We start from the raw sequence: 72089 nt of genomic DNA on the forward strand, positions 1-72089 counted from the left end.
ATTTGTGCTTGACCCTACTTATTAAAGCAAGTTTGTCAATGAAGAAAATAGGAACAGTTAAATATCCGAATCTTCCATCTGCATTCGACCTATTCCACATTCTGATAGTTTACCAGTTCCTACTCCACCACAACGTTAGAAGCAGAAAATGAAGGCAGAAATGAAGTAGAAAAAGAAGAAAAAGAAGAAAACAAGCCTTCCACATCAAATGATCGTGATTTTGTGTTAACAGGTAATGTGCCACACAGCTTGAGTCAAGCAGAATTAATTGAGCTTGTTCAAGATCTAGACTTGTCTCAGGAAAAGATAAAAATTCTAGGTTCAAGACTAAAGCAGTGGAATTTTCTCTGATTTGATGTCAAGATTTCACATTACAGGAAATGGCAGCAGAATCTGCTTTTCTTTTTTGAGAAGAAAAATAATTTTGGTGTTTGCATTGATGGATTAATGTATTGTCTTAATTTGAACTATGATCCAAGTGAAAGCTGTATTACTGCACAACGGAAACTTCCTTGAAAGAGACTTATATAAACATAAAAGCTCTCCTCAACTCAATTTATTACAATGAACAAAAATAAAAAATTTGTGATGATATAAAAGTCGTTGCTATACTTTTAGGAATGCAGTTAGGGTATACTAAATACTGCTGCTTTTTGTGTAAGTGGGACAGTAGAGACAGAAGTTCATATTATACAAAAGAAGACTGGCCTGCAAGACATCTCAACACAGATGAAAAAAATGTTATTGCTAACCACTCGTGGATCCAAAAGATGTTCTTTTTCCACCATTACATATTAAATTGGGTTTAATGAAAAATTTTGTCAAAGGTATAAACAAAGAAGGACAGACTTTTAGGTATTTAAGAAACAAATTTCCAAAAATAAGTGATACAAAAGTTAAAGAGGGTTTTTATTTATTTATTCTTTTAATCACCCAAATTTAAGGTAAAAAAAACAAAGTATATAAAACTAATAGTTTCTACAACTTGTCAGAAGTTTAACTTTGATATTCCAGAATTCAAAGAACTTATTTGGAGTTGCCGCTACTTTATTTTTCATGTCAGCATTCGGACGTTGACAATGATTTTTTACCATCTATAAAACACTGAGTAAAGTATAGCTTCAATCGGTTGCAAATTTGAATTTCGTTGATAAAGTAATTATCTTTGATATTTGTGTCAAAAATAGGGAGAAACAAGTCGAATTGCTCAGTAGCCTGATAAACAGATTTAATTTGTTTCAAATGAGAATAGTAGACATATCATCAATTTTAAAGAAGGAATATAATTTTTAGAAGAGGAGTTTTAATTCCGACAGCAGCAAATTTATTAACAATGTGTTGCTGTAACTACAAATTTCAATTTTGTATAATATATTCTTTACAGCCTGAGATGAACAAATGCACTATAGTTTGTGGCTGACAAAAACGAACTCCAGATTTTGTAAGAGCTCCGGAGACTGATTGAAATTGAATAATGCGTTCGTTTATATTTGCTGTTAGAGTAGCTATATTTTGTATATGATCTTTATTATCCCATAAAGATCCAAGATGTTTTAGTTTATTTTTGAGATGCAGGGAAGAACCGAACTTGAATTGTGTTTTTCGTAATTGAACTTTTACCTGAGATAATAAACTCGGTTTTTTTAGTGTTTAGTTTAATATAAAAGTTTTTGCATAGGGCTTGAATTTTATTAACTAATGCTTGTAACCCAGAAAGAGTAGAACTATGTAGGGTTATATTGTCTGCAAAAGCAATAATGCCTGCGTGTATTCCACTTACTATTGTTCCAACTTTGCAATCTGAAACAATTTGACTTAATATACTTTTAGTGTAGATATTTTACAAATGCGGCAATAAAATGGACCCTTGTCGCACACCTTGATACAAACAGAAATGATTTAATTTATGTCCAAGGTATGATACACTAGCACTACCTGAGCGGTATAATGATTGTGGTGCGCGAACTGCATAAAGCGGTAAATTTTTGTTGTAATAAAGTTTTTCAAACAACTAGTCCCAAGTACAGCTATCGAAGAGCTTATTTGCATTTAAACTACAGATATTTAATAATGTGTTATTATTATTGTATTGTTTTATTGTTTCAATGAAGTTAGTTTTATTTAGCCGAAATTTCGGTTTTAGATTCGGTAAAATATTTGACTAAATATCGGTTTTGGTTTCGGTATTGAACTAGTGTACCCGAAATTTCGGTTTATTTCGGTTTCGAGATATTTCCTGTTTTGGTCGATTACTAACTCAAATACATTTGTAATATATATAGTTATATACTTATAATTATACACAGTTATAAAATATATAAAAACAGTTAGGAGCTCAAAGAAGATATTGATGGTAAAAATATGATCACAATTTTTTCATAGAGCCACTTTTACTCATCAAAATATTAAATGTTGTCTAATATGCTTATTATATCATCATCATAAAAGACTCAGAAATGTTATGTTAATATCTATACAAAAATCATGAAAACTAATTAGTTTCCATAATTTTGTTTTAATTGCAATAGAATAATATAGAATCAAGACAATAGAATTGTAATCTGCAAAAAGCATACATAACGCATTTTTTGTTTTAACTGCAAAAAATTTACCTTTACTTACCTATTATTAAACTTACCTATGTGAATATCAATGATATTCTATAAAAGTCAGATATGTGCCATAGTTTCCTAAATGTATGATTTTCACGTGGTTTACAGAAACGACTAAGGTGTTGCAAAGATGTTGTTTTTACAGCCTACTTAAGATTTATTTCACAGTGTCATTAAACTTTTTTATGTTGTGTTAACACTGAGTGCTTAGAAATTGGAATTTTAAATTTTGTCAAAATAGTTGTATTCAAGTTGTTCTTGTGTTAGGATTAGTGAAGTCTAAATCATGCCTGACAGTAGTGGTATAATTTGACAAAATTAATATCACCTATTTTTGAAATTTTGAAATATAACAAAAATGATTATAATTTTTTGACTGAAATAGATATTAACTGCTTAAATAATGAATATTATAAACCAGAAGAATTTAAGAGAGAAAAACGTAACAAAAATTTAAACATTTTAAGTATTAATATTCGGTCAATGAACAAAAATTTTGAATCGTTTAAACATTTTTATTATTCTTTAAATTATCTTTTTGATGTAATATGTATATCAGAAACTTGGGAAGATGCAAATTCGCCCATGCCCGAAAATTCCCTTTACAATTTAGATTCATATAAAATGATAAGTCAACCACGTGTAATCAGCAAGGGAGGTGGCGTTGCAATATACATTTTTGATAAATTTGAATTAAAAAAAAACAACACATTTTCAAAAACAAATAAACATATTGAAACTTTGTGCATTGAAGCGTTAAATACTTCTGGTAAATCGTTTTTAATCTCCTCATTGTATCGACCGCCATGTGGTATATAAGTTAACTTCCTTAATATCTTAAGAAATTTTATGTCTCAAATGAGTAAACAAAACAAGCGCGTTTTTTTTCGCGGGATACAAATATGGACGCATTATGTTTTGAAAAGTTTGCAAACATAAAAAACTTTTTCAACTTACTATTTGAATTTAATTTAATACCCACCAATTTTAAACCCACACGCATTACTAACCAATCATCTTCTGTGATAGACAATATTTTAACAAACAGTTCCCTAAATACCAAATTTGAATCAGGCCTTTTTATTGCAGACTTTTCTGATCATTTTCCGGTTTTCCATATAGCTCGCGAAGTACTATCTAATATTGACAATAAAAAAATCTTTGTGACTTACAGAAATCTTTCTATAAAAAACCTGAATATTTAAAAAAAAAAACTCCAAATAGAACGATGGGACAACGTTTATTCATCAACAGATCCTAATATTGCTTTTGATAATTTCTCAAGTACATTTCAAAATATCTTTGATAATATATGCCCAAAAATAACTACAGAAATAAAAAACAAAGGATATAAGAATCCATGGATGACAATAACTTTAATTAAAGCATCAAAACGAAAACAAAAACTTTACGTAAAATTTTTAAAATCGAAAAATAAAGATGATGAAAAAATCTACAAAAATTATAAAAAGTTTTTTCAACATAATATAAAAGAAGCAAAAATAAGATATTTTTCTAATCAGCTTGATAAGCATAAATTCGATATGAAAAGGACTTGGGCTGTTATAAACCAACTAATAGGTAGAGAAAAAAAGAAGCATTCTTGCTTACCACAAAAATTAATTTCCGATAAAAAAATTATAACAAGTGAAACAAATATATGTCAAGAATTTAATAAATATTTTGTTAATGTAGGCCCCTCTCTTGCTTCTAACATTGCGCAACCAAATAAAACATTTAATAATTTTTTAGGAGAAAAACCCAACACTAGTATAAATAATGAAAAGATAACTAAACTTGAATTTAATAAAGCAATTATTGAACTTAAACGCAACAAGCCATGTGGATATGATGGTATTTCCAGTAATGTAGCTATTTATGTTATGGACAGCATTTGTAAACCATTATTTTATTTAATCTCATCTTCACTTGATAATAGTTTATTCCCTGACAAACTTAAATTAGCCAAAATTAATCCCATTTTCAAAAAAGGTGATTGCGATAATATTTCTAACTACCGACCTATTTCTCTACTCCCAGTTTTTTCAAAAGTATATGAGAGAGTAATTTATAATAGAGTTAATAAGTACTTTACATTAAACAATTTATTATACAAAAATCAGTTTGGAATTCAAAGCAATTGCTCTACTGAACATCCTATTATTAAACTTGCTGACAAAATATATAAGTCGTTTGATAGTGATGAGCTGGTATTAGGAGTTTTTATTGATCTTTCCAAGGCCTTTGATAAAGTTGATCACAGTATTTTACTTTCCAAGCTAAAATATTACGGCATAATAGGCTCAACATTTAAGTGGATTCAAAGCTACTTGTCTAACAGAAAGCAATTTGTACTACTAGAAAAGTCAGGAGCCCTTGATATTACGTGTGGAGTTCCTCAGGGTTCAATCCTAGGTCCATTATTGTTTATATATTATATATTAACGATATGCATAAAGCTTCACAAAAAATATCTACAATTATGTATGCTGACGATACAAATTTATTTTTTAATCATCCTGATGCAAAGACTTTGTTTGAAACTATGAATATTGAACTCAAAAATTTCAACCTCTGGTTTATAGCAAATAAATTATCCCTAAATTGTAAAAAAACTAGCTTTACTCTATTTCATAAAAAAAAAACAATCAATTAAACTTCCGTAAAAGCTGAATAAACTGTTTATTAATAAAAATCAAATTAAACGTGAAAAATACACAAAATTTTTGGGAGTACTTTTTGATGAAAATTTGTCATGGAGAAACCATATTGGTCTTCTTGAAACAAAGGTGTTCTCTGTAATAGGTGTTTTGTATAAGTCAAGACCTTTTCTCGATAGTAAATTACGTAATATGCTTTACTTTAGTCTTGTACATAGTCAGCTTTTGTACGCAAATATTGTATGGGCCAGCACCCATAAAACTAAATTGCTAAAATTGCAAAGTCTGCAAAACCATGCATGCAAAGCAATTAATTATTTAAATAGGTTAGTAAACCCGGCCCCAGTGATGAAAAGCATGATGGTTCTAGATATTGAGAAACATAACACATTACAGATATTAATTTTTATGTATAAATATAAAAACAATCTTCTACCAAGCGTTTTTTCAGATAACTTTCTTATATCTTTTTCTGAAAAATATAATCTGCGTTCAAATACCAGGAACGACTATCAACTAGGAAAAATTAAATCACAGCAGTCAAGTTTTCTAATTACAAACCGTGGTCTATCAATATGGAATCGTTTCCAAAATAAAAATATTAAAGACCTAAAAAGCATTTCATCGTTTAAACAACAAACTAAAATGCATCTCCTTAATTCCTCACATATATATTATAGTTTACAGTATTTGTTTTCAAATTTTTTTTATTTTTTTTATTTTTTTTATTATTTTTTTTTTCTTCTTCTTCTTATGTGTTTTAATTTTATAAAATTTTTTATTTTTATTTAAAAATTAAAGTGTTTTTTTTTTATTATTTCAATGAGTGACTAAATGATGGCTCTTTGAAAAGGTTGTGATGATAAACGCATCATCCTTACCTTCTTTGAGTCCCTGACTGATTATAACAGTATTTATATATTATAATTTAAAAAGATTAAAAATGTTTTTTATAAAGGTTTTTTATGTTTACGATGTTATTTATTTTATATGAAAAACTGTAATATTGTTTAATCAGCGAAATAAAAGTTAAATAATAAGATAATAAATAATAATGAATATCAACAGAGAAAATTTAAAAGAGAAATAGCGCGACTTCGTTAGACACAATAAAATAGTTTCATTGCTTATTAGTTTTTTGAAGGGATGTACCGGAATTTATGACTTTTAGGTTATTTCGGTTCCGGCCGGACTTACAATATTTCAGGCCGGATTGCCGGAATTTATTTTTCATCTTTTTTTTTAAGACATGTGTCACAGACTGTGTAAATTAACTTAAAAAGTCATTGTCCTACAGGGCGATGATAAACTATAGGTAAACCTAGGTAAAAAATGCAAATTTCTAAACGAGCACAATGTAATTTTATTTACAATAGTAATATATGTAAGAATTTCTAGAAGTTTACGAATATTGTGGTGCAAAATAAGTTGCCATACAGTTTTGGGCAACAAACTAGCTATTTTTTTTATCAAAAATGTTACCTGCCTCTGTAAAATTGTCTTATTTTAAATGTTACTAAAATTTTAAATAGTTAAAGAGTATAAGATGCCTAATACAGTAAATATTTCAATTTTAATCTAAATAGAAAAAGAAAAAAAAATAAAGAAATAGTTTTAAATATAAATATTATGCAGTTTAAAACTTTCAACAAAAATAAAATTATAAGAAACAATGAAAAACAACATAGTAGATTTAAACGAAACAAGAATCAAATTAATGAAATAGGTAACTTATTTATATATATATATATATATATATATATATATATATATATATATATATATATATATATATATATATATATATATATATATATATACATATATATTTATATATACATATATATATATATATATATATATATATATATATATATATATATATATATATATATACATATATATATATATATATATATATATATACATATATATATAAAAAAAAAGGCTTTTGAAATAAAATAAAATATGTAGCTTTTTTTAGAATTAAGTAATAAAAAGGTTTTTTTAATCATATATATATATATATATATATATATATATATATATATATATATATATATATATATATATACATATATATTTATATATACATATATATATATATATATATATATATATATATATATATATATATATAAAAGAGAAGGCTTTTGAAATAAAATAAAATATGTAGCTTTTTTTAGAATTAAGTAATAAAAAGGTTTTTTTAATCATATATATATATATATATATATATATATATATATATATATATATATATATATATATATATATATATATAATTGCTCTGTTCTTTTAAGAACATTAAGCATTCTATTGTGTAGAATACTTTTTAAAGTTGTTTAAATATACATAAATATATATATATATATATATATATATATATATATATATATATATATATATATATATATATATATATATATATATATATATATATATATATATATATATATATATATATATACAACACCATGAAAAAAGAGATTTTAATAAAACTTTATTTTAAGTTGCGCTTTTGGTGCTTTTACTTGTAATTTATAAAAACGATCCTTAAATATACTAAAAATATTATTCAAATAATTAACGCACTATAATTAAAAAAAGTCTTACCATTTAATGTATTTCCATTGAGGAACAATTGCATTGTGCATAGGTTTCAAAATACTGGAAGAGATTTTTCGACCAAAAAGTTTTTTAAAGATCCAGTAAATTAGACATACAAAAAAAAAAGCACTAATATAAATTAGGTCTGTAACTTTATTTGGATTTTTTATTAACGCTACAATAAAATAGACAATGTAGGCTGTTAATGACAGAACAAGCAGTATTTGTTGGATTAAGATTGTATGCTTTTTACAAAAGTTTTTAATTTTGTTTTCAACCGCATTACAAATGTTGTTTATGGGTGCAAGAGGTCCTCTTAAAGTTTTTTTAGTCAAACTTTTAATTTTATCTTGGGACTTACTCTCGTGGCTTGATTTAGGACTCAAACTATCCAACTCAAAAGTATGTAGAGAATTCTAAAAAAAAAAAACACTATTATGTAGATTTTTTCCTAAAGTAACAAATTATTTTAAATTTGACAAACAAACTCACCTCAGTCATTTCATGTAATTTTAAATACGTTTATTAAAGTTTAAAAATAGAAACATTATTATTTATTTTTAAATTGGATTGTGACCTCTAAAGCAATAAAAAAAAAATTATAAAAACGTCACCATCACAGCTATTTTAATGTTTATTTTTGAAGACTGTTTTTATTTACTCTGTAGAAAATGATAACAAATATAACAGCAGTGTGTAAACGCTACACAATTTACACGCTAGGTGCAACCTTGAAAAGCAGAAGTTGGTTTTTGTATTTTTTTAAAAATCGTTTGTAAATACTGATCTGTAGCAGTTTATAAAATTTCTAAATTAAAACATACATGCCTATTTTGACAAATTGTGATAAGATAAGATGTGTGTGGTACTCTAAAAAATTTAGGAGAAATCATCTTAATTAATGATATGGAAATTCAATTTTTGTTATTTATTATATATATATATATATATATATATATATATATATATATATATATATATATATATATATATATATATGTATTTATATATATATATATATATATATATATATATATATATATATATATATATATATACAATAAATGCGTGCTCTGGCCAGTGACAGATCGGGGGGGGGGGGTATGGGTATGCATCTTCACCACCACCATTACCACCACCAGAATCTGCAAGTTCTAAAAAATCTTAAAAATGAGGAACCTTTTCTTTTTTTTCTTTAAGGAGACGCAAATGTGATACAAAATACAAAAAAATTTCAACATTTCCCCACCAAAAATTCCGTCACTGGTTCTGGCCTCTAAAAATTAGAAATGAAAAGTAACTGAATCTTTTAAAATCAAAACTGTTTAAATTTTTTAAAAGTCAAAGTTAGGAAAAAGTGTACGAAAAATGTTAAACACTTCATAATAGACTTTGCTTTAACCAAAAAAATTAATAGTTTCTTCAAAATTAATTTTTATAACCATTACGGTTTCAGTAAATAAAAGTCCTACTTCATTTAAGTTTTTTATTCTTTTAACACTCTGAACGAATTTTTATGCTTGAGCTACTGTCGCTGGAATTATGCAAAATAGCTTTTATTGCATTTATAATATTTGGAAACAGCGCCTTCAGTTTTTTTTTTCAGTTTTTCATTTAATAATTCAACGGGCTGAAGAGAAATACTTTTTATAATGACATCATAAATTGATTTTAAATGTATTTGTATTTTTAAATGTATTTAAATGTATTTACGTAAATTAGTATCTGTAAAATGATCATCGATACCATTGATATCATTTTCATATATTTTTTGCATTTTTTTAGACTTATTTTGTATTTCTTGATCATTTAAGTCAAGGAACAACCATAATACATTGAATAAAGAACCTATTTCTTTTGCAGCATTAAATCTTTTTGTCATATTGCCAATGATGCTATTGATGAAGATATTAAAAATATTAATTCTAAAATTGTCAAATGTTGGCATCCTTTTTAACTCGTGTCCGTTTTGTGCCTGCTTTACGTTTTTAAATCTTTTTCTAAAAGCGGATCGTAATGATTAAAAAATTCTAATAACCCTTGAAAATTTCCAATGTTCGAATCTCTAGTTAAATGAGTAACACCCTTAATCCACGCTAAGCAAGAAACAAAATTACTTAATTGTTTTAATAAATTTTTCCATTTCTGTGCCTCATTTTTTACATTTTTTACTATAAAGCAATCAATTCGTACACCCAGATTAAGTGTGCCACAAGTCAAAAATTATGGATATTGAGTTATGAATGTCATTTGATAGTATGTTATGTGTTGTACACGGTGACAAAATACCACAAGTCTAAAACGAATGTTTACAAAATGACAGATACAAATGGCACTCTTAGTTGGAAAAATATTAAAAACTTAAAACTTCAACCCTGATTTTCTCAGGTTGATACTTTTTGACTTGTGGCACCCTTGATCTGGGTGTACGAATTTATTGTGTTTATTAATATTTTTTTCTAAATTTTGACACTGGATATAACACGAATTATGATTGCTGGATTTTTCATGGTCAGGTATTTTATCGTTCAACTTTTTGCACCCTCCATTAGCCTACCAACAATATTCTGTAGCAAAAATTGATTTTTGTTTACAAATTTATAAAATAAACGACAAGGTAAACAAAACAGAGCATTTGTTAGATTTGCACTAAACTAACTAATTAATAGGAACTATTTCTTTATTTTTTAACCGAAAGCCTAATAAGTACGTAGGGGAACTGACTACCGTGTTTATCTGCAAGAGATATTGTTGGGTGTTGTTTTGGACCTCTTAGAATGGCAACTTCTACGTCTTTTAGTGTCACATTTAATTTTAACACTACAATATCGATATTGGCTTAGTCGGTATAGAAAGAAAGTGTTGAAATTGCACTTCAAGCGCAGCAGTTATTATTATTATTACTATGCATTACAAAAGTTAAAACGTAGCTCATTTATTATTTATTTATACAGAATTCATAAATAAATAATACAAATTATTGTTTACAAATAAAAACATTTTTTTAAAAATAATAATATTTGAATAATAATATTTTGTATTTAGCACAATTGTATATTTATTAAATTAGATTTCACTTAACACGGATTTGTAATTTACAAATTGTAAACAAAAGTTTTTAGTTAGTAATTTACGCTTTCAAAAATAAACAGCAATTTGTGTCTAAAACAAAAGTTTTTAAATTTTAAAAAGTTTATTAATGAGAAATGCTTGTCATGCAATACTTTCAAGTCTTTAAAATCTTTAAAAGTCATGCATCTTTACAACGTTTTAAGGTTCGTTTCCACTCATCCGTTTTTTTACGAGAACGGGAAAGGTAACGAAGAAATGATCACGTGAGCATGCGCAGTTTTCCTTTGGACAAATAAAAACTTGTACTTCGCATGCCCACGTGATTATTTTTCCCTTTCCTTTCCCTTTCCATTTTAAAAATGGATGAGTGGAAACTCGCCTTTACAAAAAAAAATTAACAAAAGAACAGTAACCGACGGTGATTAAAAAAAATTAGAATTTTAATTTTACAAAAGTAAACTAGAAAGAATAAAAAGAAGCTTATGTTAAAAACTCATATATTTTTTATCTTAAAGATGTTTTGGAAGTGATAAACAAGATTAATAAGTGATTAATAAATAAGACTTCGTGAAAAAAAATTATTTGTACACACACGGGAACCCGGGAATCTTTTCCATCCACCCGTCTACTCTTCGCGGCCATATATATATATATCTATATATATATATATATATATATATATATATATATATATATATATATATCTATATATATATATATATATATATATATATATATATATATATATATATATATATATATATATATATATATATATATATATATCTATATATATATCTATATATATATATATCTATATATATATATATATATATATATATATATATATATATATATATATATATATATATATATATATGGCCGCATAGAGTAGACGGGTGGATGGATATATATATATATATATATATATATATATATATATATATATATATATATATATATATATATATATTATAAACGTTCTTAAGCGTTTCTACTTTTCATTTAATTGATAGATAAATCGTAAGGATATTTTAAATCTTTAGAAATAGTTTTGTGGTAGATCAATTTTTAGTATTAACTGTTTAAGTTTAGTTTTGAACTCATTTAACATTTTAAAGAGTTTTAAGTTTAATCGTTAGTATTTTATTCTATGCCTTTGGTCCTCTAATTGAAATTGAAAACTCGATTGCCGCAAAATAACTTTTGGGTTGTATATCTAGTTAAGTATTTATTCTGATTTGTATTGAATAAGAGATTAAAAGTTTTTGGAATAATACTTTTATTAATTTTGAACATAAAAATTAGATGATAAATATTTATTTGGTAGATATTTGGTATATTTAATTTAGTAAAAAAAGGTTGGCAGGGTGTATAGCGGCTTTCATTGGATATAATTCTGATTGCATGTTTTTGCATATTAAAGAGTTTTTTTAATTTATTTTTATTGGTACTACACCATGCAATATTATAGTAATTAAAACAGGAATGAATAAAAGAAAAATATAAGAGTTTTAAACAACTTGAGTTTAAAAAAGGTTTTGCCCTATAAAATAGGCCAATGCTCCTTGATATTTTACCTTCAATATATTTTATATGATCTTTCCATGTTACATTTTCGTAAAGGAGTACTCCTAGAAATTTTAATGATACTTCTCTTTTTATTTCGCAATTGTTAATACAAAGATTTAGAAGTTTTAATGGAATTTTGTCACGTTCATGATAGCGATGGAAAAAAGTGTATTTTGTTTTAGTTAAATTTAGAGATAATTTGTTTGCTGTAAACCATTAGCAAGGTAGTAGTTCTGTGTTTACGGTTTTAAATAAAAATTTTATATCATTGTGAGCATAAAATAGATTAGTATCATCTGCAAGCAAGATTGTGTTTAATACATTACAAGATTTACTTATATAATTGATAATAAAAGTAAATTTGTTTTCATCAAAATATTTAAGAATATCATGAACAAGATGAACAATTGCCTGATCAGTAGAGTGACCATTTTTGAATCCAAACTGTTTATTATACTGTATATTATTTTTGAATCCAAATTGTTTATTATACTATATATTATTTTTGAATCCAAATTGTTTATTATACTGTATATTATTTTTACTGATATTTTATTGCTGTTTCTTTGTGAATAAACACTGGAAAGTGGTCTGAAATGTCAGTTACAAATATTCCAGTCTTAACTTTTATGTTTTTGACGCTTTTATTTTTCATAATCGAGCAAGTCTAAATTGAGATCGCCCACAAAATAAATTAGTTTGCCACAAATATCATTTTTTGTAATTAAACATTTAAAGTGTTTGTTAAATGCTTTTATATTACCTGAAGGTCTATAATGACGTGTTAAATTATGTTTTTGCTGGTGTTGTTTAATACCTCAATGGTTAACAACTCATTATGTTTCATTACGAAGTTTAAAATCTAAAGAATTGTGTATGAAAATGCACACTCCTCCTCCTGCTTTTTCAGATCCTCTTAATTGATGAATAACTTTATAATTATTAATTTGAAAGTTAGAGTTATTTTCAATTTCTTTATTCCGGCACCATGTTTCTGTTAGGCATATAATTTGAAAATTTATTTTGACACCTAATAAAAATTCCTTAAGTTTATCAAAAAAATTTTGTATACTCCTTATATTTAGATGCAGGATGGATAGTGCATTATCATCTATGTTAGCAGTTAGTGTTGAAACGTTTGGACTGTAATAATAAGAGCTATTATTTTCCATCTCTTCCCCAGGGAATTGATTCAGAGTTGTTTTCTAAAAGTTTATGTATGTCCGTTTTCTATGGACATACATAAACTTAAACGCTCCGTTAAGCTTAACGGAGAGATGAGAATACGGCTACTGAGGTTCGCTATTGTGTGAAACTTTTAGTTATGTAATTGAAATATATATTAATAATTATTTTAGTTTTAATGTATAAGTTATTAAATATAAAGAAAAGTTTTTATGTTCTTATGTATTAGTTTACTAGCTCTAAATATTTTCGCTTCAGTTGTCATTCTTACAAACTCGTTAAGGTTACTTTTTTGTTTTAAATACTAATTGAAATTAAAAAGCCCACTCACTAAACATCATCAGCAATACTGTGAAGCAGTTCCGCTTCCTTTTGATAAAATATTTTTAACCTTTGTAGTTGATTTCTATCTAATTAATTTGATTTCTACAGTAACTCAATGATTTTTAGTTTTTCTTTTACTTCTGGATGCTTGATCATACTTTTTTTTGGTCAGTTCTTTACATAGATGAGCTAGTTTCTTCTTTTTCTTTTTCAAATCATCCTCTTCAGTTTCAGCAATGAACCCATTTCTCTTTCTAGTCTTCAGTCCAGCAACTTCACAATTTATAGCTGCAATCTCAGAATTAAGTCGATATTGAGCCATTGTTTTTGTATTTTTTTTGATTTTTTGTGGTCAATAAACTCAAAGTTAATGCACTTTGTTGACCATCAATAACAGATCGCTCATTGGTGGCCTTAACAAACTGCAAGGAGTTCTTGTCAAATTCAAGTGGAGTATACGTGGGGGCAGACTGTTTTTTAGTATTGGCCCAAAATAATAATTGCTTGCTCTTGAACTTTATTGCCTTTTCATTAAATAAATTGATTAAATACAGTACTCTTGATTCAAGAACCTTATGCACCAGTTTCTCTTCTTTTAATGAATTTCATATACTATGGACTTCTTTCTGGATATTAGCCTTTTTTTTATCAGGGTGAGCATTTCCATACGAGACCATCAATAAGTTAAGTAATGCGGTTTTATCCATATTTTAATATTGATTTATTAGTATTGTTTACATCACAATCAGAAGAATAATTTTGCTCATCGTTAGCGCAGCTTTTTAAAAGAGTTTCTTCAACCCGCTAGGGAGAAATTAGCGTTTCGAATTTTCAATAGACTTTATGTGTTTGCATTGCATCACGTTTTACAATCAACTAGAGAGCAATTAGAGTTTCGTATTTGAAATAACGACAATTTAATTTCAAAAAATGACAAAGTTATGAGTTTACTTTGAATCACATTTTATAATCCGCTAGGGAGGGAATAATGATTGTGAATTTTATATACAAAGAGTTAATATTTCTAACATAATTTGATTCGCAGTCAAATGGTAATATATTAATAAAACGATAGTAATTTTTATTTTACGTTAGTAGTTGTTATCTATTTAATGTCTCTGGGAAACTTATTATATAAATTTATAATATTATATTATAAATTATTTAATAAAATATAATATCGAGTTCCCCGCATTTAATATTAATTTCCCCACAAACAAAACATCATTTCTATACCATTTAGTAGATGTAAATACCGTTAAAATTTGCTCATTAAAACTAAAAAAAAAATTTAAATTGACATCATTTCGGCCTCAACACGTCTGTCCCCATTGTCAATTAGTGTCAAACATTCCAGCACTCCCTCCCCCCTATATTTACTGACATCATTTATGGATGACTCTTAAGAAGAATTGTTTCAAATATGTTAAAATTTTCACGCGTACCATAATATTGTTATTAAAAAAATTAACTTTTTTATTCATAAAATAGTTCAGCTTAAATAAAACTAAAGCTGGCGTTAGTTTTATTAGAATCTTGTTAGACTTTTTGGGGCTGGGGCTGTTTTTATATTGGAGGCCATTTCATGTGCCACAGCGTAAAATTGATTAAAAAAGTATTTTTGACTATTTCGGGGCCCGTTACATTCTAGAGCCCGGGGCCATAGCCCCTTTAATCTCAACCCTCCTTAATCCAGCACTGGAAATAAGACACGAGTATATAAATAAAAATTATATTAGACTCTTTAATAAATAAAACTACATTTGATTTCTTATTAAGCAATCTTAAGCTGTTACTTTATATAAAAAATGTCGCTTAATTTTATAAAAAAATTATTAAAGAGCAATGTTTCGAAAATATTTGTTCTAAGCGTAATTTATTTTGCTTAAAGTTTTTTAGCGTTAAAAGTTATTTTCTTTTTCTAGTTTATTTTTTTATGTAATCGTCTCTCATCGGTCAAATTAATTTTTTTTTGCGCTTTTTTTTGTTTGTTTGAAATGTTCTTAAAACGACTAAAAAATCTGGCCAGATTTTCGCAACTAAATATTATTCCCGTGGTCAGTTATCGAGAGCGATCGCTCCCGCTTCCCAACCGAGCCTGCAGCCTGTACCATGAACAAAAAAAAAAAAAAAAAAGGAACTGATGAGCTGCACCTCTCAATATCAGGGGATGGATTAATAAAAACTACAAGTGAAGTCGCTGCAAGATTTCATCTTGGTGTAAGGGGTCATACAGCGATTCTTTCTTTAATTCTGAAGTATGCAGGGTATGATTTGGAAAATATTGTTTTGTCAAAATCAGGAACCCACAGAAAAAGATTTCATACCATCAAAAGCAAAGGTGAAGAAATTAGAAATAGTTATAAAAATGTTTTGATCGGTAAGAAACTTTGTTAGTAAATTGTGCAATGAATGGGATCTTAAAAATAATATTACTGTTAAAATGGAAAGGATTACAGTAAACGTGACAAACCCTGAGGATAATAATAGTAGTGATATTCTGCTAGGAGTGTTCCAGGCAAATTCATCTAAAGGCAAAGACCAAGCAAAAGAAATAAAAAAGGAACTAGAAGATTTTGAAATTGAAAATAACATTTTTGCTTTTTGTACTGACTCAACTGCTTCAAACGCAAGTGCACATAATGCAGGAATTGAACTTATAAGTAGGTATGTTGTCGGAAAACACATTATGTGGCTTTTATGTCGTCAACACATATATGAGAGACGCATCAGTCATTTAGTGCAAGCACTAACAGGAAAGACTAAAGCATCAAAAAAAAAATGTTTTGTAATTTTAAAAAACATTGGCCTGAAAATTTTCAGGTATGAAATGAAGACATTAACTCATTAGACAGATTTAATTTCAATTTTTAAAGAACAATTCTTACTTGTACCAGATTGCACAAGAGGCTAAAGAATACTTAGCCATTACCCTGAAATTTTCCCCCAAGATAAGAACAGACTATATAAGATTATATGAATTGGTTCTTTCTATTTGGGTAACGAAGTACCAAATTTCTACCTTCATCAATCCCCTGCTTGTAATGAGGCTAGGTTTATGGCAAATGGGAAATATTTATTGATGCTTCAACTAACTCGTAAAAAACTTAAATTTATGTCAGTAGAGGAGATAGAAGATGTCTATCAAATTGCAGCTTTTATAGCAATCTTTTATACTCCTTGGTTTCTGAAGTCATCTGTAATAATCCAGGCACCATCTAATGATCTAAAAGCAATTAAAGTAGCAGAAAGCATAGAGGAAGAAGACATTAGGTAAACATTAGGTAAAAGTCTTAAAAATTCTCTTCTTAGACATATGTGGTACTTGGCTGAAGGTGTTGTTATTGTATCCCTTGCAGATCCAGGCGTACCTAATGAAGAGAAATTCTTAATTATACAAAAACTTATTAATTATCCATATCCTGAGGATATTTCTTATTTTGGAATAAAGAAACCAAAGATTAGAGTGGATATAATCATTAACCGAAACACTCATTTGCACAGGTTTGTTGAAAAAAATAGCTATTATGATTTTTTTAATACTTGATCTTAATATTACAAAATGTATTGTTTTGGATTTCTGATGGAAAATTTATTGATCTCCGTCCCAGCTTTAAGTTTTTTAAAGATTTTGATTTAAATATTCAGTGCACAAATGACTGCTCTAAAAGAAATACTTGTCTTGTGCAAGATTTTCTAGCAGACAATCATATTGAAAGTCAGAGACAAAACATCATGGTGGCTTCTAAAGAGATTTGAAAAAAAGTGGATAAAAGGATGAAAAAGAGCGATTTAAACAGCATAACTCCTTAGTATGAATTATTTTTAATTAGATGTAAGTTTATTTAAATTAAAAAAATAAATATTTTGAATCGAAATAAACTGTTCTTTTGCTTCGGTTTTATTATATTTATTAAAATATAAAATGTTTTGAAAAAAAAAATTTGAAATCTACACCTAACATTTCCTGAAGGTTTGGAGACCTAAAGTTTTGCTTTTTGCTTTTTTTTAAGATATATAACCAGGTTATGTTTCGAATTGTTTGGTTTTGTGAAAAAGTTGTTTTTTTGGGACACCCTAATCTTTATTTATCAGGACTGTTGCTTGTTACATAAATCACTTGAGAAATGTTCATCTTTTATTTGAGCCTTGTCAACTTCGGTGTAATGTCGGTGGTTGTATACGATTGTTTACTACATATAATATGCTAAGAAAGCATATAAATAAATATCACACCGGTTTTGTAGTTAATATTGATCGAACATTTAACATAAGTTGTGAAAATCCAGTAACACCTAATTCTGAAGATAAAAGTAAAATTAAAATAGACAAAGGATGCAAGAATAATATTAAAGATGTTGCCTCACCTATTGTTGATGAGTATGGCATATCACAAGCAGCATTAAAATTCATTATGGCTTTAATGTCTTCCAGTTCTATTCCTTTAAGTACTTCAGAGTTTGTTAAGAACTGTTCACAAAACCTAATTGAAGACATACTTAGTTATTTACTAGGTAAAACAGTTTCAGTACTGGAAACATGTAGGTGTGAGAAGCATGTAATAGACAACTTAACAGAAGAGTTTAACAGATGGAAAACACCTTTTAGTGGAATTGATTCACAACATGATGATTGGAGGCTGGGAACAAAAAAGCCCCAAAATTTTCGCCCCCCTGCCCCAAACGTGGAAGCAACAAGTTGATGAAGTATTTTTTGTACTATTCTTAACTAGACTTATATTCAACGATAAATTTTAGATTTCATTTTAAAATATTTTAGCGCTCAAAAATTTTGACCATGTAAAGTTTAAACCCCCTCAATTTGAGAGGGTTGCAAATTTTATATGGTAATAATTTTTAAACGCTAATAGATAATACTATAAAACTTAAAATTTATCGATGAATATAAGTCTAGTTAAGAATAGTACAAAAAATACTTCATCAACTTGTTGCTCTCACGTTTGGGGCAGGGGGGCTAAAATTTTGGGGCTTTTTTGTTCCCAGCCTCCAATCATCGCAATTTTTTGCAAACCCTCATCATTTGACATAAGTATAAACATATAAATGTTTGTAGTTTGCTCCATGTCTGGAAGTTACCTATCTCGAACACCAAAAAATTCTTTCTACGCCTCTGTGAGTGGGTTGGTAGTTTTCTGCATAGCATGGCCTAATTTAAAAATTTTATTACTATATTTAACATTTTTCTCGTCTTCACCGAAATATAACACAGAACCGAATTAACATAGAAAAAAGTTATTTAAAAATAAATAAATATGTCTGTTTAGATAAAATACATAATTAAATACATAAAAATCATAACAAAGATATTGATTTTATCTAAAGTTAGGAGTTATATTATATAATTATAAAGTTAGGAGTTATATTATATAATTTAAGCTTGAGTTTGACAAGTATGTTTTGACGTGGGATAAACATAAAACATAAAAATGATGTAAAAATAAATCCTGATAGAATAACCCGGTAGAAAATATTATGCTTTTATGCTCTATAACCTGAAGTAAAAGAATAATATTGAGATTTTTTTCCTTCAGCTACTACATGCATACACTATAAGTTAAAAAATATAAAACAGAAAAAATATAAAACAGAAAACCATCTTTTTTAAGTTTGCAGAACAGAACAAAAACTGCTAAAAATCGGAAGTCCACTTACACTAACTACTGTTTAAAAATACAAGTATTTATATATACATATATAGGGGAAAGGGGTCTAAATAGTACCCCCTAAGAAAAAAATTAATAAAAATAAATCTACATGTAGGAAAAAGTTTATTTTTAGATAGAAACAAGCATTGATGAAACTAAAACAAACAATCATGATTTCAAGATGTAAATATAAAGAGCACACTAATAAAAACTAAAAATAAACAAGGTGGTACTAATTACCCACAAGAAGGTTCAAATAGTACCACTAGTGAGGCTAATAAGTACCAAAGGGTATGAAGGAAAAAAAGCTCAGCACTAATAATAAGTAATAAATAAAACAATAACTAGTTCATTCTACACTTGTAAAATATATTTATTGACATAATTCACATATATAACTATCATGTGACCGATTTTGAGACTCAAATGATGAGCATGCAACATGTACCCATGCTCCACAAATTAAACACTGGACCATATCCTCCTCAATGTTCTCATAACACACAAAGCAGTACCAACGCTGCCCTTTGATATCTTTATAGGTTGGGGTAATTATTACCACAGGTACGATTTACCCCACCATCACAGGTACGATTTACCCGACTATGACTAAACAAAGTTTTCTACTTCAGTGTTTTAATTGGCAAAGTGAATCGGAAAAAAACGTATTTATTAATGAAGAAGAATCGATGGGCTATCACCATAAAAAAATATAAATAAGTTACGTATATCCACGCCTGCAAGGTACGACTAGTAGGACAGTGTAATTATTACATCAAATAGTGTAAAAAAAGGGAAACAGACTTACCTCCTTTCTTTAACGTCCGATTCCGCCATTTTTTGGTCATTATACATATTTCATCTGCTGGCTCGATTTTATCGTGTTTCCGCCAATTTCAACGAATCAGAAAAAAAACAATGACGCTGGTACGAATTGCACATCGGTACTAATTACCCCCCTTTCCCCTATATATACTTAATTTTTATATATTAACTTAATTTTTTTAATGTAGTTTTTATTTCTTTACTGCAAGTTTTGATCATTTTATTTTATTTTCATTAAAATTTTTATTTTTATAATAGTTGTAAACTAGCTTTGATTGTTTAAAAATACAGTTAAATTTTATTTTATAAACCAGGGCTGATGTTGGTTGTTATTGTGAGCTTATTTTGTTATTAGTTGTTATTATATAGAGATCTGGTTATGTTTTTTTTATCTTTGAATACATGTGTGTTAAATTTTTATTCTTTTAAAATTTAGTCTTTGTCTTTGTTTGTTTTTGCTGTTGTTATATTTTGTTACCTTGCTGAATGCAGCAAACTTTAAATATATGTGTGTTAAATGCATGATAAATTATTCTTTATAAATTTATTCTTTGTATTTGGAAAATTATACTTTATAATTTGTTTTTTGTAGTAGTACCATATGCTATAATTGTTTCAACATACTTGCTATAACTGTTTCAAATTTTTATACGTAGTTGTTGTTATTTATTTTTTGTCTTGCTTTGAATACAAGGGCATTTTGTTGGTTGTTATTATAAAGAGATGTTGTTATGTTTTTTTATTTTGTATAATACTTTATAATTCTTAAATACTTATTTTGTACTTAAATTTTTTTATTTTGATACTTAAATTTATTGTAAAGGACGAATGTCCGTTTGAAATTGTAGCTGGTACTGACTTTCAAAACTTGGTTAATACATTAATTGGAAATATAGACTATAAGCCACCGAATCCAAGTTCGCTATCTCGCAGACTGAATAAATTGTATGAAGATGCTTTAATTAAACAAGAAAGGATAATTAAGGCCACAGAGAAAATTGGAAAACATAGCATCATCTTTGATCACTGGAAAGCCTTACATCAGTTTAATTTTCTTGTGATTACACTTCATTATATTTGTGCCAAGTGGTTATTATACAAACACTGCATTAGTGTAATAAATTTAGAAGCCATAGAAGCAGACCATACTTCAGAAGTAACTGCAAAAATTGTTAACTCACAAGTTGAGAAATTCAAACTAGACATATTCTATGTGACTACTGATACAACAAATGCTATGCCTTGTACTGCTCGTATTATGGAAATAGAATGGAATCCCTGTGCAGCTCATGTTCTACAACATGTCTTGAAATGCTCACAGGAATCTCAACCTGCTCTGACATTAGTAATAAAGGCTACTAATAAAATCTGCAGTGAAAAAAATAGAACCAATTTCTGTTCAAGTTCAAGCTCCAGCTGATCAACCTTTTGCTGGGAAGTCTTCCTTGCTTCACAAAGTTCTGTCAAATGCTAAAATTCTGAAAGGAAAAAGCCATGTTATTGAAGAAGAAAATGCTGATAAATTAACCAAAGAATTTGAGCAGTTTGCAGTGTTTTCACTTGGTTCAATAGTCTCACCACTGGACCATAGGCCTGACTGGCCTACCAATTTATTATGTTGAAGTTTAAATAAATACATGTTTTGTAAAAGAATTTGTTTTTAAAACGAGATTCGATTCGAAGTTCATCATTTTATTAGATTCCATTCGAGATTCGATTCAAAATTAAAGTTTCGGATTTGCAGGGCCCTAGTTTAAAGTATGATATAATAAACTAAAACGATTGGATATTCAAAAAATTAATGAAACATCATTCCATAAGTTGGATGTTTTGTTTTAAATTGATTTTTACTCAAAAATTATCTTAAATTTGATTTCTGAAATCCATTTATGCTAGAAATTTGCTTAATTAGATGATTTTTGCTGAGGTTGAACTTTATATTTACTTTTGCGGCGCGATTTCTTGCTTTCTTACACTTCCAGTTTTTTCAGAACTAGTTTAATCACAAATTTTGATTGAAAAGTTATTGTATAAAATGTTACCTCTCCTAATTTATCATTCAATGTTTTTACTATAACTTGAAAAAGGAGATAAATATTTATAGAGATAACAAAATATTTTAAAAAAGATATCTTCTAAGAGGTATTCTATGTGGAAGTGGGACAGGCATGTAACCCATCATCTCAGATTTTATTCATACTTTGTAAAAATGGTCACCTATATAACATACACCTTTATAACAACTACCTTGCAAAATTTTAGCACTAATATCAAATGGGTTTTAGAGATATTGTTACTTTAAAATCAGCTGTTTTTAGCAGTTTTTTCTGTTCGGCAGCCATTTTGATTTTACTATAGTTTTTGTTTTACAAGTTACTGTTCAACAAAACATGTGATTAAGCTGAAAGTTAGCACCAGTATAGTTTTTAGGACGAGGAATCAGAACATGATATTTGTTTTTAATGAAAATATTTTGAACTATATCAATATGGGGACTGTACTTCACCCATAGTAGGGTTGAGCTTTTACCGAAAATTTTCCGGTAAAATGATGTCGGTAAATTTCGGCAAGTATTGTTTTTTTAATAACGTTGAAGGATGCTTGAAAATGTTTTAGAATGCTTGAAATGGCTCAACCAATAAATTAAAAATTTAATTTTCATTTTCCTGTCAACAAAGCTGTTGTTTGTTATGCTTGAAAAGTGATTTTGTTGGTTTAGTTTTGTCTAAACACTTTAAGAAAAACGTTTTTACTTTCTTGTGACTTATTTATCAACCAATGTATTTTGGAAAACGATATTACATCCACGGTCATTTACAAATAGTTATAAAACTAATATTAAGTAAATACCTATAAGTTGATATAAAAAAATATTTTTTAACACAAATAATAATAAAAATGATGAACAATGAATTAATAATAATGATAACACTATAATAATAAATTTACACTAAATAAAACCAATTAACTAAAATAAACAGAAAGAATTAAATAGTTTTAAATACTTAACATTTTTTTTAAATACTTAACGAATTTCCAGATCTCTGCCGGCTGAAAAAGCTGCAGCTGTTGTCACTGAAAAAGTGGCAGAATTTGGGTTGAAACTAGGCAACAGAATTGCCTATACTGACATGGAAGCTCCCTCAGCTTCCATGATGGTTAAGTTCGGAAAACTGGTTCCAACCGAGCATCAAACTTGTTATACCCACGGAATGCACTTAGCCGTTCAAGAAGTGCTGTACGAGAAGCCTTCTCAACAAATCCAACAAAACTCATTTGAAGAAACAAGCGACGACGACGAAGTCAGCAGTGACGAATCTGAATCTGACACCGAAGTCAGTTTTCTTGGTTCCGCCATCGATGAAAACATTCCCATTCCGAAAGTGAAAGTTAACTTGCAATCTGTCATCACAAAAGTCAGAAAAATTGTCAAGTTATTTCGAAAATCGCCCGTCAACAATGACGTCCTTCAAGAAGAAATTAAGAAAGAGCACAGAAAAGAGATTTCACTTATCCTTGACTGCAGAACAAGATGGAACAGTCTGCTGTCAATGATTCAACAGTTCCTCAAAGTCAAACATTCAATCAGAAAAGTATTGAAAGACATTTCTCCACATTTGATTTGCAGTGATGATGAAGAAGACATTTTATACGACATTGTTGCTGCTCTTGAACCAGTCAAATTAGCAGCAGAAGCACTTTGCCGACTAAATGCAACTCTTCTTACTGCTGAAAGAATTTTCAAGTTTCTTGTGAACAGGCTGAAACAACAAGATTCACCTCTTTGCATTGCAATGAAGAGTGCAATTTTGAGACGTTTTGAAGAGAGAAGGCAGAGCAAGCTTGTAAGCTTGTACAGATATCTTTCCAATCCAGAATGCTTGTCCGACATTGAAGAGCATAAAGTTTTCAATATGCCTCCGAAGTCTGTACTTCAAAAGACCGCCAAAAACTTGCTGTCTAGGCTTTTTCTAACAAATCCAGATGACCTGGAGTTTAGTCAAGAAGTGCATGACTCAGAAACTTTTGACGAAAATCCACTTTCTCTTGAAGAGGAACTCGAGGAAGCAATTCAGCATTCAGCCAAAAAACAGCGACACAATTCAAACGACGAATTCAAGGCCATTTCAAAAGAAATGTTGGTCTTTGAAGCGACCGGAATGAGAACTGCAAACCTTGAACTTTTGTTCAATGCACTAGAAACCATCCAACCAACAAGTGTCGAATCTGAGCGGGTCTTTTCTGCCGCTGGATTATTTGTGACAAAAAATCGATCCAGAATGAGTGACGACTTACTTGATACACTTTGTTTTCTCAAAGCTCATTTTTTATCCAAAAATAAATCTCAAAACTAACATTAATGTGTTTTATTTACTTATTACTGCATTTTATGGTCTTCTGTTAATGCCTTTTTATTTTTTTACCGTTTTACCGGTAAATTTAAAAGTCGGTAAAAGTTCAACCCTAACCCACAGCTATTTTAAAATTTTAACAAAGGCGGAAAGGAAGCCTGGTAACCATAGTAGCATTTATTTTTTTAGAATTTTTTTTGTTTTTATTAAAATAGATATATTAAAGAGTGTTTTGGTGCAAAATCGAGAGGTGGATTTTTTGAAATTTTTTGTAAAAACATTGGAGTATTACGTGAAAAAATAAATACTATAGGTCTGTGTTCATGATTACTTTTTAAAATAATTGACATAAACAAAAGTAAACTCAATGAACCTTTTATTTAAAGAAATTTAATTGAATTAGATATTTCTTTTTTAAATAGTTTTATGCTTTCTAATTTATGACATATTATGTCATCTTTTACTAAAATAAAAGAAACACTCAATATTAAAACGCTAAGACTTAGTATTAGTCTTAAATTTCACCAGATGTTTTTTTTTTTTCTGTAGCTAACCATTGAAATAAAAAAAGAAGTTATAGTCAACATTTAAAAAATAATAAATATTTAATATCATATTTAAAAATACTAATGATAAAAGTTTTCCACATTTTAAGTAAATATATATGTCTGTGTATTTTGTGTTTATTTATAGTTAAATAAAAAATTAAAATAATAAAATGAACAAGGTTTGTGTACAGTTGGTATTTTATCAAATGATCATAAAATGGTGTACACTAAATCAATTGGATTGAAAGATTTATCAAGTTATTCAGAGAAAGTCATAATGAAAGTCATAATGAACGAGAAAGTCATAATGGAAAGTCATATGTCATAAAATGGTGTACACTAAATCAATTGGATTGAAATATTTATCAAGCGATTCAGAGAAAGAGATATAAATTTATTATTATGAAGATCTGGACTGTTAATATCAAATGCTAATATTAAAATCTGTTTACATCATGAGCAACTTTTACTTAACCGGTTTGCTAACTTCCAAAAAAATTGAATTGAAAAGGTATAAAACTAGTATAAAACGTAAAAGGTTTATTAATTAAATTGTTTTTATAATGTGATGTCTATTTACAAAAATACATCTAGTTCACTTTCAACTAGTTTGAAAAAAATTTTATTTAGTTTCTAAATTATTAAATTATCTAAATTATTATTTCCTAATTTTGGCGAATTTTTATTTATTTATAATATATTTATAGGTGGTTTGCAAGAAATTGATATTCAACTGGCAAAAGATATGTGTTTAATTGGTATTGAAACAACACCTGGTTTTAAAATGTGACATTCATGTCGAAAAGAAGCGGTAAAAAAAATAGATGATTGGTCTACCTTACAGGACCACAATGGTGAAGATGATTTCTGGAACAAACATTTTTTGATGAAGATATAGAAATTGCACAAGAAAAAGAATTTATAAACACCAGTTTTGATAAATTAGATGAATCACCAGCAAAATTTTCAAGTTCCAAAACATGCTAAAATTTTACAAGGGAAAAGAAAATTAATGCAATCTACTGATGTTATATCAAAAATGTTATCAGCTATCCTCAATAAGATGTGAAAAATGATGTTACTGAGGATCCCAATTTTGAACATCAGAAGAAAGCTGAAGACCTAGAAATATTGATACTATCAATGCAAAAAAATCTGAAAACGGAAAACAGAAGAGAAAAGATTCTAAATTCAAAATTTAACATTGGTTCCAGATTCATGGTCTTTAAGGAAAGCAGCTGAAGTATTCAATAGTTCAAAGTCAACCATAACTAAAGCAAGAAAACTTAAATTTGAAAATGGAACATTAACACTTCCAGAAAAAACTAACATTATTAGAATTGAATCAGATATCATTGATAAGGTCGAAAACTTCTATTGTAATGATCAGTTCAGTTGGTAGTTGCCAGGTATAAAAGATTTTGCAAGTGTATCCAAAAATAAACATGTATCAAAGTGATTACTTCTTTGCAATTTAAAGGAATTATTTATTGAATTCAAACTAGAGAACCCTCAATCCAAAATAGGATTTTCTAAATTTGCTCAGTTAAAGCTAAAATGGTGTATTTATGCTGTTTGTACATGTGCAATTCACCAAAACCTAAAGCTTATGTTTAGTGCAGTTAAACTGGAAGAGTTACCATGAAAGTTCATGGTAAAAGAACATTGGTTCCAGTGGTAACTCTGGATTCCGTCTTGTATGACAAATTAAAAGTTTTCAGCAAAATCAAACAAAACAATAATTTAATTTATGGGTATAGATGATTTAATGTATTCAAATATTTGCCTTGTGCTTTAGCAATATAAGAGTGAGATGTTATGCTACCAAGTTTTTCAAGACTTTCAATGAATTCGCTTGTTGTGTAATTTAAAAGTTCTGCTCTATGTTGTACTCCACTGTTTGTATTCAAATATTTCATCTTCATTAACTTTGCCATTCTCTTCAAAAGATCCTTTATTTTGAAATAGATTTTCAGTTATATAATTGATAATATTTTGAATTCCAGGGCAACTATTACATCTAAGGACCATGCATTCCCTTGATTCTCTGCTACAAACAATCTTCTCAATAAGTATTGAGATTCATGTTTTGGAATTAAAAAGTTGAGAGTGGCTTGTAACCAAAAAAAGTAGTATCCTCGAATGTAGTGGCCCTCTTGGACTTGGGCATATGAATAACATTAAAGAAAAAAAGTATTAATCAGAGGTCCTAATGATGATGGATTAGAAAATATTTTGAAATTCATAAAATAAGCCTCAAAGATGGCTAGAAAGCAAAGTAAAAGGGAGAAGCAACTACTTGTGATGCTACACAGGAAACAGTGCCGCTGAGTTATGTCTACATAACTCAGCGGCACATAACATTTAGTTGAAAGAAATAACATTTAACTAAATGTTATTTCTTTCAACTAAATGTTATGTGCTTCACTTTCCACTAAATTTTTGGAAAGTGAAGAGGAGGAGAGGCTGTAGAATTCATCCATATTCCAGCTACGTAATTAGTTTTCCAGAAAAGCTTTCATGTAATAAGCGAGATTAAAGTGGTAAGTAACTCCGATCCATTTTCTTGATAAATGAAATTGCGGAGTCATTACCTATCGATTTCTACTTAATTACAAACAACTCTAAACGTACTTTATCAACAGAAATAAGTTGTTTTATCCCATAAATGCTACGGCTACCCGAAAATCTGCTTTAAAACATACTCATAAGTGCCCATTTTGCCATAATTTTCTTGCAACATGGGGTTTTTCTTAATAGCTTTAATTAGTCGGACCTTTGTTTTACAATTGAATCAAGCAGCATAGACACATCATAATTTTTCGCCAAAGTATATCATGTTAGAATTTTTAATCTTATTTTGTCTGTTATTGAAATCATTTTAAAGATAATATTTTTGGATTTTTTGGTACAGTTTAATTTCCAACCAAATTGCTTCAACGGTTCTTTTTTTTTCTTTCTATTTTTCCCGTCGAATTTCTGTTTCTTGAATCTATACCAACAATCAGATTTTCAAAAATCTAGAATAAGAGATCAAAAATTTTTCCTTTCATAACATCTGCTTCCATCTAAGGCAAATGCAGCATCTCTGATTTCAATATTTATGTTTGCTTTCAAGGAATGTTTTTTTCACTAAAGTTGATTTTAATTGAGCTACTGAAGATAAAGTTTTAAATATTCGTCTTTCCTTTTTGAATTGTTAATTTTGATGTTATTTTACTTTTTCTTTAACTTTTTGTAAAATTAACAATTAAATACCACTCCACCTATTTTTGGCATTTCGTACCGGTTATTTATGTCATTGAATAAGTTTACTTCTTTCTTCTTCATTATGACTTTATCGATGTAACAACATATACTTTCAAATGAATTAGAATAAACTTCTTTTCTTAAATCCCACATTCTTTTAACTTAATCGCTTTTGTTTCTTTTTATCGTTTCCTTTTCTCCTTTTTTTATTGCAGTTGGTGTTCAGCTTTATTTTGATAATTTATATGGCAATCAGCAAACACCTTTTCAAGATGTAATTGAGAGCTCGAAATTGTTATTAAGAAATGTAAGATGTAATTAAGAAAACGTGAATTGTAATTGAGAAACGTAAGATGTAGTTTAGAACATGCGTTTTTATTTTATCTTTGATGTTTTCGTTTATACAAGTTTTTGCTTTTCACTTTTATGTTATTTTTTTTCACGAAAGCAAAATAAGTAAATCTTTGCGAATACACCAGTTGAAGATAACATTAATGAAAAACTCGAGCATGTGTGTATTGTGAACGTGTATGTATTGTGAACGTGTGTGTATTGCTACTATGTTTTGAATTGATTTGATCTTTTTCGATTGAAGTTTATCCCTCAGTGACTTTGAAAGAGCAACAAATTTCATCTGTTTTTCAGGTAATAAGAACTCGTTATATTATAGATTATGCTCCTTTCAAAGTTTTAATATAAAGATGAAATTGAAGAAACTTAACATGGATTGAAAGTTATTATCAACTGACATTGGTGGCCATTAAAACAAAAATGGTAAGACATTTTAATATAAGCGTCAGCACGACAACAGTCGTCTCGATTACCTCGAAGACAGGTTTTTTTCATTAAAAAAAGTGCGCAAGGAGCCTGTTACAATAAACGGTAAACAAGCAAAAAAGAACATAGTCATTTAGGAATATCAAAGAATATATCATAGATGATGGTTGGATAAAACAAATTATAATCTTTTTTGTAAAAAAACGCAAGGACGCGCAAAACAATGAAGAAGATCAAAAATGAAAATACCTGCTTCAAAAAGGTTTAAACATACATTTGATTGCAGCTATATAAACAACAAATGTTTTCATAACAAAAACTCGCAGAAGATCATTTAATACAGATTCTTGCAATGTGTTAGCAACGGGTTTCACCCCATCCCTAAATTATTTAAAGGGTTTGGTCGTCATAACAAATCACGCTCCTTGTCACGCTCATTTGGAAAATGTGTTTGAAAATTCATCAGATCAGTTGTTACGTTTTTGATCCCACAGTCCAATGTTAAATCCGGTGTAAACAATCTGGTCCATAATTAAAAGTGTAGTTTAAAATTCAAATCGCATTCACCTGTATTAGGTGCTGGGATTGTGTAACAAAAATTGCAACATTTAAAAAGAAAAACAATAATGGGAGATGATTGTGCACGTGCTGTACAACATACAAAAAAATGACTGGAGCAAGAAGAAGACAATTTAGTCTTATCGCAGAGCCGCCTAAAATAAAAATTTCAATAATAAAAATACAAAAACAACGTAACTTCGTTCAATTGAAGACATATACTACCATATATTACAATGTAATATGTCAAAAAGTATAAAAATAAATACAAATATAAAAGACTTTTAATATTATTTTTCTTAACTTGTTTTATTTTTTAAAAAGTTGAATAAAAGATAAATAAACAAAAAATTGAATAAAACAGTCGAGATTACTCCAATAAAAAGCTTTAGAAGAAATATAATTTATTGTCATTTATCAAAAGTTTTTGCTTAAGTCCATTTATTAACTGTGCAAAAAAGTTTTTTAGCTTATTATTCTAAAGCGTGTTCTATAGTTTATTTGCAACTGTAAACTCAGTAGCAGAATAGTAGATTTTAGGTTGAATGTAATTGTTTGCTGAAAAACGTGTTGGGTATAGATGATTTATTTTTTCAAAAATTGAGTTTAATATGATGGGTGTAATTTTTTCCTATCAACTTTGAACATAAGAATAAGAATATAATAAAGGTTAAGTAGAAATACGTTTAGAGTATCAAATTTAATAAATAGCAATTTATTGAGTGAGAAACTGATATAACAAATTAATACCTAAAAATTTCACATTATCTCTTCTAAAAAACGTAAAAATTTTTCCTTAAAAGCTAAGCAGTTATATGGAATTTTTCTAATACCTTATGAGTATCAAAAATATGTCAAAATATTTAACATATAAACATATATGTAACTTTAACATATTAACAAGTATGTATATACATATGTATGTGTATACATATGTTGTACTTATGTTATGCTTCATAACATGACTAACAACATTAAAAAGTATAATAAGTCATAAATAAAATAGTTATGAGTATCTTATAAAATTAATTAAAAAAAGGGTTCTCGATGACAACACTTCACACAATTTTCTGCGAGTTCTTTCTCCTTAACTACATAAATAAAAATTTATTTATTTAGTCTTATCTTGTTAACTCAAATTATAAATTGTAATTCTATTTTAATATATTTCATTACTATGTACATCGCATATATCTTAACATTACTTTAGTTATATTTGGTATTAAAACTATATAGTGTTAAAACTTGTAAAAACTATGTAGTTGTAAAAATATGTGAAAAAAAATTGATAAAATTTTAATTTATCTACACATTTTATTTGCTTAAATTTAATTTTAAACAAAGATAATATTATTGTGTATTAATCTATTTATTTAAATAGATTTTTAACCTTAATAGTGTTAAAAAGTCTTAACAAAAGATATATACCTTAAAAAATCTTAATAAAGATATATACTTTATTACGATGTTTCTTTGTTCCAGTTCTTGAAGCCATTTTTTATTTTATGGACTGAAAGTATGCAAATTTTATACCATTGTCATTATTTATGATAATTTAAGAAATTATAAGATATAATAAAATTGCAATCCTATTATAATTACAAAGACTTTACCACAATAGATGATGATTGATAATAATTTAGTTCTTTAGAAACAAGATTACTTCCAAGCAACTTTAAAAGATAGGCTCTCTTGTCAAACTATTTATTCGACGATATTCTTCAGGTCTGTAAAAATAAAATAAAAATTATCTTTTTAATAGCAAGACTACTAGCCCAAACTAAAACCTTCAGCCAGTGTATTTATACTCATTGTGCCTATTCCTATTTAAGTCAGTCAATGTATAAGTAGCAAGTATGCTGACGTAAAAACAAGATAGTCAATCACTTTAAAAACATGTTTTCAAAATGGCGCATATTTATAAAATTGTTCTATTTTAAAAATTTATTTTTTCGAATTTAAAGTTCCGGAGAATTTTCCTGACTTTGGACTGGTCTTGACTACTATTATTTAAAATCTTTTATTATTTGAATTTAAAACACTGTCTAAATTTTCAATGTGAGATTATGAGTGTTTTGAAGGTTCCCTTAAATCTAATGATGAACTTTTGTTAGTTTAGGACAATCCAAAAAATTCAAAAACTACAAATTTATCAACCAAATTAAATATATTTGTCAATTGGAAACGTTGAAATGATTGGTGTTTATTGTAAATGTCTCTGAAAAACTTTCTTTGTCAAACTATGCAAATAGCATGTCAAGAGATTCTGGAATATCATTCGAATTTGGTTTTTCCACTTACAAACTTGGTTGAATTTTGTGAATTTTTTTTTACAATTAGTTTAAAAGAAATCCTTACTGAAATGAAAATGAAATTTTAAGAAACATCATTTGTTATTATATATTAGATTTTTTCCAAATTTCACCCAAAACTACACCACTTATGGGGTAGTTTTAGACAATGAGTAGCTTCGTTTCTAATTAAAAAAAAAGCAATGATAATTTATTTGAGTTAGGTTGACTTTGCCTATTTTTAATTGTTAATGGCTAAATTCTTTTAACAGTACGAAAGTAGTGAGTCTATTTAAAAAAGTTTTCTAATGTAAATAAATTTTAATGTTTCAAGATCATGTCCTTTTTACACAGGCCGTTATTAATGTTGTGCGATTTGTATAGTTTCCAGCCTCTTCGTGGCCGCTTATTTTGTGATATTTAGACACCATGTTCTTTTTAAACTTCGTGTTTTAGACAGAGCGGCCTATTTACACTAAAATGAAGAAAAATAGTATGGTATCTTCTTCAAGGCGCAAATGTCGAAAAGCTCACTTCTCTGCTCCAAGCAGCGTGCGAAGAAAGTTAATGAGTGCTCCTCTGTCTAAAGAACTTAGAACTAAATACTCTGTACGTTCTTTGCCTGTTAGAAAAGACGACGAAGTTATTGTTACACGTGGACCCTTTAAAAGTACTCAACCAGGAAAAGTTATCAGTGCCTACCGAAAAAAATGGGTTTTGCATATTGAAAGAGTTCAAAGAGAAAAAGCTAATGGAGCAACTGTTAGTGTTGGAATTCATCCAAGCAAGGTTCTTACAATTAAATTTTAGATTGTCTTGTATGAAAATTAAAAAGAACAATAGGTTGTGATATGCGTTTCATAATTAATAAATTTGTTACTGTTCATAGCGATCGTAGTAAAACAAAACAAAAAATTACTAAGTTTTCATTACAGCCAATAAGTGAGTGACATAAAAATTGTGAGTGTAAGTGACATAAAAATTGGTGCAAAAAATCTTGTTTTGAGGCAGTTAGCTTTTTTTTATTTAATCATTTTTGTAAACTAAAATTATTATTATTGTAACCTAAATGTTATTGTTATCCAAAAATTTTATTTATTAGTAAAATGACTTAAAGTTACCTATTTCAATTTTCTATTTTAATTACATTTTTAGAATTGCATTTAATTATATTTTCTCATAGCAAATGATCAAAAATTAATATATTAGTTTTTTTAATCATTTTCAATTTAAAAAATTCACAAGGCATGTAGTTTAAGCATGCTTTTTGAGCATTGAATATCTTATAATGAAGTTTTTCTGAAAATTCCTAAATCATCAGAAAATTACTATTATTTGCTAGTTTTTAATCGTTGTTAATCTTAATTGTTATTATTTAAAAGATGTATTCTCGTAGGTTGAACTTGTGAAACTAAAGTTAGATCCTGATCGCAAGAAAATTTTAAATAGAAAAAGCAAAAAAAATCTACAAGAAAAAGGCAAGCATAAAGAAGAAGATGTTGCTATGGCTGCTGCGGAGTAATAGTAAGAGGTAAAATTTAGTATTATTAAACACACTAGTATTAAATTTAAGGGTTTCTAATGTCACTTTATTCTGCAACTTTCTCGTTTCTTGAAACAAGAAAGTTATTTACAAAATTGTGTATATAAGTTATTCATTATTTTTTATAATATACTTTATTTATTTAATATTTTCTATACATTACAGGCAATATGCTTATGGACAACATGTATTTCTGAACACACACACAGTGTTATTTAGTCTGTAAAAATTAATCATGTCGAACCAGTATTATCGAAAATCACAGCTAACCCTGGCTCTATGGTTCAGCAAGTTACTTACCGGTAACTCTGGTTAATTTTTTTTATACTTAATAATTAAGTACTAAAAAAATTAACAAGAGTTACTGGTAAAATCTATTTTAAGTTTTATTTTGCCTAAGAAGACACGATAATAAAATAAAAATATGCGTGATGCAGTTGATGAAGTTCCATGTTCTTCAAAAACTTATATAAAGTTTTTGTTAACCTATTAAATAAATCTAACAGACTGAAAGAATCTGAGCTAACTTTGTAAAGAATTATGTGCAAAGGAAAAATATAAGAATGAAATTTTAAATAGAATAATTAAATGAAATAATTGAAATGCTTTAAACTAAACGTGGTGTTTAACTCCTTAATAGTTACAAGTTTAAAACTTCTTTGCATAAAACTTTTGGAAAATAACTTAAGTTGTTAAATAAATATATATTTCTAGCAAAGACTAATTTTTGATTTTTTCTCTTTTTTTTTTTTTTTTTTTTTTTACTGAAAATGCTTTTAAATATTTGTAGCAAAAATCTTAAATGAAATCTATGCAAGTGTTATTGTTAATTTAAGAATTCTTATTACATTCTATAAATAATAGTAGTCTTTTTTTAAGCTACTTTTTTAATGACACAATGTTACCATAAGTTACACTCAAATTACCACAGTTACCGGTAACTAAAAGGAACTGTTTCGGAAGTTACTGAAATCGTTGAACCCTACCTGGCTCTAACCATAAGAATTAATTTAATAAAAACCATAACCCTGATCACTGTAAAAGTTAAAATTAAAAAGAGTAGGAATAAAAGCTTCCAAGCTTTTAGTCTAGGAGGAATAAAAACTTCCTATATGTGCTTTAATCATACATATTATAGATCTAAGCGTATATGTTTGCTGTTTATTTAGATGCTGGCATACAATATCCTTCTATTTTTATTAAATTTTAATATTTATATGGTGTAATATTTGCCGAACAAGAAGATGGTTACATGATGATCATCTTGATCATAATAATGTTTATATATGCATATATATATATATATACACACACACACAAAATATAGTATGAATTTTGAATAAAAATAGGATGTATAAATGTATATACTGTAGGATGTATAAATGTTTATGTTGCCCCAGTTACAAACCCTGGGCCCTGGCTTTATTTTATCAAACCTGCTTACTAGCTGTGAAAATGATGACTTAAATGTCAGTCTGAAATAAGTTAAATCTTGGTGCAAATATAACTCTGACTTAACTACAAGCAAAAACAATTTTAAGTCTAACATAACTACTCCTGAAGCAGTTGCAATTATCCTTAAACCAATCTTTTCATATCAGGATCTTGTGACGAAAAGCTGCTGAAAAAATGTTTGCATGATCAATTCAATGTAATACTAAAAATATCAATTAATCTCTTAATGGTATAATATGGACCAAATGTTAAAAAAGAGTTCTTACAGGAAAAGATTCATTAAAAATGGCTGCAGCATCTGCTGTTATTTACTTCAATTAAGGTTCTCAGTTACCACTTTCTATATATTTAAAGATTGGTATTGTAGCAGGAAAGAATACTTTAAAAGAACTGCAGAATATTGATGTTAAGTGTATAGAGATGATGATGTTAAATAAAGAGAGGTGAACAAAAAGTCAGCAGAGCTAGCCAATAAATGAAGAAGAAAGCTATTTTTTGAAATTTAAGTTTTTTACATAAGTGATGAAAGTATTTATATGTGACATTAAAGAGTATACATATTTAGTTTCAATACTAAAAGAACTATTAAAACTAAAAATATATACTTTCAAATGTTATATAAAATGCCAATAGTTGATTGGCTAATATGTGATTGATATAACGTCATAATTATGTGTTTTGTTTTTAAGGCAAAGAGAAGTTACAGCAAGCTTTAAATCTTAACTGGGCAACTTAAATAAGTTTTAAGTAGTTATTTAATTTAAGAGCTGTAGCTGGAAATTAAAGTGTAAAATAATGTGTTTAACTATTTTGCAAACCCTAATTGCAATTTTTGTAATAAAAAAAAACCATGCTGTTCTTGCTTGCAAGTTTTTAAATATAAATTTCTAAGTAGAAATTTATTTTTGAATAAGAAATCTTTAATGAAAAGAAAAGGTTTTTCAAATAAACGGTTATTTTTTTTTATTTTTAGATACGAAAGACAACGGACTGAACGATCTTTTTATGAAATCTGAAGGAGAAAAATCTATATGAATTTAGTATTTATTGATATTTTAAGTCTAAAAGTGGAGCAATATTTTTGCATAGCTTACGGATTTCATTTCCGTAGATAGTCGAGCGCATAAAATAGTTGACTCGTTAATATTATGAAATTAGTTATGAAGGAGTATTAACTCTTCTTTTTTGCTTTTGTCACAAATTTTCGTTAGAGCTTTACAATTGAGCTTTTATATTTTTTATAATTTATATCAAATGATTTTGATCAAGTGCAATATCCAAATCAGTCATTGGTAATAGCGTAGCGAACGAAAGGGGCACACCAACCGATTTTCGAAAATCCGTTTTCTTTAACCATTTTTACTTAAATTTGTCATCTACAATATAACACAAGATCAACGTGTCAGTGGGGCTCTTTCTAACTAAAAATCCCTTGTTATTTACACGTGATAAAATTAAAGAACACGCTTTGTAACGAGTAAAACGTTCGTCCAAAAGAGGCACAGCAATACCACTGAGGGGGAGGGGTGTAAACTCTTCTACCCGTGGTAGGAAAAAGTGTAATTTCGCGCGCTTACTTAAAACTTGATTTTGGTTGATGTGCCCCTTTCGTTTGCAACGCCTCAATAAATAATATTTATAGCTGCCGTCCCAATCCCCTTCCTTAAGTTTCTTCATCACCTTGCAAGCTCTAAGTACTAAAGATTGTAATGTTTTACCTATTGTAAATAATGATAACAATGCTGTTCGCTCTTATGGTGGCGACTGCGCTTGCATAACCCTCAGGATTCTATTTAAGATAGATTTTGTATCTAAGAGCAAAATGATCTATAATTTTTTGCTTCTACCATTACAATTAAATACAATTACTACACTACTGGTAAAAGGTGTAGAATGTCAGGTTTTAATTAAGCCAACAGAACTCGATTTTTTTAAATTAAATTATAAAAGCGTAAAATAATTTGACTAAAGAATATAAGTAAAAAAATAACACATCTAACCTCTCAAAACAGTCTAAACTCCGAAGACGTTGTTAATAGTCTATATAAGAAATAAACTTATTTTTTTTTAAATGATTCTATCTCTTCTAAAATTAAGTTTGCAGAACCTTTGAAATATTGAAACTTTGAATCAGAAATATTGCCTTAAGACATCAAAAACAGTGCTAAAAAGATGCGTGCGCAGAATAAATCTAATTTTCTTAAATTCGCTTTTTAAAATATCAATCTTTTTAAGGTGCTGCACCTAACGAGGTATCAAATTAAAAACTATAAAAAAAACTTAAGTTATTTCTTTTTATCATTTTTTTATAATACAAACCAACAAAAAATGCAATGAACGAAAAATATAAAAAAAAGATTCGGGTAAACTTTAATTTAAAAAGGCGAATAGAGGACGCTAGGTTGTATTCTAGATAAAATCAGTTATAAGAATGAAGTTTTCAATGTTATCTTCATCAGAATCAAACTGAAGGCTTTTTTTGGGTCCTATTTCATAAAAGGGTTTGATCATATTCGGTTTTAAGCCTGTTATACCTAGGCATGATTCTTTACTACATGGTAGATTTCAAAACATCGCAACACGAGCATTCTCGAAGTTTATTTGCTGCGCAAACATTCTTTCCACATGCACACTCTTCCTCACATTTACAGAATTCCTCAATTTGTCGTTGTAGCTTGGATTTCCTTTCTTTATTTGCTTTCTCCTTTTTGGCTTTGTCTTCTTTGATTAAAGAAATCGTTTCCAATATTTTTTCCCCCTCCATTAAGCCGTGAACCTGGGTAACTCTATCATTTTCTTTTTTCAATTTAGGTGTTACTTTGGTTACATGCAACAAATTAGGTATTTCTTCCAGTAATATTGATTTATCAGATATTGTTTGATAAGCTTCCATGACACTTTCGTATTTACACGGTGTGTCCCAAAAATAACCGAACTTTTTGGATATAAAATAAAACACACATTATATCATCATTGAAAGTTATTATTTATTCAAATTAGGTTCCATCAGACCCAATACAACGTTTGTCACGATCAATCAGCGCATGCATAGATTTTTTTATGTCATTTATAGGAATATTCTTCAGCATCTCGGTTACAGCTGCTTGAATGGCTAGGATATCCTCATAAAATGCTCCTTTCATCTTGGTTTTCAGTTTTGGAAATAGAAAATAGTCACATGTTGATAGATCAGGCGAATATGGAGGGTGGTTGATGAGAGAAACCCGTTTTTTCATCAAATATTCGTTCACTTTTTTGGTCTTGTGAGGCGGTGCATTGTCGTGCAACAAAAACAGTTGTTTTCCTGCTGCATATTCAGGTCTAACACGACAAATTCTTTTCCACAAACAATCTAAAACGCCTAAATAGTATTCTCCATTACCAGTTCGACCTTCTGGAACAAATTCCTTGTGGGAATTACCGTTCGAATCATAAAAAGTAATCAACATTGTCTTGATTCGAGACTTCTGGAAACGCAATTTTTTTGGTTTTGGCTCGTCTTTGGACATCCATTCAACAGATTGACGCTTAGTTTCAGGGTCATATTTAAAGCACCATGACTCATCACCAGTTATGATCGAATCAAGAAAGTCTAGATCGTTTTCAACAGTTTCAACAATGTCTTTGCAATGCTCCACACGAGCGATTTTTTGGTCTTCATTTAATTCATGCGGAACAAAACGCGCACATACCTTTCTTTTACCCAAATCTTGAGTTAAAATTCTCTAAATAGTGTTTTTACTTGTATTTAATTCCTCAGCCAACATTCTCGTAGTAAAATTTGCATCGATACCAATGATTTCACGGACTTTTTCCACCAATTCAGCACGATTACCAGCTTCTGGGCAACCTGACCTCAGATTGTCATTTAAATCCTCACGACCATTTTTAAATCGTGTAAACCACGTATAAACTTTAGTACGACTCATACAATCATCACCATAAACTTTTTTCATCAATTTGTATGTCTCAAAGAATTATTTTTCAAGTTTAACACAAAATTTTATATTCGCTCTTTTTTCCATTTTCGTTTTGTAACATTAGGACGCTTTTTTCTTTTATTGAAATGACTGTAACTTTTACTTTTGTTATCCGATTTACATGAATGTAGGTGCGTTTGAAAGAGGACGAATGTATCTTTTTCATGCTGCAAATTATCAATGGATGGCGCTGCATGTTATATGATTTACAGTATCGGACAAAACGTGTGCAACCAAATAATGCTAATTTAGTTTTCTTTATATAAAAGTGCAGCTTTTTTCCAATTTAGAGAAATAACTATGTAACTGTTTAGAGACAAAGTTCTTCAAGTTTTATTCATCACAAAGTTCATTATTTGTACACGAAAATTAATAAATTAATCAAAAGTATTCAAAAAAGTTGATTTCCTTCTGGACAAAACAAGTGCAACTCGACAAAATGTTGACCAAGCTGTATTTTTCTATCAATATTTCGTGGCCAGTCCTTTGTTGTCGATCACAGCCTTGCATCTTTGAGGCATAGATTTGATCAGGTGATCAATGAAACTTTGTGGAATCGCTGCCCAGGCCTTCTGGATTTGTTCAAACAGTTGATCCTTATTACAAACACCTTCACGATTAAGTCTGCGGTTGACGATCTCCCACAGGTTTTCGATAGGGTTGAGATCCGGAGATTGAGGCGGCCAATCCATCACCGATAGGTGGTTGTCTTGAAACCACTGCTTGACTACTTTTGCAGTGTGTTTCGGATCGTTGTCTTGCTGAAAAATCCATTTTATTAGCATATTCCATTCAGCATGAGATAACATAACATCTTTCAGGATATTTTTATACATGAAACGATCCATTATTCCATCGTTTCAATGTATTGGACCTAGACCGTAAGCAGAAAAACACCCCCAAACCATTACATTGCCTCCACCATGCTTCACGGTCTTATTGCAGTAACGTAAATCGAGACGTTTTCCGGCCGGTCGACGTACACGGCAAATGCCATCGCTCCCAATGATGTTGATCTTCGATTCATCACTGAACAGGACAGTTCGCCGTTTCTGCACATTCCAGTCAATATGAGATGTAGCAAACAGGAGTCTTTTCTTCTGGTTTTTTAGTGAAATCAGCGGTTTCTTCGCAGGGCGTCGAGAAAACAATCCGGCATTAACAGCACGAAGAAAACAACCCGGCATTAATTGCTTTTGTATCTCGACTGATGATATCCAGGGATCCTTCTTGACGGATCTGACGATCATAGAATCCTCTCTAGAAGTGGTGGAACGCGGTCTTCCACCTTTGTTATCTGCTGCCAACTTCCCGTAGAACGATATTTGGAACATAGTCTTGATACAGTCCATTTTTTCACGCGATATTTATCACAAATACTTTTTTGTGACATTCCATATACGTAATCGCCATTAATTTTCTTTCTTAGTTCCAATCCAAGACTGTCGGGAGCCATTTTTGCACTTGAAGTCATAAAAATAATAAAAATAAATAATCACGCTTCTCAAGGCTTACCGTGTTACATTTACCTTGTGATGATACAATAATGCTCTGTGGAACACAACGTCTTTGTTGGATGTGGACTGTATTGATGTAATGAAACACTTGCTGTATTTCACTTCTTGTATTGATGTTCTTCGATAAAACACTTTGATAAAACTCACTTCGATAAACTGTCTTGATAATACTGACTGATTGACTTCCATATACTGACTGAATTACATGTCAATTTACATGTCTCTTATATAGTAAAATGAACCTGTGTGAACCTGTTCTGAAAGTTTCTTGATGCTTCCTTTCGATGCTTCTGGAAGCTTCTTGATGCGTCTGGATGCTTCTGGATATTTCTGGATGCTACTGAATGCTTCCAGATGCTTCTTCTGGAAACTTCTAGAAGCTTCTGCATGCTTCTGGAAACTTCTTGAAACTTCTGGATACTTCCTTTAATTATTAAAAAACTTGATACGGACCTTAATTATTAAAAAACTTGACACCAGACTTGAGAAAATGAAACAAACCAAAAAAGTTGCACTTGTTTTGTCCGCTGCAAAATGGCACTTGTCAACGAAATTCTACCTGTGTGCTGTCACCTGTCAGCTGATTGCTCATGTCATGACTCCAGACTCCTGAACTGTTTTCTGTGGTAGTATAGTTCGTTTCGTTTTTAAGACATGTAAAATTAGGAACACTTTTTAGCAATGTTCGATGTTGGTTGCAAATGTTTTGTCCAATACTGTAAATATGAAGTTCGGTTATTTTTGGGACACACCGTGTATGTTTCCAATATCTTGTTTTCCACAGCAAACATCTATTGGAGATGAAACTGCTACCGCTGTTGATATATGATCTTTTTTGGTATTTTCATGAATACACAGCTCAGCTCGTACAAAGCAAACAAAGCAAACACACTAAAGTGTGTTTTGAATGAGGCTTCGTGACGAAACTATAAGCAGAATATTCATTTCATAACGTAGAGATGAAATTAAATGCAAATAATTTTTTTTATTAACTTATATTTTCCTAGCGTTCTGAGGTCTCTTAACCTAGCATTGTGTGGTGGAATGTAAAAAGTATAAAAGATAAGTGGACCAAACATTAAAAAATATATTCAGCATGGAAAATAAATAATTATGCAGAATTTCATGATTCTCTAAGCAATATTGGCAACAATACTACCTACTATTTAACCTGACATTCTGAAGTCCCTAATGAAAAAACAATGTTCTAAATATTTATCTAAAGACATGAAAACTATTTCATAACTCAATAAAAAAAAACGTTCTAGTAGAACGTTTTTTTTAATTGAGTTATGAAGTGAAGAGAGGCAGGTATCAACGATTTCCGTCATACGGAAATATAATTAACAATTCGCCGTTCTCACTAAATGTATATTTCGAAATGTGTTGTGGTAAATGTTTCGAAATGATACTTAAGTTGAGTAAAACGTTTTTTTGCTATTAATTTAAAATGTATCAAGCAACCGATTTTTTACTGCCAAAGAATGTATATCGTAAATATCTGGCAAAGAGTTGAACATTTTTTTTTTAAACATCTTCGCTTCCAACAAGGCTGCAAGCAACCACTAATTAAAGTTGGAAGTTACTGGAAGAGAAAAGATAAAGATTGTAGAGCAAGATAACGATTGACAGACGACTTAAAGGATTACAAATTATATGAATCAGTAAAGCAAGCTGAAGGAAACGAATTCCAAAGAACTGATGTTCGAGGAAAAAAACTAGACAAATAAGAGTTTTTGGAGCACTTTGAAACAGTCACAGAAAATGGATGACACTTAATTAAATGACGAGTAACACAAGAATGAACTTTAGTTGATGGCACAAGAGACGCTAGCTCTTTAGAGCAGTGCCCATTATAGTATTTGTAGAAAAGAGAAAGAGAAGCAACATTACGACAATGCGATAATGGTTGGAGGTTGGCTGCAAGAGCAGGTCCAACTATGTTTACAATGCGTTTTTGCACCTTGTCTAAAAGAGAAAGGGCATCATTAGAAGATCCACCCCAGATATGGCAACAGTATTACATACATGGCCGGATTTGAGATTAATAGAGATAGAGAATAGAATCGGAAGTAAGAAAGTGTTGAGCTCGATAAAGAGATGCAACCTTAGCAGATGCTAATTTTGCAACTGATTTGATATATGGTTTCCAAGAAAGATCGAAAGTAAGAGTTAATCCTAGAAGATGAAGAGTAGATAACTCATCGAGCACATTACCGTTCATAATTATAGGAAGATCTAAACTATTGCGATAACGATTGGCTGAAAAAAATTGAGTTTTATCTGTATTGAAGTTTACCAGTCAGAAACATGACATAGGTCGAGTACAGAAGGTAAATGATTTGGGTTGTCTGGAAAGCAAGTCGGAAAGTTGACTATTTGAGTTAGGTATTGAGAAAGGCAAAAGTTGTAGGTTTTAATGGCCGCAGAATCACTGACACTAGAGCTAAGCCATTCAGAGTGGTGTGCATTAAAGTCACCGACAACAACTATATTAGCTGATAGCTAAACATCGACGCAGAAGAAAATATTGCTCTCAAGGTAACGGAATGGACTAGGAATATTTCGACTCTACCTCCGATATCACACAAAATTTAAGGATACCAACTTTTTAAAGAGTTCTATGTCAAAGGAGTTTGTATTAAAGCTGATGTTCAAGGTGGAAATAAATCTTTATATTTAGTTAAGTGTCACCATTTATGAATAAAAACTAATACAATGTAAATGTGCACCTTTGCAAAAATTTTAAAAAGGTAATTTATGCTAAGTAGTCGAAGAGAATTACGAGTTAACCCGGACAAAAATAGTATAAAACTAAAATTTTGCATTGAGGAAGAAGACAGTCAATGAATCAATTTGGACAGACAAAAAATGAATCAATTTGGACAGAACTAAAATATCATAAAATATATATTGTTAGATAACATGTTTTATTCTGATTCATATTTATATCAGAACAATGACTCCAAAACGATTATTTTCAAAGTTATCTACGTTTGAAAAGTGTAAAAGCGTTAAAAGTTTCAAATAAAAACTTCATTAGGGTTTTTATTTTCAAAAGACAATTTTTTTACTTCGAAAAACTTTATCATTTCTTTTATTTTCATGACAAATGAAATTTTCATTTCAATGAAATGTTTTCGTATGAATGGAATAATTTTGGTTTGCTTCGAGATTTATAGTTTTACTACGAAAAAGGTTTGCTTCAGATTTAAACGTTAAATTTACAAGTTTTAACTTGTAATGTTTAAAAACGTTACATGTAGTAAGAGTCTTTACATTTTTAAAAGAAAAAAGTTCTGCTCGTGTATTGTGCAAGCTTGGCTTTGAGAAAGAAAGCTACGTTATGGAATATGGAATAATTTCATAACATTCGATTAAGCGAAGAACGGAGTATGAATGAACCATGCAGGTTAAAATATGTTTAAAATATATCTTACAATGATGTTTTTTTGCACAGTTTGTTAAAACTTCAGTTATCACATAACAAATAATATTCATTAATGACATTTAGCTGAATCCTTTCTAATTATTTATTTATACAATCAAGCATATATTTGGTTGTATAATTGAAAAAATAAAACTGTTTGTTATTAAAAAAGGTTTGGGATAAGAAAACATACCAGATAAGTTATTTTTACACATTTTTAATTATCTTAATGACCAGTTGCGACAGAACGTGCATAATAGTACAACAGTACTAGTCCATCATAGCTGTAGAGAAAAGTTTATCAAGAAAGAGATAACGATCCTCATTTAAAGAGGTATTTGATTAGAAATCAAAATGTTTTCTTTGTATTAAAAAAGTAGACCACAAACATCCACCTTTAAAGTCATTAAAGTTGAGACCATACCATTGATTAACAAAAGGATTCAACTTTCTTTGAATCGAAAGGATGAAATAGGAAATGTTGTATATTCTCATTTGATATCATGCTATGATCTTGAAGCGGATGAAGCCATCTATCATATTTTGTGTATGAATCAATTCAAACTTAAAACCAAAAGCGATAACCAACGTGGACGCCCAGTAGATCTCACTATGTTTGAAAATTTTTAAGAACTCTGTTTCTTGTTAGAGGAAGGAACTGACTGAAAATTTATACCCTTTCGGATGTACACATTAAGATGAAAGAATTCAGTAATAACTATACGTATTACTTAACGAAATCCTTAAAAAGAAAATTACTTGAATTTTAGGTGATCATATTTTTTTGGAGAACTCTCTGGTCAATCTAATATAGTTTGTTTCAGAGATATGGTTTCTTTTATTATATCGAAATTTCAAAAAAAGTAAGATCACATTGATATTACGATCACAAAATGTAAGATCACAAATGATGTTTTGCTGCCGCTGCAAGTATAATTAAGAGTGAAATCAGAAAAATGAATGTATATAAACTTGTATAACTGGAGGCTATGGGCGATATTAAATATATGGTTATGGGCGATATTGAATATAGACTCAAATGGGTTCCAAAGAGTTTACAGCTGTTTCTAAGCCATTTATTTTCTTTAAAGCTTCGACAAATTAGTTTAGGAAAATGGATTGCTCAAGATTTGCGACCAAGATCTATGACCAATTCTATTTGGAATTAGCGTAGATAATAATAAATCTTTTGAAACAAATTGGCTTGTGGATCACCTATACAAATTTGGATTTTCATTATCCTCCGATAAAGTGAAGCTGTTCAAGTTATCTGCTGCAGTTAATAAAGTGAATACCGCGCAATAACAATAGCCGAGTTTCCTACATTAGGTGGCTGACAATATAGATTACAACATTTGCACATTGACCGCAAAAGGAACATTTCACAAAACGAGTTTAAAATCAATGTGTTTTTCTTCTAAATACATAATGAAAGCATAACGCGTTTGAAACACAAGTCTATTACAAATTTATCTATGTGTCTTTAAAATATAACTCTATCAAATTTTTTCTATTATTGACCTAAATTCTTCATATATTCTACATATATTGTACACTGTCGTTCATTATTGAAGCCAATAAATATATAACTACTACCTGCGTTTCGTTTGATTACCCTTTATGGTTATAAAAGATTAGAATCTCAATATAGCATATCAACTCGGAGGATTTCACACAATGATGAGCTTTCTCGGAAGCATAGGAAAACTAATGGCAGGAACTGGTCTGGAAGAGGTTTTTGAGCAGAAGTTACGGTAAAACATATGCTTAAAAGAAAAGCTGTTGCAAGAGCCTTAAGAGGTCACATGTTGGTCCAGAGTGTATTGACGAGTCATATTATAGATATTTTAGTCGACGAATCAAAACTAGATATATCCGGATTTTAATGCGCTTATAAAATGGCAATGTAAAATGGTATGAACAAAGAAAAGTTAATAAGACTTGGTAATACATGCATTCAAAAATATTTTATATTAACCTATGCAGAAAAGAAGTTATATGAATCACGTACTGCAATACTTTGGATCTTGTACATATACTCTACTGGTATCAAAAAGGAATTTTTGGTTGCAGAGATAACTTTTAAGTGGCATTTGCATTTTCAAACAATTTCAAAAATGCTAAACTTGATTGCCGCATCAGGACATTCAAACTATGCCAAGTGTTCTAGGTTATACTTGCAAGAAAAGCAATATCTTTCAGAAACTAATTACTGTTTACACCAACAATTTTTAGATGATTGTCACGCAGTGCGCTATTCTGCAAGGTATCAGGCTGACTTGTATTTTGATCTTGTAATTAAGCAGACCCTGGTGCGTTCTTTAATATGCTATGGTGGTTTAACTAGGAATAGAGGACTTGAAGAAAATGTTTGCAACCTATGGACAATAAGCATCTGTTATTCTGCAAGTGTTCATGAAGCAATACATAAATTATCTGGATTTAACATTGGAGTTATGAAAAACAATAAAGAAATGGGTATTAAAAGATTAGTGTGTATTAGTGAGTTGTTTTATGACTGGTTTGCTGTAATCTATATTCATTAACTACGGATGTTGTGTCAGTCAATGATGAAGATCTTGTCAACTGTGACGAGACTTGTCTTGACTGTCTTAAGTTCAATGAAGCAAAATTTAAAAAAAATAATACATTTTTTTCTTTGGATGCTTTGACCTATAGCGTTAAACTAGACAAACAAACTGATTGTTGTGTCGATTCAACGCTACTTTTTAATAAGCTTACAGCAATATCAGAAAGAGAGGATGACGTTGAACTATACTTTGATTATTACTATTTTTTTATTTTATTTATTTTGTCATTAAAAAGGAATATAATGCCGTTTTATGTAAATAGAACCTACATAACCGGGGCTAAAAGTAGACAATATTTGCCTTATCACTACGCCCCGACGTGCTTTCATCAGTAAGCGTTTACAATCATTAAAATGTAAACACAAAATTACTTTGTACCATATAAAAAATAAATATAAATTTTACAAGTTTGTTAAGATCAGTTACTAATCTATAATCAAAAGAAAATCGTAAAAAATGATAAAAAAATAAATGAATAATAATTACATCTAAAAACTAAAAATAAGTTAATAGGATAACTTAAGGAAAATTTAAATTAATGACCAGTTAATAAGATAGTTGTTAAAAAAGAAAAAAAAAATTAATAATTAAAAAAAAAAATTAAAAAAAAAAAAAAAGAATCTTAAAAAGAATTTAATTCATTAACATCGTTAAGAAGTTTTTGTTTCAGTTTTTGTTTGAATAGAGAAAGTGAAGAACAATTTATCAGCTTTTTATTTAATAAAGTGTTCCATAATTTAAGACCTCTGATGGCAATAGAAAACTTAGTAACCAAATAGTGTATTTTAAGTTGCTTGTAATTGTAATTTGAAAATCTTGTAGGGTAGGGGAGACCGGGGCTAGTTGGCCGCAGGGGTAAGTTGACGAACTACGTTTATCTTTAGAGCCTTTCGTCAGACAAAAATTACTCAGAAACTTTCTTATTGACCATTTCATCATTCACTGTAATACTGTCAGGATTCGCGCATGCGCATGGGAGAGATTGAGATTTATGCGTTTTTTGGACAAAAACGTAACTTTTAGAACATCGCTTCCTTTTTACTTTACAAAGAAAATATTTAATCGTATGAAAAAAAAATTGTAAAAGTTCCAGTCACAATTGGTTTACTATATCCAGTCAGACTTTTTTTTCAAAGCTGCCGTTTTTCAGGATCTATAGACTGTTTATTAAAAAAAAAGCTTTCGGGGTTAGTTGACAAATTTTTTACGGGGTAAGTTGGCTCATAGCATTTACTATGGAAAAAAATATTTATTTTTATAAAATTAATTTTTTAAAATTTTTAACAATATTGAAAATATTTATTCTTACAAAAAAATTAAAAAAAATTTTTTTTAGTTTTTTTTTCCACAGATAAAAGGTGGGCAACTGTTTCGCTTTTATACGGACTAATATTTGGTACCAGCTAAAAGTAATATTAAATTTTGGGATAAAATTGTTGCAAAAATTAATTAAAAAAAAATTTCTATTAATTTTGCACTTAATAGTGCATTAATAATCATTTTTATAGTTTGCGGCAACTTAACCCGTGGTGGGGTCAGTTGGCGCAAAATTTTTTTTTTTTTAGGGTCTGGAAAGGCCCCAAGAATTTTTTTTTGTAAATGAATGCAAATTTTATAAGATACCCTAATCCATACTCTTTAAGACTACACTTTAATATTTTTAAAAAAATTTAGTGTTAGGGCTACAGAGCTCATACAGTAAAAACCGAGCCAACTAGCCCCGGTCTCCCCTACTCGTGATTAATTTTATTCAAAAATGTATTAAATATTATAGGAGATACTTTATTATGAAGTTTGTACATAAATATAAGAATTTGATAAAAGTTTAATTAAAAAACATTAAGTATGTGATGATTTTTAAATAGTTCTTTAGAATGTGTGAAACGACCTGCACCTGAAATAATTCTGACAGCGTGTTTTTGTCTATTAAGCAATTTTTTAACTTTGTTTACATTAGAGATACACCATACAATATTTACATACTTTATGTAACAATGTATGAGGGAGAAATATAAGATTTTTAAGCAGTTTTAGTTTAATAATTGCTTAGCTTTGTATAGAATGCCAATATTTTTTGAAATTTGATTTTCTAACATTCTTATGTGTTCTCTCCATATCAAGTTTTCATCAAGTATCATTCCTAAATGATGACTTTAATGATGACTCTCTAATTATTTTAGAGTTGCCAATATAAAGATCAAAAGGTTTTAATGGAATATTTTCTTTATCGTGAATTCTATGAAAAAAAGTACACTTAGTTTTATTTAAATTTAAGGACAATATGTTTGTCTTAAACTATTCCGCTAGATTTAAAAACTCCTTGTTTACTATTTTAAGTAAAAGGTTGACATCTCCATTAGAATAAAATAAATTGGTGTCATCTGCAAATAAAACTGAATTTAAAATGTTCGAAAACTTATGAAAATTGTTTGCATAAATAAGAAATAAAAGTGGACCCAGAATTGAGCCTTGGGGAACACCGCAAGTTATTGTCAAGTAAGCAGTTTTTCCTTCTTCGTGTGCTATGTATTGTTTTCTATTGCTTAGATATTAGAGCCATTCTAATTATGTACTTTTAATTCCACAACTCTCAAGTTTTTTTTATAAGAATGCTATAGTCTACTGTATCAAAGGCTTTGCTAAGATCTTGAAATGCTTTAAATATATCGTGAACAATATTAATAATGGCATGGTCAGTTGAACACCCTGACTAAAATCTAAACTGTTTATTATTTAGAATATTATTTATATTTAGAAAAGTTATAATTCTGTTTTACATAACTCGCTCTAAGATTTTTGAGAAACAAGGAAGAATTGAAATTGGTCTGTAATTTTCAGGATTAGAAATGTCTCTTGATTTGAAAATAGGTATGACCCTCGCAATTTTAAGTTTCTCCGGTAAATACCTTGTTTTAATGATAGATTAAAAATATGTAAAAGAGGGATTGTTAAGTATTTTATCTATTTTTTAATCAAATTACTACTAATATTATCATACCCCACACTTTTGCTAAGTTTTAAAAGATATACTGTATCTAAGAGTTCTTTTTCAGTAATTTCATAATTATCCATCTTAGACGACTTATTAGGAGTAAAATATGGCTCAAAGTTTACTTCAGTAGTTTCTATTTTCGACGCTAAAGTGGAACCTACACTAACAAAATGTTTTAAGGGTTTCAGCAATTAAAGATTTATTTGTAATAGTTTTATTTTCAATGTTTTAATTTATAAGGGTTTCAGCAATTAAAGATTTATTTGTAACAGTTTTATTTTCAATGTTTTAATTTATAGAAAGACTATTTCCGTTAGTTTGTTTCGTGCCAATTACTTCCTTAATTATGTTCCATGTATTTTTTGGGTCATTTTTATGTTTTATTAAATGCTCGGTATTATAATATTTCTTTGACTTTTTAATAACTCTCAAAAACGTGTTTACAATTTTTGTAATAAGTTTCATTATTGAAAGCTTTTTTTTGAGAAACTTATTATATAGTCGTTGCTTTTTTTTGACGACTTTATAATTCCAGGCGTTATCCATGGATTTAATGTTTTTTTTTTCACACATTTTTTTAAAAACAGGAAAAGACGTATTGTAAAGTTGTTGTAATTTATCAATAAACTTATCGTATGCCTTATCTGTGTGTTCAATATCAAAGAGGTTATCCCAATTTAAATCTGATAAAAGAGTGTTAAAATTTGCATGGATTTTTCATTTATATTGCGCGTATTTTTTTTTAACTTTTTGTGCATGGAAGTTATCACAGGGAAGTGATCTGAAATGTCGCATTTAAATATTCCTGTTTTGATTTTTGATTTGAATTCATTGGTGACTATTTGATCTGTAATTGTTGCGCTTTCTCTAGTTATTCTTGTGGGTTTATTAATTAGTGGAATATAGCCTTTCTGATATATGACGTTAAAGAAATTATTTATATTTGTATTTAAATGACTCATGCTCAGGTCAAGGCTAAAATCACCTACAAAATTATTCTCAATACCTATAAAATAAATGCTTTTATTTTTGCTTAATTTATTTTTAATTATGTCTTTATAATGACTTTCGAATTGTTTTATTGAGCCGGAAGGTGGTCTGTAAAAAACGTGGATGATAATGTTTTTTGTTGTTTTATTTATTATTTCCACACATAGTGATTCACAATTATTAGTGGTTGAGCAGAAATCTTTTTTTAGCTTGTATAATAAAGAATTACTTATAAATACGCACAAACCCCCATTTTTCTTCCCAGATCCTCTAAATTGATGAATGACTTTATCATTTGGTAGCTGAAAATTTGGTGGCCTATGACTGGACCTAATTTTGAAATTCCTAAAATCATCGAATATGACAATTTTGGTTTTCAACCTACAACTTTTTATTTTTTATTTTTACGACTAATTAAAACATGAACTACTTATTTTCAACCTACTGAAATTTCAACCTACTGAAATTTCAACCTACTGAAATTTCAACCTACTGAAATTTCAACCTACTGAAATTTCAACCTACTGAAATTTCAACCTACTGAAATTTCAACCTACTGGGTTTTCAACCTACTGTATTTTCGACCTACTTTTTTTTCGATCGACTTTATAACTACGTCTTTTCCGGTATGTATTTTATTTTAATTAAAACTCAATCTAATCAGCCGTTGATATATATATATATATATATATATATATATATATATATATATATATATATATATATATATATATATATATATATATATATATATATATATATATATATATATATATATATATATATGAGTGATATATATTGCTAATATATGCATACAAAAACAAAAAAACACAAGTTTGTTTTTGTATGCATTTAGGTTAAATAAAAATGGCAGTTAATAGTAGAAATAATACAAGGAGGTCAGTAACTTCCATAGGCTGATATGACATAGGCTTCTTGTTGATGGAATTCTGAAAACAAAAACTTGTGTATTCTTGATTTCTTGTTAATGGTTTTTGAAAAAAAAAAACCTTAAAAACGTAAGGAAAAAACGGTAAAAACACTAACTAGTAGGTTGAAATGAAAATATCTGAAAATCGGTTGAAAATCAAACAATCGCAAATCGGTTGAAAATAAAAGTCTCTAAAATAGGTTGAGAAAAAAATCGCTCAAAATTGAAAACGTCATAAATCGGTCGAATTAAAAAAAGCCAATAATCGGTTGAAATCAATTTTTGCCTCAGTAGGACATCTAAAAATTATTTCCACTTTACAGTAGATGTTTTATTTTGTAGATCAAGTTTGTAGGTGCAGGTTTTTGTAGGTTGAGCTATGCGACACGGAAAATTTGTATTTGTCTTGATATATTCATCAGTACACCATGTCTCGCTGAGACTAATAATTTTAAAATTAAAATTAGCCTCACATAAAAATTGTTTAAATAATTCAAAACTCCTAATATTTAAATGCAAAATTGAAATGAATTTGCATCTAGTCCTTGCATTATGTTTTCAGTTTTAGGGTCATAATATTAAGTATTAATATTTTGAAATTATTACTAAATTATTACTAAAAAAATTAATATCCGGGTCAGAATGCTTATCTAGAAATATCTTATTTTTATTTTGTAATGAATTAAATTCTGAGTTAAGTGTAACATTATCTTCATTCATAAGTAGGGTATTTTTTAGAAACTGCTAAATTACTATTTTTCTGAAAAAATAGAAATAATAATGATAAGAAAAAAAAAAAAAAATTTTAACTATAAATGATAAAGTAATTAAGCACTCGCTTTATTTTTCCTAAATTCTCTAACTATAAGTTTATCATATTTTATAGAAGAATATTTATCAATTTTTCTATGTAACTTCATTTCTTCTAAGAGTGTTTTTCTTATGGCCATTGTTTCAAAAGAGAAGTCTTCGCTGATGTATATTCCTGATCCTTTAAGTCGATTAGATGAATGTAGTACTTTTATTTTGTCTTTGTAATGTAGAATTTTAACAACAATTGTTCTAGTTTTATTTTCTTTTTTTTTTCCTACTCTGTGAGCCCTCTCGATATCAACGTTCTTAATATTTAATTCGTTTTCAAATAAAGTTAATAACTTTTTTTTCAGTTTCATCTCAGGTTTTTTGATAGTTTTTGGGAAGCCCGTCGATGCGAAGATTATTCCTTTGAGTCTTTTTCAACAACAGAAGAAATAGACTTCTAGCTGTCATAATTTATCATTTTCCTCTTCACCAATACTGTTTTTGTTTTTAATTTTCTTTTCTAATTTGCATACCTTTTTTACTTGGATGTCTTGAGTAACTGTTAGGCTTTCTTCGATACCTTTATTTATCTTTTCTCAGATTCTTACTCTCTCGGTAATTTCTTTAAGTTTAGTGTTTACCTTTTCGTTTTCCTTTTTTAAAGAGTCACACATTTGTTTTGATTTATGAATTTCATTACATAGCTCATTTATTTTATCGTTAGTTATTTTTAGGTTTCCACTTATAAGCTTAAAGCTATCTTTCTGCTGTTTTGAAAATTTTTCATGAAAAGTATGGCGAACGACATTTGTTGATATTTGTGTTTCATCTGAATTCCCCGTTTCGTTAGATTTCTTTCGAACATTAATATTTTTTATCCGTTTTTTTTTATTTATAAAAAAAAATAAAAATTAAAAAAAAATAATTATTTCCTCTGAATAAAACACGTCTGCTTGCCGCAAAAAAAAATTTGTTTTTTTTACTCGTTTCCCACAAGGTTCCTTACTCTACAGAGTTCTTTGGAACAAAGGTATGAGGTTTATAGAAATTGTTGAGACTATATAAAAAAGTAATGCCACTACTTATATTTGATGGTTATATATGATGGCTTTAATTAAATATAATAATAACATCAAAGTAAAAAATGACTTAGATTGAGAAAATGACTTATTTTTATCATTTCTTAGATATTTGAAATAAAATCAAATGGTTTGTGGAGGAATTATTGAGCCAGAAAAGTTGCGAGAGAAATTGTAGAAGAGAGAAAACGTAGTTGTAATGCTGGAGCAGGAGGATGTTGTAAGCACATGGCAGCAACCTTGCATCAACTTGTGGATTTCAAGGAATTAAATATAAAACGTGTTCCAGTTGACAAGGTTTGTACCGACTTATTACAACAATGACATGTCCCTGATGAGTCTATAAAAAATTCTGAAGCTATACTTTTTTCAAACCTTATATTTGAAAAAGTAGATGCTTCAAAGAATCTTAATATGTCTCGTAAGTAACCACTGGTCACTGATCAGCGAAATTTTTGTTCTGCACTAATATTTGCTTATAAAGCAAGTAGTGAAAAAATTAAAAAGTTGCATCCAGGACTTCTTAATATAAACCAAGGAATAAGTATGGCAGTATTAGAAGGAAATAAGTTTGAACCTGAGGATTTTTATAGCATTTCAATTAACTCGAGACTCGTACATCTTCAGTATCAAGAGGTATAATTAAAAACCTTAAAAAATTTTGATGGACATAAATGACGTTAATTATATATTTATAACTGACCATCTTTTTACTTTCGGTAGAAGATGTTATAACTATGGAAAATAAAACTTTTGGGTCAGTCTGATAATGTATCAATGTATGGTTTATCGAACGAAGCAAAAGTTTAACTGCATCTAACTTTGGTAATGTCATGAGAAGAAAACAAATGCTGCGTCACTAATTAAAAATTATATGTTGGAGACAGTTTGAAATCTGCATGTAAATGGGGTATTGACAATGAAGTTGTAGCCATAATAAAATATGAAGATTGTTTTCAGTGTCAAATTACTGTGGTTTATTTTTTAATTCTAAATGGTCTTGGCTTGCTTGTAGTCCTGGTGGGTTAGTTTTTGAAGATAGAGCCTTCAAACTGGTTGAGGTAAAATGCCTTTCTAATAAAAAGAATACATCTATTTATTTAATATTTAAAAAATTTATTTTTAAAAATAAATCCAAAACTTGTTATCTATTTTATTTACAAATTTTTTGTTTATTATTTAGCTTCATCTTCTTTAAGTGTGTTTGTTTGTGTGTCTGTGGTGTTGGTGGAGGGGGGGGGGATTGTTATGTTATTTGAAGTAACAGTATTTCATATAATTATGTAGCATTATATTTGTAATCTTGCCTGCTAATCTGATAAAGCTATTTTTTTCATATCTCTGTTTTTGGAAATAATAACAATAAACTTTATTATTATAAACATAATAAGAAAGTTGCTTTTGTTTTGGGGAATTTCGGCACACAATAAATAATTCTTCGGTTGCTTTTTTTAAATATTACTTGACGATTAGACCAGTAAAATAAATGAAAATACATATTTATTATTTTTGCTGAACCAACTACGATTTCCATTCTTTAATTAAATCAATTTTATACAAGTTTCAATTTTTATAAAGTCTAATCAATGTTTTGCTGGGGCATACATTTACCATTTAAACGTCTATTTAATGTCTTAGTGCTTTATTCTTTATATATAAAACTTTGTTTTTCAAAATTTACTAAAGCCAATCTTAATGCAGTTAAACAAATGGTTGTATCAGCATCGTCTGTCCAGTCAATATATTTCTACAGTATTCCCACCATTTCATAACTAGTGCGGTAGAAGCTTGATTAACTTGCTTTAGTTCTTCTTTTTTTTATTATGTCTTTCTTTAGAAAATTCAATATCAATATATATATAGGGGGTTCCAAAAACACTATATATTTTTTTTAACCAGTTATTCGTAATTAATTTTTTAAAAAAACTCGTAATTCAGTTTTTGCTATTTTTGAAATTCTTCTATTTTGAACAATTTAAAGATATTGAAAACTTAAAAAGTAGAAATCTTTATCGCCTATTCTATGTATGCGTATAAAATTACGCAACTTAATGTTAAGATTTATGCTATTTAAGTTTTTATTGTGAAAATTTGAATTATAATGAAGTTGAGTTAATACAAAAATAAGTTTCATCTAGTGTAAAAATTTACTTTGGCTCTAATCCGTTAAAAAATGCTTTTCTTTTAATTTTGTAACCTAAACTAAGATACCAGTTGAAATAAAAAATGTAACAAATTCGTTTAGCATCAACAGAAAAAAAGAAACAAAGTTCTTTAGAAAGCCTCCCAGTAAACTCGAGTGCTTAATGTACGGGAGGGGACGTTTATTAATTTTCGGAAAATTTTACCATCTACTTTATCAACAAAAAAAGCTATATCTTAAAATTAAAAGGCTGTCGTGGCGCAGTGCTCAACTTAGGTTACGGAAACTGTACGTTCAGCGTTGTTTTCGTAACTATTTGGTATTCACCATTATTTGGCAGCATTTCCGTTAAGTTAGGGTTCCGCACGAGTTGCGCTGATCTTACACAAAAAAATTTTTTTTTTAATGAACCAAGTTTTCGTAATTTTATTAAAACTTTTCTAATATTGAATTCATATAATTTCTTTTCTAATAGTCTTTCTAATATTTTCTAATAACTTTTCTAATATTGAATTCATATAATTTCTAACAAGTTTAAATTAGGGATTATTACTGATTATTATTTTTTACAGCCTAATAAAATGAAAATAATATTTTTATAAAACTCAGCTATAAAAACTAAATAAATATTTTTTATTGAATATTAATTTTTATAAGAAGTTTTTTTATGAAAATTAGGAAAACAACTTTAAGTAGAAATGAGGAAGAGAGGGGTTCAGAATTAATTAATCTACAAAGACGTTGTTAAGAGCAGGTAAATTTTGACTATTGTTAAATATGCAATTAATCTTGCTATAAAACTTTTATTTTCTTCAATCATAAATATCATGTAAATAGTGTCTATTTAAAATACAAATAAATAAAAGTTTGTGTACTAATTTTACCTAAGCATGAACAAACTTTAGTTTGGAATTAGTATAATGCTTTAGGCATTATACTAACTCCAAACTAAACAAGAAGTCATATATATTATATAATATAAAACATCAAAAAAATCTTTTGTAACATTTGCCCATGTAACATTTAACAATATATTATCGCCTTCGATTTGCAAACAAATAGTTTTAATTAGTGTTCTTTGTACAATGCCAAAAAGAAGAAAAGAAAATGGAGAGAAGTTTAGCGACTTGGAAAGAAAAGTCATAGAAGGAGAAGTCCTAGGAGAGTTTTGTTATGTACCTGAATTTTTAAGCATAGTATTTTATAAGGAAATAAAAATATTGAATATGCATTAAAGTATAATAAAAAAAATTTAAAAAAAAGAAAAAAATTGTTATAAAGAATTAAGCGGGGCAATTGCATAGAAAATAGTTTATTGTTTATTTATTACATGTTACATGGTTTAGTAACAATGCCGCAAATTTTAGAGCCATATAAACTTTACAGGATGATAAAAATGAGGGTATTTGGTTGTGACTAAATGAACATTTATATATATTTATGTTTTATTTTAGAGTTTTATATTTTTGTTTCTATTTTTTGGTTTTATATTGTTATTGTTATTTTTATTTATAAGTTTTATACTTTTAATATATTAAAAATTCAGTTATAGAGAATAGCTTGGGGGTGATTGCATAACTGATAGTTCATTGATTATTTTTATTGAGGATAAACTTTTTTAACTGGGTTATGAAGGCATTTCTATTTGTCATTATGGAGAATATTTTTTTAGTTTTAACAGGAAGAGAGTTCCAACAATGAATTGATTGATACTTGATTGACTTTATGCCATACTTATGTGTTTGTTTTAAAGGCATAGAGAGACTACAATAAGATACAGACCTAAGTTTAAAACTATGAATATCATTTGTGAATTTAAAGTAGCTAGCAAAACAGCTAGGCGTATTATTGTGGACAATGTCCCGTACAAGAACACAGTTAGATAAGTAGATAAGTTTGTCAAGCTTTAAAATGTTAGAAAGATTATATAGTATGTCAGAACTAAAACTGTTAGGATGAAAGTGAATTATTCTTAAAGATTTATTCTGGAGATTTATAAGGTTATTTTTATAAGGATGAACTTTGTCCCCATATCTGACAATCATAGCGTAGATGGGAGTTAAAAATAGCATGCCAAATATTCACAAGGGTTTTGTAATTCACTAAATGCCTTACTTTGGTAAGCATTCCATTTGCTCAACTTTGTTTGATATGGATATAATTTGTTGAATGAACAAAAAATTTTCATCTAATAATATGCCCAGATATTTTATTTTATCTACAATATTTAGTTTTTGACCACTCAAGAGGGAGGTATAGTCATTTACTTCTTGAGAAGTAACTGGAGATATAAAAAAAATATCAGGATTTTGGTTTTTGAGATAGTGGCTGAAGTGAAATCTTAGAGGTATAATTTCTTTAGCAAGATTATCTGCAATTGAAGAGAAGTAATCATTAAATATAATTGCAATTATTTTCTTGTTAGTTATAGTTTTATTATTAAAATTTAAACTATCTATATTATTGTTGTTCTTTGATTTAATATAAATAATGCTCCTTAATCCTTTCCAGGTGTTTTTAAGGTTGTTTAGATTTTCATTAAAGTAGGTTGAATAATATGTTTTTTTTTAGTATTGCAGTAGGTTATTAATTTGATTTCTATAATATTTGAATTTTTTAAAGAATTGTAGCTTTAAATTCTCATTTTTACGTTTTATAAACTTCTTGTGCAACTTATTTTTAATTTGTAATGACGTAATGATTCTATTAGTAATCCATGGCTTTCATAAAGATTTATTAGCTTTTTTGGTAGACATTTTGAAATGGGCATGATTATCAAGTAATCTTTTAAGTGCATTCAAAAACTTAGAAGTAGAGTTATTAGCACAATAGTTCCTTTGTTGGCTTATTGAAAGCCAATCAGTTTCTTTAAGATCTTTAAGAAAACTTTTTTCATCAAAATTTTTAAGACATCTACGATATAGTTTGGGATGAGACTGTTTTAAGTTCTTGCATGGAAATGACATGAACTTAATAAGATGGTCAGCAAGACATGCTGTTAGGTTGCCTGATTTAGTATTTGGGGTGTGAAAGTTTACAAATATATTATCTATGAGTGTCTTTGATTTTGGAGTAATTCTGGTTGGTTGAGTAATTAATGGGAAGAGAGAGAAAGAGCACATAAGATCTAGAAAGTTAGAAACATCATTACAGGAGTCATATTTTAAAAGATTAATGTTGAAGTCTCCTAAAAGAACTATATTTTTATTCTCTAGTGATAACTTGTTGAGTAGGGTTTGTATATTAGTGATATTGAACTCACTAGTGTTCATACATAGGTGGCGATAAATGCAACCTACAATTATATTTTTTTCTGATTGCAGTAAAATTTCAATAAAGATTGATTCTAGTTCTTTTTTTCTTCTGAATTTTGAGGTCAGATCTCAAGTTATAATTTAATTCACATTTTATATATATATATTAGTTTCTCCTCCTTTATTAGAATGAGAATCAGTACATTCAAAGGCATAGCCATTTAAAGTGTTATCAGTTCTAAGTTTTTGTTGTGATTTAAGCGAGTTTCAGATATAGCAATGGTATTGAGTTTATTATTCATAAGGGAAAGCAGAAGTTTTAGCTCATCAAGGTAATATGTCAGGGATGATATATTAACATGTAAATAGGTTTTTGAATCAATACTACTAGCTTTGTTATACTCTGTTGTATCATAGTATTCACAATTAATATTATCATTGTCAAGTTTATTTTGAAAAAGATTATTTAGGTTAGATGAAGTGTCATAAAATAAATTATAAGTAAAAGTATTTGCACCATTTATAGTGACCTTAAAATCCTTATCTGTCAGAGAGGAGTATGGTAGAGTATTTTCCAAGCAATTAAAACAGTACCAATAGCCAGTTTCAGTCATCAAAGAGTTGTAGAGTTTTTTATCAACATTATTACACCTAATGTGGATCCACTTATTGCAAAAATGTATTAAATATTTGTAGTCTAAAATATAGTAGTATTTTAGACTACAAGAGGTAATGTATTAAATATTTGTAGTCTAAAATTAGTTACTTATAAGAATCAGATAATAATAAACAATATGATAGATATAGTATAAATACTATATAAGTATTATGATACTGTATAAATAATCTTTATATTTAAATAATAAGTATAAATAATCTTAAGATAATAGAGTATATAGTATTGGTATAAATAGAAGTATATAAGTTTTAAATATAAATAAGATTTATAATATAAAAGCTATAGTACAAATATAAGTGATAAAATAAAATAAATGAGATAAATATAAGTGATAAAATAAGGTATATATGACAAGATAAAACTTATATATATATATATATATATATATATATATATATATATATATATATATATATATATATATATATATATATATATATATATATAAATATATATATATACATATTTATATATATATATATATATATATATAAATATGTACATATATACATACACACATATATATATATATATATATATATATATATATACACGTATATATATATATATATATATATATATATATATATATATAAATGAAAGTCAAAATTAAAGACTTATATATATGTATTTTATATATATACATGTATGTTATATATATACACGTATATATATAACATACATGCAATTCAAATTATATACATATAATATAGACATTTTATATACTATGGAGTAATATATAAATCAAATTATGGGTATTTAAGCAGAACTAACAAAAGTTTATAATGAACAACTACAAAAAATTAAAACTGGAGTAATTTTCAATAAACGGTAGCTTTGACTGATTGAAGGAAATTATTAGTCGCCACAAAATTAACTCTTTAACTGATTGAATTTGACTTTAGAAAAGGGGAGAACCACTATAATGAGTTTTTTGTGAAAGAGTTGAATAAGGAAATAAAATTTTTGAATAAAGTAAATAAACAAAGTAATACTGCTTTATGTCAAAACAATGCTTTACGCCAAAGTGCAGAACAGCCAGTCTGATTTAAAACAAAATATCAATGTAAACAATGTTATTGTAAAATATATTTTGCAGTATATTGTTAAAGTGAGCATATGTTAGGAGCACTGAAGTGCTCCACCATTCTTGTGACCTCCCATGGTTTTTGAAATGACCAAATAATTACTCCACATCACTATCTACCTGAAGGTAAACTTTATTGAAAATTATTTGCTCTGGTGTAGTTGGCTGATCATACAACTATATACAGTTGGCTAATTATACAACTATATGTATTTATAAATATTCTGTTTCACAGTTTTTTGTTAAATGGTACATACCTCATTAAGTATAACCATCATAATTCATTTAGTTGTTTTAATAGCTTTATTTAGTTTTAGTCAAAAAGGAAATTTAGTCAAAAAAACAAAAAAAGGAATAACCGTTTGATCTTTTATTGTTAAATATGCATGTTATTAATGGACTGTTATGAATGAAGTTTAAAAGAGTTGATTTATAGAATACTTACTTAAAAATAGTTTATTTACTTTTCCAGAGATGTTGTCGAAAAGTAACCTGGATAAAAGATTTTTATTTTTTCTAATTCTGAATTAAAAAAGCCATTGTAATACTAATACAGGTTTCCTTTTTGGTTGTTAATAGCCATGATTACAAAAAAGTAAAACCGTGTAATCATGGCTGTTAACAACCAAAAAGGAAACCTGTATTAGGACTATATTATAATGGTTTTTTTAATTCAGAATTACAAAAAATAAAAATCTTTATGAATTTTTGAATACATTCTACATCAGAGTAATCATTTAAAGCAACATGCTGAGCCTAACACCAGATTTAATCTTGATGAATTTCCTTTTTTTACCTAAACTAAATAAAGCTATTAAAACAACTAAATGAATTATGATGGTTATACATAATGAGGTATGTACCATTTAACAAAAAACTGTGAAATAAAATATTTATAAATATATAGTTTTTTTTTTGTTAATATATACAGTGTTTTGTTAATATTTATAGAGATATAATTACTTTTTTGTTTATATAATAATTCAATAATTATATATATTACCAAAATCATAACTGCATCATAACAATATAGCATCTTTTAAAATATACAATATATATTTTATACTATAAATAATATATTCAGGGGCGAATCCAGAATTTTTATTGACTGTAGCAAAAATGCTATAAATATATTTTTTGTTTAAAAAAAAAAGTCCAAGTTTGCCGACTGTACTATATGGTCTCGATATGCCGACTTGCTGGTCTAAAAGAGCTAAGCTAAAGAACTTTATTTGATTTGCATGACGTTAAAACCATCTAATTAAACTGTATACTTTTTAACGAAATGAAAGTTTACTTGTAATATATAAAATAAGATTGTTGCAGGTAAAAGTTTTTTGTTGCAAGTTTTGATCATTTTATTTTATTTTCATTATAACTTTTATTTTTATAATAGTTGTAAACTAGCTCTGATTGTTTAAAAATACAGTTAAATTTTATTTTATAAACCAGGGCTGATGTTGGTTGTTATTGTGAGCTTATTTTGTTATTAGTTGTTATTATATAGAGATCTGGTTATGTTTTTTTTATCATTGAATACATGTGTGTTAATTGTTTATTCTTTTAAAATTTAGTCTTTGTCTTTGTTTGTTTTTGCTGTTGTTATATTTTGTTACCTTGCTAAATGCAGCAAACTTTAAATATATGTGTGTTAAATGCATGATAAATTATTCTTTATGAGTTGACTGAATTGTTTGATCTGACAAATGCAATTTATGTTACAACCACATATCTGGACTCACGTTTTTCATTAGATCAAACTGAAATCAACATTGCACAGACCACAATTCGACGTCACTTAGAAGCTGCATGTGCACAGACAAAAGCAGTGAAAAAAATAGAACCAATTTCTGTTCAAGTTCAAGCTCCAGCTAATTAACCTCTTGCTGGGAAGTCTTCCTTGCTTCACAGAGTTCTGTCAAATGCTAAAATTCTGAAAGGAAAAAGCCATGTTATTGAAGAAGAAAATGCTGATAAATTAACCAAAGAATTTGAGCAGTTTGCAGTGTTTTCACTTGGTTCAATAGTCTCACCACTGGACCATAGGCCTGACTGGCCTACCAATTGATTATGTTGAAATTTAAATAAATACATGTTTTGTAAAAGAATTTGTTTTTGAAACGAGATTCGATTCGAAATTCGTCATTTTATTAGATTCCATTCGAGATTCGATTCGAAATCAAAGTTTCGGATTCGCAGGGCCCTAGGTCAGAAGTTTTTAACACTTATTAAATTAAAGCATCAACAGTTTAAAAATCAATAAAAAAAGATGATTTTTTTTTTTTTGGTAAAAATTGCGTCAAATTCTCATATTGCTTAGCTGTTTTTGGCCAAAAAATTGATAAAAGAAAAACCATCAAGTTAAGTCTTTCAAGAAATATAAAGATTTTGATCAAGTTGCTAAAAAAATTTTATAGCAAGTAGTTGTGCAGGAAATTTATACAAATTATTGTTTAAAAAGAAACCATTCATAATTATGGCTGATGAAAGTCAATTGAAATTAAGTTTCAAAATAATATCATTTATATAAAAAAATCTACGGGAAAATGGTTAAGACTAATTTTAAAACAATAAAACTGACAAAATTCCTTTAAAATATTATGGCTTGACAAGCAAATGTTAATGTGAATTAAAAGTACAAAGTTTTCTAAATTGATGGTAAAAATTATCTATAGGAGTACCTAGAAAACAGTTTATTGCAATTAATTATTGCAAACAAAGTATTGCATTACCATTGTGGGTGTTCCCCACAATGGTAATGCAACACTTTGGACTGAGACTCTTCCATTACTACAAACCCATGGTAAACTTAGTCACTTTGGGAGATTAATTATTAAATCCAAATTATGCAACAAGTGAGGGTAAAATAAATTAAGCTCTGACTTTAGAAAAAAGATGTAAACCTATAGCTGAATATGGTTCTTATGCAAAATCTTATGACTCCAATCATGAATCCAATTCAAAAAAGCTATAAACAATACTAAAAAGCTGACCTATTGAAATTCTGTTAAACTGCCGTTTTCTCTGTTAATTTATATAAAAGTATTTGATAATTTTTCAATGGTCCTATAAAGTAAAATTCGAATCAAAACAAAGTTAATTTTTTATTTTATTTATTTTAGACAAATTGATTACATGTAACAACATGGGTGGAAAAATAAAAAAGCATTCAAAAAATATTCGTAATCAGAGTTATTGTGGGTATGTTATTTTCTACTTAAATATTTTCGAAAGGGCTACATTTATTCTTTGGTTGAAATAACAAGTTCGTAGTATATATTGGTATAAATTGTAACTAAATAAAAGTTTCTGATTTAGTATAAAGTAAAAAACATTGTTTTGTTCGTTAAGATGGCGAAGTAACCTATTAACTTCATTTCAGTAGATGATGAGTTATATATTTAAAGTTATTTAAAAGAAGTGCTAAATTTGCTGCGTTAAGTTGGCTGATTAATTTTAGAAATCAGAGATAGCACGCCAAAGTAATGACGAAATGAGATGCACCAGTCTATTGGTAATGTTCTTAATCGACTGAAAAGATGGTGGGGACGTTGCTGTAAAGCTTCTGCCTTACATTGGGACATTATGTACAAAAGACTGCTATTTCTTAGATATTATTAACATCCTTTATGATAAACAATTTGGGTTCAAAAAAGGTTACTCTACTGATCAGGCAATTATTCATCCTGTCTATGATATTCTTTTGATGAAAATAAATATACTTTACGCGTTTTTATTGATTTCAATAAGGCTTTTGAAACTGTTAGTTATTTATAATAAATATTTTATTAACCAAATTAAAAAACTACGGTATTAAAAATTCGAACCTTAAATGGTTTAAAAGCTACCCGTGAAATAGACAGCAATATATTTCTCATAATTATGGAAAAACTAACAATAGGAATATATTTTGTGGAGTACCACAAAGATCTATATTAGAACCGCTCTTGTTTCTGATATATATCCATGATCTAAGCAAGTTTTGTAATGTATTGGACCCAACCTTGTTTGCAGATGATACTAGTCTATTTTTATGCTCACGATGATATAAAAATGTTATTTAGAACTGTAAACAGAACTACTATACCTTGCTGAATGGTTTACAGCAAACAAATAATCTCTAAATTTAACTAAAACAAAATATACTTTTTTCCATCGCTATCATGAGACAAAATTCCATTAAAACTTCTAAATCTTTGTATTAACAATTGCAAAAAAAAAGAGAAGTATCATTAAAATTTCTAGGAGCACTCCTTGACGAAAATGTAACATTTGTGAGGTCATATAAAATATATTGAGGGTAAAGTATCAAGGAGCATTGGCCTACTTTAAAGGGCAAAACCTTTTTTAAATTCAAGTTGTATATATATATATATATATATATATATATATATATATATATATATATATATATATATATATATATATATATATATATATATATATATATATACATATATATATATTTATAGTTATATATATATATATTTATAGTTATATATATATATATATATTTATATATATATATTTCCAACTTATGTTTACAATAGGTTATTGTTGCGAGCGTCATATTATTTAAATGTTCTCAAGTTACGCAAAGTTAGTGCCTTTAAAGCACTTTTTCTTGGTCTACATTAAAATATATTTTTTAGAGTTCATAGAAAAAAAAACACGGAATTTTTTTATCTTAATAGCAGAAAAAAATGAATTTTTTAAATTCGTTTTTTTCTGAAACAAAAATAGCAAAAATAATGCTTAGAATAAATACTTAAAATAATTAAAAAAAAAAATCGTAAAAAAAGCAATTTTTCATAAAAGTTGAACAAATGAAAAAAATAAAAGCATCTTTTTCATTTTTCAAACAACAAATTTTATTTCCATATATTTAAATATTTTTAATAGAATTTTTAATTTTTATACCTGTTCATTTTTAAGCTAACTTAAAAATGACCAGGTATTAAACTTCAAACGGAGAATACTGAATAAGATATGCCGAGTAACATGGCGTAACATCATTTTAAGATTTATGATTTATTAGATTTAAATGTAAAAGTAACATCACCTTAATTACACTATTGTGAAGCAAAAATTAAGTCCGTTTACATCATAATTATATCGCATTAGCCTTGAATATTTATTTATTTTTTCATTTGTTTCTCTGTTTGACCATAAATTCAATTTACATATGGAATATCAAGGTGCGACATTTTCAAACAAATATTTATTTCGTTATTTCAACAGTTTTTTTCAACTTGAATTATAACCGAATGGGTTAGTTGACTCGTTAGATAAAAATGATTTCACTCCGAAAAAAAATTATAAAACCCATTTTTGAAGTCAATTTGTGCCCCAAAACCTTCATTTTTTAACTGAAAGCGGGAACCATAGAAAAAAAAATCCGTGTTTTTTTTTCTATGAACTTATATATATATATATATATATATATATATATATATATATATATATATATATATATATATATATATATATATATATATATATATATATATATATATATATATATATATATATATATATATATATATATATATATATATATATATATATATATATATATATATATATATAGTAGAGTAGCGGCTTTTATTGAATATAAATCTAATTGAATGTTTTTGCATATTAAAGAGTTTTTTAATTTATGAAGAAATTAAAAAAATGCTTTTATTTTTTTGGCAAGCGCTTTTTTACGAGCTCGCTAAAGTTTTTTCGCGCTAGCCAAAGGGCGAGCGCGAAAAGACTTGCTAGCGAAAGCGCTGGCTAAACGAAAAATTTGTCGTTGGTCAATTTGAAATAACAATAATCAACAAGAGCTTATACGCAATCGATAATTCTCTATTCTGCAAAGGATTCTGCAAGAAAAAAATATATACAGATATTTTTAACCAAAAGCTTCATGCTAAAATATTGTTTTTTAATGCCTGTTATACCTTTTATTCGAAGAAAGGTTTTAAACCAATTTACGTCATTAAATGTTTGCAAGGTAAAAAAGTAATTTTTTAAAGCTATGATGTTAATTTTTATATAATAAAAGGAAATCTTTTTTATTTATCTTCTAAATAGTCTTAGAAATTATAAGATTATTTAATAATAAACAAATAAAAATGATTTTTCAATTCGAGGATATATACCTAATTTTGATTTTGTTTTATTTTGATTTGAAATTTGTTTAATTTTGAATATTATTTTTATTAAAAAGTTCTATTGAAAATATTTAAATATATGGAAATAAAAATAATATTTGTTGTTGAAATTGTATTTGCAAAAATTTTTTTGAAAATGTTTGAAAAATGATGTTTGTTTTTAACTTTTTACTTATTGTTATTATTATTACTATTGATATTATGGTACTATTGATATTAATGAACGTTTTTTCTCATATTTTAATTTCATAAAATCATTCCATGTCATTTTTGATTATGTTTTGTCAGTTTTTAATTGTTTGCCTATATTTGCATCTATAACTATGTAAAATCTATATAACAAGTGCATTATTGTCATTAATATTGTTATGATTTTTTTTACCATTAAAAAAAATCATAATATTATAATTATTGTTAGTATTGTTATTAGTACTGCTATTATTATTATTATTATTATAATTGTTGTTGTTGTTATTATTATTAGTTATAAATTTTGTTCTGCAATATAAGACTAAAAACTATGATTTTTTTTTAATAGTAAAAAAAAAAATCATAATATTGTTATGATTTTTTTTACTATTAAAAAAAATCATAATATTATAATTATTGTTAGTATTGCTATTAGTACTGTTATTATTTTTATTATTATTATTTTTATTATTATTATTATTATTGTTATTATTGTTATTGTTATTATTGTTATAATTGTTGTTGTTGTTATTATTATTAGTTATAAATTTTGTTCTGCAATTTAAGACTAAAAACTATGATTTTTTTTTAATAGTAAAAAAAAAAATCATAATATTGTTATGATTTTTTTTTACTATTAAAAAAAATCATAATATTATAATTATTGTTAGTATTGTTATTAGTACTGTTATTATTATTATTATTATTATTATTATTATTATTATTATTATTATTATTATTATTATAATTGTTGTTGTTGTTATTATTATTAGTTATAAATTTTGTTCTGCAATATAAGACTAAAAACTATGATTTTTTTTTAATAGTAAAAAAAAAATCATAATATTGTTATGATTTTTTTTACTATTAAAAAAAATCATAATATTATAATTATTATTAATATTGTTATTAGTACTGTTATTATTTTTATTATTATTATTATTATTATTATTGTTGTTGTTATTATTATTAGTTATAAATTTTGTTCTGCAATATAAGACTAAAGGCTATTTCTATTAGGTATGTAACATGAAATTTTTAAATTGTTCAAACACTAGATTGTTATATAGGGGAGAGTGGGGAGAAATGGTCCACCATTTTTAATTTTTTATTAAAAGTTACATAAAAACATAAATTACAACAACTCAGGGATGTTTGTTATATTTCTCAATAAAGTAACCATTTATTTCAAAATATAGTCTATAAAAAAAATTATCATACATAAGAAAAAATAAAAAATAAAAAACACCACCTCAATATGGGGAGAAATAGACCACCTGTGGGGAGAAATAGACCGACTTTAAAAAATGAGTTGACATTGAATTTATTGAACGCTGTAGCCCGTGCCAGTGATGTGGCTTTTGGCTGTCTGAGTGAAAGTTCTAGATGGCGTCACAGAAATCCAAAAAGCCACTTTCTTCCGGCCATTGAATTGGTGATCCATGACACAGGACATTTTATGTTATTCACTGTTGCCATTTCAAGAGCAAGAGCACAAACATTTTTTGTTGTTAGGACATAAAACATATTTGAGCACCTGGCCAGGTATGTTGCTAAACAAATATCTTACTCTGCAGTAAATATCAAGCTGTGCTGATAGTTAGGACACAGGCTAGTTTTTTTACTTTTTGCCTTTTTAATGTTGTTAATCAGTGTTGATTGGGCAACATTAAATTCTTTTGCTGCTTGTCGAACTGTCATGCCCTTCTCAACAGCAGTTACAGCATCTATCATAACTGACTCTGGCACTTTGCCTTTGTCAGTTTTCCTTATGTAAACTTGAGGCATTATTACCTGGAAAAAGTAAAAAAAAAAGTTTTTCATTAACTAAGTTTTGACTTTTAAAAATCTAGATTAGATCTAGAGCTAGATCTACTTAAAATAGAACCAGCATTAATAATTAACAGATTTTTCACAGTAAAGATAAGACATACATCTATATAGATTCAAAATGCTAATTATAAGCATATCATCCCTATAGAAATCTACTGCCAATCATGAATCAAATGAATGGGGAGAAACGGACCTCTTGTGGACCATTTCTCCCCACTGGTACCTGAATTGGTTAAAACACTAATAAATTTTTATTTATTGAATTTGTAAGGCAAAAGTTATAAATTATTATAAAGAAATGTTGGTTTTACAGTAAAACAAACTTACCTTGAATTCTGATGTAGATCCAATGAAATATAGACGTGCAAATTGGTTAAGAAAATACTTGTTTTGTGATTGAAAAATTTCTGTATGCAAATAAAAAATGTGCATAAGAATTAAGGAAAAGGAAATGGTTTTTTAAAAACATCTAGTGTTACTGAAGTTTTTTTATTCTGGTCCAAAACAATATGGTCCACTAGTTTTAAAAATAGCAGAGAGTGTCCATTTCTCCCCACTCTCCCCTATTATTGGAAAGACCTTGAAAACAGTATTATAAGGGTGAACAAATGATCAAAATCGAACAATTCTACAAAAAGTTATAGTATTTTAAGTACCAATTTTTAATATATGGATTTGTTGAAGAAACCATGACCAAATTTTAAGTTTTTCTTAAACTTCAAATGTATAACTTTGTCAATTCTTATTTAAATTCATAAAACTTGGTATTAAAAAAAGGTCTTAAAAAAGAAAATAAGGATACATAAAAGATGTATGCAGGGCATTAGAACTATATAACTTGAGAACTATATAACTTGAGAACTATATAACTTGATATCTTCTGCAGAAAATTTTAAAAACATATAAGATTGTTAGTTATGGCTACTAAATCATGTAGTAAAAATAATGTTAGTTCTAACACACTACCATGTGGAGCTCCACTAACAATGCAAATAAGGTTTGATGGGGAACTTCTGATCTTAACTTGCTGATATCTATTGCTGAATAAGTGGAAATCCAATTAAGAAGATTACCTCTTATCCAATTATCTAAACCTACTAAATTATCTAAATCTACTAAATTCTACTAATTATCTACCACAATTATCATAATTATCTAAATTATACTAATTATCTACCATAATTATCATAATTATCTAAATTCTTATAATTATCTAAATCTACCAATTACCTAAATCTACTAAATTACTAAATTCAAATAAGTAGATTGCCTCCCCATTTAAGAAGAGTGCTCACCTTTATCATATGATGTTAATTTAACTAATAGTTTATAATGTGAAACTGAGTCAAATGCTTTTTAGAATACAATATCCGTTATTAGATGATTATAAGTGCAATACTCCATGCAGATTTTAAAAGGTTTGTACATGTAAATTATTTTTTGAGCAAACTGTGTTAATTTTTTTTCTTAAAACTGTGGAGTTTTAAGCTATGATGAGTTAAATACTCCATAATATTTATACTTTACAATATATGAATTAACATATGATAATTCACATATTATGATTTTTATCATAATATGTGAATTAACATATTATGATAATTCACATATTATGATTTTTATCATAATATGTGAATTAACATATTATGGAGTCAACAATAAGTGCATGTCATTGAATTCTGTCATTGAAAATTGGAGAGATAGGAGCTTGGCGTCATTGCACAGTGGAAACATTTCATTGAATATGTTGGCCAAAAATATAATTGTTGTATTTATGTGGATATTAAGACTTTATTGAGTAAAATTGAAACATTTGCTCAATAAATATCCACATCAAGAGATATTTTAATTTTGTGTTTAACCAGCTCATAGGCACAGCAAGTTTTTAAATATTTTTTTTTTTTTCAATATATTTAATAAATTTATATAGTAGGCAAACAAATATAAAGTTATACATAATAGAGATTGTACAGTTAAAAACTTTATTCTACTACATCTATATCTAATTCTAGATTTTTGTCATTGCTGTCAACATTTAAATATAATTCATTTTAGTCATTAATTTCATCTGATTTCATATCAGATGAATTTTCTCAATCACTGCTATAAAGTGCTAGCAAACTTTTAACCTTGTATTGACATGTATCCTTGCAGTATTTATCAATTTTTTCCAAATCAATTGGGTCTTTGCAATGATGGCTATCAGAATGTTATGTAGTCTGGTAATAATTTCTTCATCAATTTCTAAAATTTTGCTGAGTAAAAGAGGATCAGAAAAAGCTTGTCAGCATAAATTTCCGGCATTACTAGTCCTTTATTTGCCGGCTCTTTGTTCATCAACTCTCAAACCAAATTCTTCAAACATCCTACCATGAATGATTTTTTTTTCTCAATAATATTGATCTTTTTTAAACCTTTTTTACTTTTTAAGTTTTTATTTTAATTCTATCGCTCATGATGTCAGGTGTGGCATGACAAATTGGACAACATTGTGTCGAAGAAGTGTCCATGATGTAAACTAAGATTTTTCTATCAATCATTGAAAGGACAAAACTATAGTTGATAAAAACATACTTATTCCTGGAAGGTAAACTTTAACAACATATAAATTAATCTTTTTCAATTTCCTTCTTAATTTTTAATATCAGTTCTTTATTTTCCTTTATATACTTCAGCATAATTGGTATACAGAATCTACTACTCTGAGACATTAAGTTATTCCATAAAATATTGTTTGAATCTAAATGTATAGTCAAAGAGGTGATGCTGCTGGGACGAATAAATCCAAATCTTAAAGGTTATTTTGGTTGCAATTATTAAAATGTTGATGGTATTTTAAGTGATTTGATGCTTCGTCCATACCCTAACTAATAATTAGTATTCATTCATCAAAATCATTTTTTTTATCATCCAAATGTTTTAAAATTTTATCTTTCCTGTGGTTTTACAAGCATCTTGGATGTGTGGTCCAAAAGGTCCTGTAGTTTAGCTTCGGCCTTTGTTTCAATAACTTTTATGGATGTTTTTAAAGGTGCGCACTCATTTTTTATTTTGGAAATTACTAGGTAAGATGGAATTACTGCGTGGTGCTTCTTTAGGAGTATTTTTATAAACACTTTTGAAAGATTCATGAA

General features: G+C 27.9%; 2 protein-coding genes and 2 long non-coding RNA genes across 6 annotated transcripts in view; 3 read left to right on the forward strand and 1 right to left on the reverse strand.

The window, feature by feature from the left end:
- Nucleotides 1-8034: 8034 nt before the first annotated feature.
- On the reverse strand, nt 8035-8553 carry LOC136078074 (uncharacterized). Its single transcript, XR_010637500.1, has 2 exons — nt 8375-8553; nt 8035-8298 (listed from the first exon to the last, which is right to left on the reverse strand). It is a non-coding gene; the product is annotated as an uncharacterized LOC136078074 (long non-coding RNA).
- Nucleotides 8554-32703: 24150 nt separating this feature from the next.
- Nucleotides 32704-36334, forward strand: LOC136078075 (large ribosomal subunit protein uL24-like). 2 transcript variants are annotated; one of them, XM_065792912.1, is made up of 3 exons: nt 32704-33089; nt 33697-33831; nt 36272-36334. In XM_065792912.1, the coding sequence occupies exons 1-2, from the start codon at nt 32781-32783 to the stop codon at nt 33820-33822; spliced, it is 435 nt and encodes a 144-aa protein (XP_065648984.1). In that variant the 5' UTR covers nt 32704-32780; the 3' UTR covers nt 33823-33831; nt 36272-36334. The 2 variants fall into 2 exon arrangements, with proteins under 2 accessions (XP_065648984.1, XP_065648985.1); XM_065792913.1 differs by having other exon boundaries at nt 32710-33089; nt 33697-33824.
- Nucleotides 36335-56238: 19904 nt separating this feature from the next.
- LOC136078076 (uncharacterized) lies at nt 56239-64496 on the forward strand. 2 transcript variants are annotated; one of them, XR_010637502.1, is made up of 3 exons: nt 56387-56506; nt 63895-63973; nt 64233-64496. It is a non-coding gene; the product is annotated as an uncharacterized LOC136078076 (long non-coding RNA). The 2 variants fall into 2 exon arrangements; XR_010637501.1 differs by lacking the exon at nt 64233-64496 and having other exon boundaries at nt 56239-56506.
- Nucleotides 64497-66481: 1985 nt separating this feature from the next.
- The window catches only part of LOC136078077 (isocitrate dehydrogenase [NAD] subunit beta, mitochondrial-like), a 60459-nt gene continuing 54851 nt past the window's right edge, over nt 66482-72089 (forward strand). Inside the window, exon 1 of the mRNA XM_065792914.1 lies at nt 66482-66773. Coding sequence (XP_065648986.1) covers nt 66687-66773 — 87 coding nt within the window. The 5' untranslated portion in view covers nt 66482-66686. The remainder of the gene's footprint in view (nt 66774-72089) is intronic.

The sequence above is a fragment of the Hydra vulgaris genome, chromosome 03 (genome assembly GCF_038396675.1).
Source record: "Hydra vulgaris chromosome 03, alternate assembly HydraT2T_AEP".
NCBI lineage: Eukaryota > Metazoa > Cnidaria > Hydrozoa > Anthoathecata > Hydridae > Hydra > Hydra vulgaris.

What these genes read in the sequence shown, in the direction of transcription:
- LOC136078075 (XM_065792912.1), top strand. Translation starts at nt 32,781, where the DNA reads ATGAAGAAAAATAGTATGGTATCTTCTTCAAGGCGCAAATGTCGAAAA. An exon ending in TTGGAATTCATCCAAGCAAG is followed by an intron (nt 33,090 to 33,696) that starts GTTCTTACAATT and finishes GTATTCTCGTAG; the next exon opens with GTTGAACTTGTGAAACTAAA.